General features: G+C 34.5%; 1 protein-coding gene and 1 long non-coding RNA gene across 2 annotated transcripts; one reads left to right on the top strand and one right to left on the bottom strand.

Annotated features, from left to right (window-relative positions):
- Nucleotides 1–25892: 25892 nt before the first annotated feature.
- On the bottom strand, nt 25893–29088 carry LOC141721314 (uncharacterized). Its single transcript, XR_012574687.1, has 3 exons — nt 28974–29088; nt 28777–28848; nt 25893–26022 (listed from the first exon to the last, which is right to left on the bottom strand). It is a non-coding gene; the product is annotated as an uncharacterized LOC141721314 (long non-coding RNA).
- Nucleotides 29089–34515: 5427 nt separating this feature from the next.
- LOC141719364 (uncharacterized) lies at nt 34516–37236 on the top strand. Its single transcript, XM_074521736.1, has 11 exons — nt 34516–34695; nt 34819–34944; nt 35209–35279; nt 35414–35535; nt 35659–35740; nt 35891–36020; nt 36148–36302; nt 36404–36524; nt 36624–36824; nt 36911–36979; nt 37177–37236. The coding sequence occupies exons 1-11, from the start codon at nt 34516–34518 to the stop codon at nt 37234–37236; spliced, it is 1317 nt and encodes a 438-aa protein (XP_074377837.1).
- The last annotated feature ends 34853 nt before the right edge of the window (nt 37237–72089 follow it).

The following is a 72089-nucleotide window of genomic DNA, read 5'->3' as shown; positions in this document are numbered from 1 at the left end:
ATAGCGTGTTAATCTCTATTGAAGCGACAGTGAATATAGGGGTTTAGAACTTGCCATGCTAGAATAGGTTCATGTATTTGTTATGCATGATTTATAGGTAATTTTAATGATCTTACTTGCCCTATGTAATCACGATAGATAACTTATGCATTAAACCTTTATGTTGTCAAATTCTATAGACAACATAAAATTGGTGTCTATTCAGCTTCTATCTCTTTTGTGGATATCTGGTAGTAGGGTACTCGTACAACGAAAGTTGGCGTTTACTAGTTTCGTGTTATCTGATTAGTTGTCATCACCATTGCATGCTAAGGTTAAGAACAATGACTTTGAATGAAGTAGTAATGAAGTTAGAATCCCATGTTTGTCTCATATAAGTAATTCAACCTCAATTCTCTTAGTTAATGTTATTTAGTATAATCTCTTACTTTAATCAAAACCCAATTTGTTATTTATCTTAGCATTGAACGATAGCCATACCATTGTTGCATAAGTGCATAAGTGCATAAATTGAACTTAACCTAAACCAGTCTCTGTGAGAATGAACTAGAAAATATTCTATATTATTTGCAAACGCGTATACTTGCATGTAATTTTATCGCGTGTTTTCGCCCTAACACTTGGTGTTGAGAACTCATGCATGATTTTATTTTTTTTCACAAAACAACCTCATTGTAGAATTTTTGAACTCAGTTCTATTGTCACTCATGATTTTTCTTACTTTGAGATCAGGATGATTGTTGACTTACCTGATGTGATTGATGATGATTTCACTTGCTTCATCCTTTGATCCAAGAAAATATGTCCATGAGAATTTAGAAAAATCATCTACAATCACTAGGCAATACCTCTTATTGGAAATTGATAATACATTGACTGGTCCAAATAAATCCTTGTGCGGTAGTTGTAATGGTTCATCAATTATTGTTTCAAGCTTCCTTTTGAATGATGCTTTCTTTTGCTTTCCTTTCTGAAAAGCATCACACAGTCCATCCTTTGAAAATTCAACTTGATGAATTCCTTTAACAAGGTCTTTCATGACCAATTCATTCATTATCTTGAAATTCAAATGAGATAGCTTCTTATGCCATAGCCAACTTTCATCTTAACTTGCTTTGCTGAAAAGACAGTAATTAAATCTGCATCTATAGAGTTAAAGTCAGCTAAGTACACCTTTCCTTTCCTTACTCCAGTAAGAACCACTTTGACAATACATTGACTGGTCCAAATAAATCCATGTGCGGTAGTTGTAATGGTTCATCAATTGTTGTTTCAAGCTTCCTTTTGAATGATGATTTTATTTGCTGTCCTTTCTGACAAGCACCACACAATCCATCCTTTGAGAATTCAACTTAAGAAATGACTCTAATAAGGTCTTGCCTGACCAATTCATTCATTTTCTTAAAATTCAAATGAGATAGTTTCTTATGCCATAGCCAACTTTCATCTTGACTTGTTTTGCTGAAAAGACAGGTAATTTAATCTACTTCTATAAAGTTAAAGTCAGCTAAGTACACATTTCCTCTTCTTACATTAGTAAGAACCATTTGCTGTCCTTTTTGCAAGTGATAACACAGGCTTTAGAATTAAAGGTAACTGAGTTGCCTTTATCACACAGTTGGCTGACACTCAAAATATTGTGTTTGATCCCATCAACTAGTGCAACCTCATCAATGATGACATTCCCTGTGGAAATCAAGCAATATCCTGTTACGTGCTGATTCTCAATGATCAGGAGGGGCTCATGATCTGACTATTTTGGATGTCATCAGGATTTGATGCATCATCAGTATCTACAGAATATCAGCATATGAAGACAGTCTGTTATGAAGATTAAGTCTGTTCCTTATTTTGAGGGATGGATATATGTTCGTTCTGAGTGATAGGACTTTGTATATTCAGTTAAAGATATGTCTCATTTTTTGTTAGTAATTGATCATGCATATCCTAGACTGATTTGTAGCAGCTGTGTATTATATAAACACAGTTTAGGTCATCACATAGTGATGAACTCGAGCATTGTACGACCTAGCAGCTCTCAAGAACATCAGTATTTCTTGAGAGAGTTTGTAACAGTTTTTATCAGAAATATGAAGAACCGTTATATTTTTATACTTGTTCGAAACGTTTATACAATTGTATTCAACCCCCCTTTAACAATTATATCATTACTGGGCAATAATTGGTGTCAGAGCAAACTGATAACTTTACAATCAGAAGCGATATAAACATGTCTCTAAACAAGTATGAAAGTATTAAAATTCCCATTCTGAAAAAGGATGAATATCCTACATGGAAGGTGAAGATGCTCATGCACCTGGAGGCTACAGATCCAGACTATCTCGACATAATCAATGATAAACCCTACATGCCAACAAAATTGGTGCCTGCAACTCCTACTGTTGTTGAACACTATCAGTTGAAGGAGAAGAATGAGTGGACACCAGAAGAGAAAGTTGTTGTGCTGAAAGATGTAAAGGTAAGAAACATTTTGCATAACAGTCTTGATTATGTGATGTCAAACAGGGTTATATCCTACAAGTCTACCAAGGAGATCTGAGATGCTCTTGAAACTCAATGTCAAGGAACCATGGCCATCAAGAAGAACAAAAGGGCTGTTCTAATTCAAGAATATGAACATTTTGAGGCCAAACCTGATGAAAGCCTCACCGACATCTATAACAGGTTTCTCACCCTTCTCAACAATTTATCCTTGGTGGGAAAAGTGTATGATCGATAGGATTCAAACACTAAGTTTCTGAGAGTTTTGAATGAGGAATGTAAGACTAAGACTTCAATCATATGACATCAGTATGATTTGGAAATAATCACCCTGGAAGAAGTCTATGGCATGCTGAGAACTCATGATCTGGAAGTTTAGCAAATGAAATAGAGGAAAAGCAACAAGGGAAAATCAGCTGCTTTGAAAGTGAATGCTAAAGCTTCAAAAGAAAGGTTAGTTGAAGCTGCAAGGAAAAAGAACAATCTGCCAGAATCAGATACTGATGATTCGTCATCAAATCCTGATGATGATTCTGATTCTGAAACTGATGAGAACATGATAAATTCTGATGTCATGCAAATGGCTGCATTGCTAGTTAAGGGCTTCAAGATGATGCAATTCAGGAAGTCTCATAAGAATAGAAGCTTCAGGAAAAAGCTCATTGGAGGGGAAAGGAAGTCATCTGGAAGAAGAGAATGGAAGGACTCTAAAGCTGGAAAAGTCGACAGGTCGAAAATCAAGTGCTACAACCATGGTGAACCTGGTCACTTTGCTACATAGTGCAAAAAGACAAAGCATGACAAAGGGAAGAACAAAGATTTGATTACATCAAGCAAGGATTGGATGGACTCCACTGATTCTAAAAAAGAAGAAACATACTATGCACTGATGGCTAGCTTTGATGCTCCTGCTTCCTCTAATTCTAAGATATCGACTTCTTTCTTCTCTTTTGATACTGAAGATATATCTGAACTGAAATCTATTCTTAAGTCTTTTCATGGAAATTTTAGAAATAAGACTTTGGAGAACAATAGGCTGTTAACTGAAAATCAAATCTTAAAGTCTAGGAATGACCAGTTGGAGTTTGACATAGTAAATCAGATTGAAGTTCAGAAAGAATGTGAGAAAGCTAAACATACAGTAAAGATACTAGAAGCTAAGTATAGTATGTTAGAAAATGAATTAGAGAATGAGAGGAAAACTCTTAAAGCCTGGACTAATTCAGGAAAAAAGGTTCATGAGATGATCTCTAAGAAAAACTGGAAAAAATGTCTTGGTTATGTAGATGGAATTAAGGACTGAAAATAAAACTTCCCTTAAGACTCCTGTAAAGTTTATCTCTTCAGAAGCTGATGAACCCAAATCTACCTTTGAAAAGGGTTCAATATCAGCATCCCAAGAAAAGTCAGTAAGTGATAAACCTCAAAAAAAGGAGAACAAGGAAATCATTAAGACTGTTAAGTAAGAAAAGAATATAGGACTTTTGTCTAAAAGACTATTGAAAAAGAAATTATCTGAGGTTACTCACAAACCTCAAGTTATAAGTCCTAAAAGGAACATAAATGGTAAGTAAGGTATTTCTAAGGATTCCAATTATAAGTTTGTTTCCAATGCTCCTAGAAAAACTTATTTTAACTATGGTAATACTAATCATCTTGCTATTGATTGCAGGAGGAGTAAGAAAATGAAAATTGCTATTCCTGAGTCTGATGTTAGGGGTAGATCAGTATTTTATAAACCATAAAATCCTTGTTTTCATTACGGTAGTAGTTGGCATTCAATTTACACCTGTAGTTCCTATCATAAGCTGTATCACAACTATTATGAACTTTTTCCTAAATTCAATAAAACTGCTGATGTACTCAATTCTTCCGGTTCTACTAAATCCACTTCTGACAAGACAAATCCTGATAAAGGAAAAACTGTCAGAAGTATTTCTGAATCACAAAGGCTTAAGTTGTCCAAAAAGAGGGCCCAACAAGTGTGGGTCCTTAAAAATCCTTATAATTAATTACTCTTCTGACTACAGGGTAATAGGAAAAACACTCTTGTCTTGGATAGTGGATGTTCAGGACATATGACTGGAAATAAATCCCTGTTGTCAGAGTTTGAGAAGAAGGCTGGCCCAGATGTATCTTATGGAGATGGAAATGTAGGACACACTCTGAGATATGGCAACTTGACAATTGGAAAGGTAGCAATAGAGAATGTAGCTCTGGTGGAAGGACTGAAGCATAATCTTCCAAGCATCAGTCAAATCAATGACAGAGGTTACCATGTGGTGTTCTATGACTCTCACTATAAAGCGGTTCACCACAAGTCAAAGAAGATTGTCTTGATGGAATATAGACATGGCAATATGTATGAAGTAAGGCTACATGAAAGTCTTGAGCAAGAAGCTACTTGCCTTATCTCAAAGGCATCAGTAGATGAGAGCTGGAATTGGCATAAGAAGCTCTCTCATCTCAACTTCAATTCAATCAATGAACTTTTCAAGAAGGATCTAGTAAGAGGATTACCAAATATGCTATACTCATCTGATGGTCTTTGTGATGCTTGTCAAAAGTCTATGCAAAGAAGAGTATCTTTCAAAAGTAAAACAAAATTCTCTATCACTGAACCATATCATATGTACACTTGGATCTCTTTGGGCCAGTGAACATAATCTCTATCAACAAGAAAAGGTACACACTTGTAATTGTTGATGATTTCACTAGATACACTTGGGTTTATTTTCTACACAAGAAGGATGAAACTCCAGAAATTCTTCTGGATCACATAAGGCAAATTGAGAATGAATCCACCCACAAAGTGAAAATTCTGAGAAGTGATAATGGCATTGAGTTCAAGAACTCATAAATGTAGGAAGTATGCAAGTACAAAGGCATACAACAAAATGGTGTTGTTGAGAGAAAGAACAGAACACTGATTGAAGCTGGCAGGACTTTGCTGGAAGAAGAAAAACTACCCAATTACGTCCGGGCTGAAGCAGTAAACACAACATGTTATACTCAGAATATCACACTGATAAACAGACATGGTGTTACTCCTTATTAGATGCTGAAAGAAAAGAAGACCAGTCTCAAACATCTTCATGTATTTGGATGTAAGTGCTTTATTTTGAGAACTCATACTGATCAGCTAGGGAAGTTTGAATCAAAAGCTGATGAAGGAATCTTTGTTGGTTATTCACCATCAAGAGCGTACAGGGTTTTTAATCTGAGAACAAATACTATAGTTATCTCCATAAATGTATCTTTTGATGATAAGAAGACTCCTGGTTTTGAAGAGGACTCTCATGAAAGTCTAATCTTTGCAAATGAAAATGCATTGTTGGAATGTGGATCAAACTATAATGAAATGTCAAATCCTGATGATCCAAATCCTGATACTCCTTCAGATTCTGAAGATGATCATTGTACTAATGAACCTGCACATGTTGAGGGGGAGCAACATCAAGGTTCGGCTGATGGTATTAACACTAAAGAATTAACTCAAGGTTCTTCTCAATCTAGTCATTCAGAATCCAATGCTGATTCAATATCATATGGACATGATTCAAGTCCCAATACTTCATCAGGAGATGGCATCACAGATTCAGGGGGAGCCTCAAATGTATTTGACGAGGAATACAATTGAGGGGGAGCATCTAGCTCCAGAAGGACACTTCCTAGTGCCAGAAAATGGACTAAAGATTATACTCCTGATCTAATCATTGGAAATCCTGATGAATATGTAAAGACAAGGAGTGCAACTCAAAATGAATGTTTGTATCACAATCTACTTTCAAAAGAAGAATCAAAGAGAGTAGAAGATTCACTCAAGGATACATATTGGGTCATAGCTATGTAAGAAGAGTTGAATGAGTTCGAAAGAAATGAAGTTTGGAAGCTGGTGCCTAGACGTAAGAACATGTCAATTGTGGGCACAAAGTGGATCTTCAGAAATAAGACTGATTCTGATGGAACAATTGTCAGAAACAAGGCAAGATTGGTGGCTAAAGGATATTCTCAACATGAAGGCATTGACTATGATGAAACATTTGCTCCTGTTGCTAGGTTGGAAGTAATCAGAATTTTCTTGGCATATGCTACACACAAGAAATTTAAAGTCTTTCAAATGGATGTCAAGAGTGCATTTATCAATGGAGAACTTGAAGAGGAAGTCTATGTTGAACAGCCACCAGGTTTTATGGATCCTAAACATCCTGATTATGTTTATAGACTTGACAAAGCACTCTACGGACTAAAGCAAGCACCTAGTCCATGGTATGAGACCATTGCTCAGTTTCTACTGGAAAGTGGATTCAAAAGAGGTACATTAGATAAAACTATATTTTATCTGAATCAAGGTAAAGATCTTCTTTTAGTTTAAATTTATGTGGATGATATCATTTTTGGATCAACTAATCAAAAACTGTGTGATAAATTCTCAAAGTTGATGCAATCAAGATATCAAATGAGCTTGATGGGAGAGATGAGTTACTTCTTAGGATTGCAAATTAAATAGACTGACAATGGTACCTACATTAATCTGTCAAAGTACACAAAGAATCTGTTGAAAAGGTTTAATATGCAAGAGAGTACAACTGCAACTACTCTTATGGCAACTGCTACAAAGCTTGATCCTCATGAAGGTACAGCAGTTAGTGTCACAAACTACAGAGGTATGATTGGTTCTCTTTTGTACCTAACGGCTAGTAGGCCAGATATTATGTTTGCCACCTGTATGTGTGCAAGATTTCAGTCAAATCCAAGGGAGCCGCATCTTATTACAGTAAAGAGAATCTTCAGATACCTCAAGGATACTGTATCACTTGGTCTTTGGTATGCAAGTGAAGCTGATTTTGAATTATGTGGATATTCAGACGTTGACTGTACTGGCTGCAAGATAGACATGAAGAGTATATATGGAAGCTGTCAGTTTCTGGGAGGCAAATTAGTCTCATGGTTCGGTAAGAAGCAGAAATCTATTTCTACTTCAACTATTGGGGCTGAATGTATTGTAGTTGGAAGCTGTTGTGCTCAGTTGTTATGGACGAGAAACCAACTCATGGACTATGGATTATCATTTTCTAAAATTCCTATTTATTTTGATAATCAAAGTGCTATTGCTATGACAGGAAACCCAGTGCAACACTCTCTTACCAAACATATCAGCATCTGTTATCACTTTATAAGAGAGCATGTCATGGAAGGAACGATTGAGCTTCATTTTTTTCCTACTGATCAGCAGTTGGCTGACATTTTCACGAAGCCACTACCTGAAGTAACATTTACAAAGATTGTCAATGAACGTGGTATGGTTAGTTGGGACAGATAAATTCTTTTAAATTTATAATTGATCAAATCCTGATGTATATTGATCAAATCCTATTATGTCCTAAATGTTGTTCAAGATATTAAGCTGGGAATTTTTGATGTATTTTATTATATGCATGATAAATTAAGTGAATTTATTTTCTAAATGTGCATGTATGAATATATATCATTGTCATCATTGCAAATCAGTCTAGGGAGACGCACTTTAATAAGACATCTTTTGGTTAAATCATTAAGTTAACTCTATACTTAATAATTGATCAGTCTCCTAGTCCTTTGATATTCCTTTCCTCTCTCGGTTATTTAAACCATCATTCTCATTCAGTCAAATCATCTCTTTCCAAACACAAAAAGCTTTCTTCACTTTTATATATCATATTTCTTCTTCTCCATCACAAAAATGGTTCTCTGCAATATGCTCATGAACTACGAAAACTTCAGTGTAGAGTTTAGCTGCGAAGACTGGCAGCAGGAATGGCACATCACTGCCATTCCCAATGAAGTATGGAACTGGGTTCCACAGGAGGTTTTGCAAGATCTCCTGTTCTTCGAGATGGATTATCGCCTCCATCTCGACCGTCTGGAGGAAGAAAGACGAGAAGTTCTTCATCAGCAAGAACATATCATCCGTCTTACTGTGCTTTTCGTGAAGAGTAGGAGGAAGTAATAAAAATCATCAGCCTCTTCTATTAGACTGGGATTTTCTTGTAATCATCTATGCATGTAATCGAAAATTTCATGAAATATACTCTCTTGAATTATTAATGAAATTTTGTTAATTTTATTTACAAGAACTAATCTATGTTCTTTAGTTGTATATGCATGTGCTTGTTCTTAGCTGTAGCCTATTAATCTTTACATCATCTACCTAACATGTATCCTTTGATGATTCTTGAGATTAAAATTGTGGTTTTCTGATAAGCTTGACTTATTTTGACAAACACTGATGAATTTGAATCGACAAATCCTGACGATGTCAAATCTTGACAGATAAGAAGTACCAAATACTGATGACAGGCCAGCATGTTTTAATTTGGAATATTACTGAAAAATGATTTATGAATTGTTTAATGCTGAAAAGTGATTGCCTTCTTAATTATTGTTTAAAAGTGGATAAATTATTGAACAAAGTCACACAACAAATTTACTAAAAGAGCAGTGCGTTCTTTGTTGCTGATTCCGCACATTACTCCACTTTCCACTCCAATTCCTCAGTAATTATCCTCTATCAGAAGTCTAATTCACTAAGCTTCCTTCTTCGAGTGTGTTACATACAACTAAGCTTTGCAAACTTATATTTGCACAAGAACCTCTGTGACACATATTATCATACACACAGCCTCACTATTCACATCTAACGAATATCTTTCCTCAACGCCTACAGTCATCATGTCATCTTTTGAGATTTCACCCTTCTTCAGTCAAACCACTATTATTCATGGCAACACTTTTGGAACCAATAACTACTTGGCTCCACTCTCACATCAGCAGTTTCCTCATTCTTTTCATGATATATAGGATTTCTTATTCCAATGTCCACTTGGATATGCTCTCACAAATCCTACTAAGGTATCATACAGGGCTATGATGCAGGTATGGGATACGACTCTAGTTAATGCAACAAATACTGCTTTCTCTTTTGAATATAAGGGACGCAGGTATGAGGTTGATGCTGATGTTCTGGTTCAAGCTTTGAGGTTGCTTGCCTGTGATGGTGCTCCTGACAATTATGCAACTGAGCAGCTGTTTGATATGCTCAGAACTCTGAACTACAAAGGTGACATTACAACAATTAGGAAATTGACAAGAACAAAATTAAAGAGAGAATGGAATTTCTTCTTTGATTGCATCAGCAGATGTTTCTTGAATAAGACAATAAATTTTGATGCACTTCCATCCACTTCTCTGAAAATTGGGTATTCTCTTCTCTATTCTTGTAATTTTGACTATGGTAACACCATTCTTCAATTCATAATTGCTAGAAGAACTGATGCATCAGGTGTAATAGGGTATACTAGATTTCTTCAACTGATTTTTAATTTTCTATGCCCTAATGTTGTATTTGATAATGATGAATTGCTGCCTGTAATTCAAATTTCTGAGAAGGCTATTACAGATCATATCAAACGAGATGAAAAGAATAAGTTTTCAGGACTTCCCTTCCTGCCTCAGGAGGTCAGGAAATTTATATTAAGAAATAGACCTACTCCTTCATAAGTGCCTGCAAATCCTGATGCTGGCACCTCTGTTAAATTTCATGATGTTGTGGAACAAGACACTACCCATCTTGTTTCTAACCCAAGCATTTCTTCTACTAAACAGAACTCCAATCCAACTCCTAAATTAGCCTCCTCTGATGTCTCCCAAAAGATATCAGTTGTACTAAAGAAAAGGCTGGTTAAGAAATCTGTTCAAACTAAACAGAGAGCTCAACAAGCCTCACTGAGTGAGAGTGAGAAGAAAGAAGAATGCTTTCCAGTTTGAAAAAGAAGGCTGATCATGCAAGATGATTCTAACTCAGATGATTAGATGCCCATTGGGCCAAGGATGAAGACAAACAAATCAACAGTTGTAGTTCCTGATGACTCTGTTGACACAACTGGAACAACTGCTGCAAGAAAAGAAGGCTCATCAGGATGTATTATCAAAGGTGGATGCAGTTATTAATGATATGATGTTTGAGGAGAGTACATAAGGTGATCTTTTTGCAGACTCTGAACAGCTGCTGTAAGAAAAGAAGGCTCATCAGGATGTATTGTCAAAGGTGGATGTAGTTATTAATGATCTGATATTTGAGGAGAGTACATAAGAACCTTCATCACTTCTTGATGAAGCAGCTCATATTCCTTAGGCCCCACAAGAACCATCAGTTCAAAGTTCTGATGCTGGCCTAGTTCATTCTCCTGATAAATCAAATCCTGATACTCTAATAAATCCTGATGTTGATCAACTATCCATTCAAGCGGCTTCTACTGATGATATTTGTTGCTCACTATCTTGTCAAAGCATCCTGATGCGTTGTTTGTTCCTCCACTGTCATCACTTCCATTTGAGGACTCACCTTCAGGTATTGCTTATTTTCCTCTGTTGTTCTTCATGTTTGTATGATTATAAATTTTCTCTTATTTGAGGTTACCTCTATTTATATAAGAAGCATACTACTCCTCTCAGCCATCTCTTATTTCTTTGCAAAATGTGTGATTGTGCTGTGAGACTATGTGAAAATACTATGTGAGAAAATTAAAATTTGAGTGGCAGTCTCCTGTACTGGAAAAATGAGAGGTAGTTTTAAGAAAATAATTTTATAAGTTTTTCTTTGCTTATAAACTTTCTTATGTGAGAAACATATTACTCTTCAAAGTAATATATTGTGTGAAAAGTGATGAGATCACTTGAAAAGAAAAGAAAGATTTAGGTGTTACATTGTTTTATATTTCAGGATCTCATTAGAACAGATAATTATTGCTAAGGATCCTCTTAAAGGCAAAGAAATTCTGCCTAGCTCTGCAAACTCTTCTGAGGGTCTGTCTAGCTCTAATTCTGATGAAGATAGTGATCATGATGATTCTGACACATCTCAGCTTAAGATTGCTATTGATGCATCTAAGAAGTCCAATGTTGGTTCTTCTTCACATTTCAATGATGATCCTTCTTATTACAATGCTGATGCTGAGCATTTTTGAAAGACTGAATGGGATTTTACATGGAGAGATGCACATACTTCTATCTCCTCAGCTGTTGGTATGCAACATGTTCATAGGGCATATGATGGACTTCAAAACCCTGACCTTAAATTGCATCTCAAGGCCTCTACCATCTCTGTGAAAGGAATTCTCTTTGAACTTGCTGATATGAAGACATCTCATGCTAATTTACAGAACAAGATTGATGCATTTATGATTAATCCACTTACTTCAGCTGAACTCATAAGTGTGAAAAAGGCTGTTAAAGCCATGATTCAGTCTCAACAAAGCATGGATACTCGGTTTTCCATCCTTGGAAGATAAAGTGTCTTCAATGGCTGATAAACTGGATACTATATTTTCTCTTCTTTCAAATACCGATGCCAAAAAGGGGGAGAAGATAGCTGTCACAAAATGTACACCTGACTCTATTCAGTTGAAAAATAAAGATACTGATGATGATGGTGATATGAATCCGGTTTCAAATGTTCAAATTGCTCTTATTGCTCAACAACCTCAACATTCTAAAAGATCTGGTCCTTCAGGACAAGGAAAGTCTACTGGTGCTCATGAGTTAAGCACAAGACTAATGCTGATGCTCCTGAAACTGGTGATGTTATAATCTCTAACATAGCAAATGCTAAAGGATTATTCTTTCTTTACAGATACAAGGAAATAGGTGAAGAGATTGTTCTGTACTACAAGGATAAGAGGTTTGAGCAAAAGAATGCAAGAAGTGCTCTTGGGTTGATAACTGAAGAATTTCCTGATCTAACAACTGAAGAAGTAGTTATGTAACAGAAGGAGCTAATGGCTCAAATGAAAGCTGAAGCAAACACCTCTAAAGGAAGAGGAAAAAGAGGTGGAAGAGCCACAAGAGCCAGAGGGAGAAGAGGAAGAGGAAGAAGTCAAGGTTTCTGCAATTGATTCCGCAATGTTCTATTCAGAGAGGGTTTTGTTCCTGTACAAGGAAATGATGTAAAAGAAGAAGCTGAGGATACTGAAGAAATGATTATCCAAAAAAAGAAGAAATCAATCGCTGACATTTCTCAAGTTGACATAAATAATGCAAATGTGTCTCTTGAAGCAGACATAAAACCCGAGGAATAAGCAAATCCTGATGTTGTGAATCTGATAGCTGATTTTGACACTGATAAAAAGGTGATCAAAGTATTGGATGAATCAATTCTTGATGAACATGAAAGAATTGATAGAAGGAAAGCTGATCAAGCATGCAGTGATTATGAGCAAAGAATTCTAAATTCAAGAAGAGAGTTGTGGCTGAAAACAAGAGGAAAGATTCATGATTTATCTACAGGGTATGCTCCTCTCATCAAGAAGGATAAAAGATGTAAAGATGTTTATACATTTAGTTATCCTAAAGGATTCAAGCATATTGAATTTGTGTCGACAGGACTTAGGGATTCTATTTCAGAACAGGAGAATATTGATAAGTCTATCAAGAAACCTTCTTGGGTGGAACATAGTGAAAAGATAAAGCTTATCAAAACTTTTACTAGAGGAGGTATTGGTCATTTTGGAATGGAGACTCTGAGATCTGATTTACTAGACACAGATATTCTGGCTGACAATCTTGGTGAGAGAATTACTCCTTCACATCTTGAGAAAGTTGAAGCTGTAAAGATTGTTTATAGGAAGATAAATCTTGGTGATGTCAGAGAAGAGATTCTGTACTTCTTGAGAGATGGTAAGTGAAAAGCTTTACATTGTAGCAACTCTTGATGAAGACTGTGAAAGAGTTGAAATATATTCACTATCTTCTTAGAGTTGAGGACAATGTCACCAGAAACTGGTCTTCTATGATACTTGAGAGTATCAGAAGAAGAGTCATGAACAAAGAAGACAAATACAATGATGATTATGTTCCTATGTACAGAAATTATACTGGTCAAGAAATGAAGATGGAAAAGGGAGCTGCTGTTCTGAAAGTTTTTCTCAACAATCCTTAGTTATCTTTCAATCCTGATCATGAAGATTTCAGCTTAAGCTTTATGTTGATTGGTGATCTTGAAATAACTAAGAGTTCGATCTCTAAAGTAAGATCAACCATTTATCAGCTTGGAGAAGATACTGAAGAGAAGAAAGAGTTGAAGAGAAAGCTTGTCAAAGTCCTTCGAGACAAGGAGGAAGAAAGGTTGAACAAATTTCTGGAAACAACTGTCAGTTATCTTAGGATACTGAAGTAAGCCTTATTCCTTGTACGTTTTGTAATTGGTTTTAGCATCATTCAGAATAGAATTTGTGCTTCATTATATTAAGCATAAATTGGGGGAGATTGTTATGTGATGATTCTCAATAATGAGGAGGGGCTCAGGATCTGACTGTTTTGGATATCATCAGGATTTGATGTGCCATCAGGATTTGATGCATCATCAGTATCTGCAGAATATCAGCATCTGAAGACAGTCTGCTGTGAAGATTAAGTCTGTTCCTTATTTTGAGGGATGGATATCTGTTCATTCAGAGTGATATGACTTTGTATATTCAGTTAAAGATATGTATCATTTTCCGTTAGTAATTGATAATGCATATCATAGACTGATTTGTAGCAGCTGTGTATTATATAAACACAGTTTAGGTCATTACATAGTGATAAACTCGAGCATTGTACGACCTAAAAGCTCTCAAGAACATCAGTATTTCTTGAGAGAGTTTGTAACAGTTTTTATCAGAAATATAAAGAACTGTTATATTTTTATACTTGTTCGAAATATTTATACAATTGTATCCAACCCCCTTAAACAATTGTATCATTATTGGGCAACATATCCCATAGTATATCCTTTGTTGTCATCTCCAAAGGTAATGCTAGGGCCAGCTCTTTCCCTAAACTCTGTGAGCAGGTTAGAATCTCCAGTCATGTACCTTGAGCATCCATTGTCCAAATACCATAAATTCTTTCTGTTTTCCTGCCCACATCAAAACCAAATCAAGTTGATTTTGATACCCAAGTTTCCTTGGGTCCTGTCTTGTTAGCTTTCTTCTTAAGTTTCTTAGACTTTCCACCATTAGACTTAGGTAATTCAAGATCAACCTTTAACTTTGGAGTAGGCTTTTGAAACCCATGATTAGTTTGAGATTCATTCAGCACATTATTATTAACATGATATGGCATAGGTTGTGCAAACATGTTATTCAAGAAAGGAATGTTATATGGAATTTGTGGCATATTAAATGCAGTATAGTGAGGATTTTGTGCAAATGACATATTAGCAAAATGTGCAGGTGAATAATGTGGGGGCATAACATGCATGAAATGCATAGGTGACATTGGCATGTTAGGAAAAGAAGAAGGTGCAGACATGGGTGCATTCATAACAGACTTGTAGTTAGTAGACAAATGATTAACACTACCACACTTCACACAAGTTTTTCTAGGTGCATACTTATCAAGTGTGTAGTTGTTGTGTTTGTTAATACCTACTTTCCCATTCCTATTTGTTTTCCTTTTAGATTTTATTTTGACCTCAATCTTTTCTAACCTGTCATTCAATTACTTCATTGACAGATGCCCTACATTCACTTTCCCTGTATCCTTAGTTTTGCTTGATTCTCCTAAGAAAAAATTCTTTGTAACTGAATCATATTTCCAACTAAGCTTTGCTAACTTTCCTTGGCTGATGGTTTGTATCTCCTTCAACGGATGAGTTTCATCCTTCAACGTATGAGCTTTATCATTCAATAAATAAACTTCATCATCCGTTAATTCAACATCTGTTGATTCAACATCCGTTGACAAACCATCAACTAACTCTTGGTTCAGTTTCCTCTTGTCCTTTTTCCAGGTTGCTTCACAGAATGATTCAATCCCTTGAACTTTGGCAATCTGTGCACTAATATCCCTAGAAGATTTCCAGGCCTTAATGACTTCTTGTTCTCGTTCAAGCTGCTTTCTCAGAATTTCCTCTTTCTTCAAAGACTCTGTTAACTCAACTTTAGCAATTTTACACTAAATTTTGAATTTCTCAAACTCAATGAATTGAGTTTCTAACGCAACATTTCTATCACTCAAAAATAGATTATTCTCTTTAATTCTAGTATTTTCTTTTGTGAGTAATTTTAGTGTGACACGTAAATGATACAATTTAGCAGACATATCATTAATAGCATCATTGCATTCATCTTTAGAAAGATGTGAAAGATTAGTAGTGATTACCTGATTGCTAGATGAGCTAACCTCTGTTTCATCTAACTTGGTTATGAGAGCAAGGTTGACATAGTTCATGCTTTAATCTGCATCATTTCCATCAGTTGCCCAACCATTTTTCTTGAGTTATGAAATCCTTTTCTTTCTGTTTGAGCTACTCAATATATATTTTTTTGTAGTCTACAAGCTCAAATATTTTCGTTTCAGAATTTGGCTTTATGTACTCATTTGTAAAATGACCACTTAGCCCACACTTGAAACACTTGAATTTAGTTTTGTCAACCATGAATCTGTTAGGCCTTGCAGCTCCAATTTTTTTTTTTGAATTTGAACTCTGAAAATCTTCTAGACAGAAAAGCTAGATTCTCATCAACTTCATCCATGTCATCTTGACTTGGATAGTCTTCATCTTCAGCCATCAACCCTTTTCCCTCTCTCATCTCAGACATGCCTTCACAAACATTCATATTTGGTGCAGTTTTAACAGCTTCAACCTTCATTTCCACCACTCTCTCTTGCTCACTACCAATGCCACAGACCAACCTTTCTTCCTTCTTTTCTCTATCAGCTCATCTTGTTCCATTTCAAGCTCAAAGGTCTTCAAAATACTATACAATCTCTCAAGACTAAAATCCTTGTACTCATGTGAATTTCTGGGAGAGAATATCATTGGCTTCCATTCATTTGGTAAAGACCTTAGGAATTTTAGATTGTAATCCTGGTTTAGTAGACCCTCCCATACAACTTTAGTCCAAACAATTTTTGAAATCTACTAAAAGTATCATTCAAGGACTCACCATCTTCAAAATGGAAGTGTTCATATTGTTGTATGAAAAGTTGCATCTTATTTACTCTGACTTGCTTAGTTCCCTCATATAGCACTTGAAATTGATCCCAAATTTCCTTAGCAGTTTTACAATTTATGATATTGTCAAACATGTCTTGGTCATGACCATTGAACAAAATGTTCATGGCCTTTTTGTCTTTATGAACTGCTTCAATTTCTTCATCAATCCATTCTGATTTAGGCTTTGGAACAGTTTGCTCATTTCCAGTAGCTACACCAGCTTCTGTTGCAACCCTGATAGTAACATGAGGTTTTTTTTCTATGCATTTGACATAGCTTTCATCTTGAGAGAGTAGATGAAGGTGCAACTTCACTTTCCAGTGATGATAGTTATCTTTGTCCAAAAGCAGGATCTTCACTCCAACATCCTTTCTGCTCATGTTGTTTGATTGGTTTGATCATTAAACTCTTTGTACGTTCAGAGCTTGCTCTGATACCAGATATTATTCCCTAACAATACAACAAAAAAATTACAGAAGGGGGATTGAATGAAATTCTGGTTACTTTTTACTTTTCTGAAAAATAATATACAACTGTATTTATGAATATGCAAGAATACAAATGAGACTTTGAAAGTATTCAACTAACACACAATAAATAAACACAAGTTTAAAAACTTTATGGTGGATTTTTCTTTCCACCAGGGATGTATATATTAAAGAAATATCTGTGATGCAAAATGCACACAGTTGCTTACAAGTGTTTCTCATAACTTAGAACTTGAGAGTACTAAAGATACAGCTTGATTGTTCTACTTGTTATTCTAGTTAAGTTCTAAGATACTTGTTATACTTGGTTTATATATTCACCAAGTTTACATGTGCAATAAGACAAGATTAATATTCCTATCATCTTGGTCCAAGCACATGCTTCTTCATTTTTCTGTCCAATGCAATCCAAGTTAGATATAACATCTTTGAATGAGCTTGTTTTGTATGGAAATGGAAATGCTTCATTTTCTTTTAGCAACTGCAATCAGACTCCCACTTTCCTTTTATGCACTATCAACTCATGTGACTCTTTCAGCTTCTGTCAAGTCACTATCAACTGCTATCTTGTTGATTATTCGTTGAAGCTTCTTAGATGTTATCAGTTGACACTATATTGGTGTCATCCGTTGAAACTTTCTTGATAGCATTCGTTGACAACTTTAACTGATATCCGTTGAAAGCTTGACTTATCCGTTGAAGGCATATTGAGTTATCCATTGAAGCTTGTAGAGTCATCCATTGAAGCTTGTAGATTAGAAGTTGAGGTTGTTTTCATAGCATTTTATACTCTTTCACTTATACAAAATTATAAGGCATTTTATATTTATACTTAACTCATCTATTTTGTATATCTTTCTAGTAGTCAACATGACTTAGAAAACACTAAAACTCCCACACCCCCTTAGCTATTATAGTGTACCGAATGTGCTACATACTTATTGATACAAGCAACTCCTACGGATAGACTAACTGAGGTTATCCGTTGAAGGCTACAAAAAAAAAAAAATCTACTTAAGGTGTTTTGGTGAATTATCATCAAGACTACAACATATTCCTTACAGTAATATTTATATTTTATTGTAGGGCTGTAAAAAAAAATTAAAAATTCGATATCCGTCCGAAAAATCCGCATTCATATTCGAGAAAAAACGGATATTATCTGTATCCGAAATAAAGCGGATACTATCCATATCCGAATACGGGATATTCGAATCCGAAACTATATATATATATTATTAAAATTATATAAATACATAATTATATATAATTTAAATTTATTTTTTTAGTTTATAGTATGTATCCATACACGTACTTTATACATATATAAATATATCATTCGAGTTTAATCATAAAAAATATTCTAAAATCATCATCAATACGGTAGGGCCATCAAAAAAATTCAAAAAATCTGATTTTTTTCCGAAATATGTATCCGAGAAAAAGCGGATATTATCTGTATCCAAAATAAAGCATATATTATTCATATTCTAATCCAACAATTGCAGATGCGGATACAGATGCAGATATAGGAAGATCCCACTACACCTATATGGCCTTTATCAACACTTTTTTTGGTGTTACAAGTAAAAATGTTGCCTTAAATCACTAAAATTTGATCTAAAGTAACAATTTATTTTTGTGTTACGGTAGAGGATAATCGATGTCACCATAAACATTATGAAATTGCTATTGTAACACAAAATATAGTGTTAGTATTTTTATTACAATTAATGTTGCAATAGAACTAAATATTTAGGCGGGATTGCAAAGCGGGCCAATGTTTGGCCAAAATTTCACCAATTTTTACGCCGCCCCAACCACAAAATTTGACCCGCTCATTTCATTTTGTAAAATAAAATACTATGACACTCACTTATACACTCTATACACTCACAAATATCAAAAACTCAAACGAAACACTCTTAATCGGGGTTAGAAAACACTCTTAGATGGGTTCAGCAATTGGAGATTAGGGTTCTAAATTAGGAAAATTAAGCTTTTTGGTCAGAGCTTGGATATTATACTTAGGTTTCTAGTAAATAGGGTTTGTATTGTATTTCGGGTTTTATTAATTACAGTTTGAATAAATTGGGCCTTTCTTCACAAATGGGTTTAGCAGTTGGAGCTTCTCAAACGGGTTCTAGCAGTCGCTTTCTTCTTATTCGATTCAAAAGTGTGCCGGGTATGCTCATATTCTCTGATTTGCGTGTGTATCTTCTTGTGTATATTTGTTATTTAATATCTTATTTGTGTTTGATTTAAAAGTGTGTCTGGTATTCAATTCACAAGCCTTTCTACTAGTTAGATTCTAAATTTTAATTCTTTCTTTCTTTCATTATTTTGGGTTTTATTTTTTAGTGTTAGTTTGATTTTATGTCTGTAAATCTAGCAAATTGAATTGGGTTTTAATTATGTAGTAGTTATTGAAAAAGTACATTTAAAGATGCAAGCTTTATGTATGTGTCTAATTGTTTACTTGCAAAGAATGTCGAGTTTACAATTCTTGAAAAGGATACGATCCCGTTAGAACTCTACTATTTAGCCTAAATTAACTCAGCAACCCCGGTCTGAAAAAACTCAGCAACTCCGGTTATTGCCTATTTTATCTATTCTTATGTAGTGAAGTTAGTGTCATGATTCTGTTTTAGCTATGGTCTATGAGAGACCACATTTTATCATAGTATAAAGGCTACTTATCGTTCTTTTATTTTCTTATAATTTGAATGCCAAAGTAAGTCCTTAGTATGTGCTGGACTAGATTTCCATTAAGTATTCAGTGCTGCGCAGGTTGTTATTTAATTTGTTTTTAAAATTCGAAGTACTTATAGTATTAGTATTCAAAAGAAATTCTGATCAAAGTTTCTTTTCCTTTTTGTATTAAATTATTCTAATATTAGTATTCTAATGTCCTTATAGTTTTAGCTAAAAGGTGTTTTTTGCCTTCCGTGACACCCTCAAACTCGGGGTTAGGAATGAGGACCCACAACACCAATATACCAATAACATAACAGCGGAAATATAATAAACCCCGAAAACTATTAGGATCTAAACATGATAAAGTATGAGACAAGATTACAACTACCAACCAGAATATTATTATTACAACCCATAATATAAATAAATCCAAATTATTCGATTCCGACTTGGAATCGACAGATAACCCAAAAGTATCTGATTCAGCTATTACAGACTCCACCATCTATCGCCGTTTTCTCACACAGCATCTACCTGTTATGGCATCTGAAAACCAACGGTATGATAAGGACCATCGAGAACGCTCTTATGAGCATTGGGCCTAAGTCTGGCCATCTTCTTACTTAACTGTCAAGGTTAGATCAACACAAATAAATGAGCTAAACGGCTCAGCAAGTAACTATTAAATAGTTCTAATATTAAAACAATAACGACATTTGCAATCTCAATAATCTAGGTGGCAAGTTTACAATATCTCTAGGAAAGAATTTCAGGATAAGGATTCAAGGGATTTGAGGTTCAAGTGATGATTATTCAGTTTTAGTTCAATCAATAGGGTTCTCAATAGACTTCAACAATTCCAAGATATTTTATTTTACTCAATAAACGACAGTTTCGAATCATTATAAATTAAATTCAAATCACAATTCAAGAGATAGTGCTTATCGCACGATAAAAAAAACCTTTTTCATCATTGTAAACAATTTAGAACCCTTTTTGGATTGGATTTATCCATCTTTTAAATATAATACGGGTGATCAGCCCATACTGACCTCCTTCCGGTCATTAAAGTACCTAAGGCAATTATTTTAGCCTTTATACTGGACTAGCCCCGCTAGCCTCCTATGTGACTGAACTAGTCGCACTAGCCTCTTACATCTCTATCCAATCTTTTGGAATTCATTTGAAAAACCTTTATATTGGAGAACATAAAAGTGTTAACTACATTCTTTTAAAAAGTACTAGCAATTGAAATCATTCGGACTCTTTCAAATCGAAAATCATTCTTAGGTTTAATTCAAGAATTCAAAGGAGAATAAGAAATTAAAGCGAAGGAAACATAAGTTGAGGAAATGATCAATCACTAAGCATATGTATTATTAAAGTCATCCACAAGATGGTTCTCAGAAAACAATACATTGTCAAATGTCAGGTTTACTGTTATAAAGATCATGATGAACAAGGTATTAAACAACAAGGGTTAAAAAAGTAATAATCAGTTAGGAATTTGGGTAAACAAGATATTAACAACAAGGATTTGGGTACACATGGTATTAACAATAAGGCTTAACAAAGTAAAGATCAACGGTCTTTGAGGAACTCAGGATATGATGAAAGTAAGGTAGGGTATTTGAAATGAAATAGGTCAACAATGAGGGTTATCAATTAAAGTTCAACAATTTTATCAATAAGATCATCTTATTCTATCAGTGCATCACATATTGATTCTCTCTGATCGATTCACTATTAAAGAGAAATCAGAGTTACTTGTTTCACAAGCTTTCCTATTTAACTGAAAGTCTGAAACTGAGCTACTGCCACCTAGAATCTCTTTGCCTTTCCTAGAACGAATGCCTCTGCTTTCCGAATTTACAATCACAAAATAATCCCTAATCAGAACCTCAACAAAACTGGACGTTTCTCATATAGTCTAACTTCTACCCCAATTGATATATATTATTCCCTATAACGACTTATATCATATTCAACACATAGCAAATAATCAACCTCATATCCTTTATACCCTTGTTCAATCATTTATTTACAAGTAACACGCAATCAAGTACTCACATAATTTGACACATTCATTTATATCTGAATTTCGTTATAGCTTTACGTCTATATTCCTTATACTTATATATATATATATATATATATATTCTTTTGGACAATCGGGCATGACGTATTCACAACTACGCTTACCCTTATCATAACAATCAGTCAAGTACACATAATCACATTTTAGCACTTATCTCTTAACACATATCGTGTACTAAACTTTATACAATTAACATCTAATAACTTAGCATTTCGAATCAAAACTCGAATGCAGGACTCGATTCTTAGTTCTTTTTAAAACCGAATACCAATTCCTTGTGATCAACTCAATCATTAAACACACATCACTTTGCATGTAAATAGAAATTACCATATCCATCTTAAATAACACAAAATCACTTAAAACACTTAATCATGCAATTCGACTTCTTAAAACTATACAAGCTATCATGCATGATCCAAAACATGTGTAATCCTAACCATCCTTAAAACCATTCTTTTTCACCATTTTTTATTAAAATTCGAACCATAAAGGTCCCTAATTCGACCAAACTCAAAATTTTATTATAAAAATAATATTCTTAGCTTCTATTAAATCCTTAATAATCAACACAAGACTCCTCAAGAACCAACCATCTTTAACAATCATTTCCTTACATTTAACATCAAAAATTCGAACCTGACATTCCAAAAACCAAATAAAACTCAAGAAAATCAACATGCATTCATAAATAACCTCATGCATCAAGTTTTAGTGACATGCATCATGTTTTAGTGACATGCATTATTACTTATTCAACTAATCAAGTAATCCAATTCATACTCAATCCAATTATCATTAAACTCAAGATTTTAAACATAAAACTTTGATTTGAAATCTAAAAATTTAAACAAACATCAAACACTCAACATGCACTTTACATTATACATCTACTAATACTAAATCAACTCAAAATCAAGCTTTAACAAATCCACCATCTCGTGTTTGGTCATGGCTGGTGGTGGTTGAACTCGAGAGTGACCATGCATGGGTCTCCCTTCGAGTTTTAGACCTCCGAACCTTATAATTTCATCACAACTTTCATATTATACCCCCTAGTGAACACATCTCAAGAAATTACATTCTTCTTGGATATATTCAAAAAGAGGGTTTTGTAAAAACTTAACCAACACTTACATGCAAGTAGTATAGAGATAGAGAATCGAAAAATTAACTTTGGTGTTGAAATCTTTGAAAATCGAATAGAATTTGTAGTTGTATGTAAGAGAGAAAGAGAGAGAGAACCAAAGAATGAGAGAGAGAGAGAGACGAGAGACGAGAGAGAGTGGGAGAGGAAGAAGAAAGGAATGGGAGGAAGAAGGAAAAGAAAGGGGGAGGGAGTATTTATAGATGAGCTAGGGGCAAAATGGTAAACTCCCCATTTTACTTTCTTTTTCTTTTATACAAAATTCTTGAATTATAAAGCAACAATATAAAAGCAGCTTTATAAATTATAAAAATGATACCAACTCTTATTTTTAAAATAAAGATCATGAAATTATCTCTCTTCTCATAATTTTAAAATAATTTTTGAGCAGACAGATTATTTTCTATGGATTTTATAAATAAATCTCAAATAATAAAAATGAACTTTGGAAAATCATTTTAAAATAACAAAATGTCAGAATAAATTCAACTATCATTTTAAAAAAGTCTCTAGGACTAATCCAGAGAGGATAAAACAAATTTCACACTTTGATCATACTTTAATGATTTTATAAAAATATACAAGGATCAAACAATCCTTATTTTTACCAAATAAATTCTTTTGAAAAATATTTAAAAACTCGTGAATCACAGATTCATACTCGTAACTTTAAAATTAACATGTATTCACACAATCACATCAACCACATTTCATATTTATACACCTTAACACATTATTTTCCTTTTAATAGCTAATTACACGTATAACAATTACCTGGTAATTCAGATAACAATATATCTTTCAAAATTATGAATCCATACGTAATCTCATTCTTAATCCTTTCATTAAATCCACCTTTGTATACGGCCCGACAACAACTCGATCAATTACGTTTTTCATAGCTTATGTCTTTTGCTGACTCATCAAATTGGAAAGAGTCATCTTACGTTCCCTTTTACTATTCCACAGAATTTATATAACTTTATATTTTATACTCATAAATCCATGTAATCTACAAATAGATCACAAAATTATATTTTATTCATATAAGTACATCGCGAAAATCCCAATCGTTACACCTTTTGTATTATAGTAAAATAATAAATGTGAATTACAGATTCTTGACAAGGAAGCAGTGGAGGTAGTTAAATCACAAAGAGAGATACCTGAAATAAAGCCTAGTTACATTATTCAGCTTAAAGTGGTAAAGAATGTACTTGGTAAAGGACATGTGCTGGTCATTTATATATGCATAAATACTAATAGATTACGTGATCCTTGACAGATTGAGGGTATTTACATATACATTTTGTTATGGTTCATATTGTCATAGGAAACAACCGAGAACAAGAGACATATTTCAACCTTAAAAGGCATTATTATCAATAGGCGCAATACGGGTCTCGGTACTACAATCAGTCTAAGAAGGCTGATAACAGGAATTGAAGTTGAATATTTCTTTTCATATTAGGGAGCTAACATTTGCGTAAGTACAATTTTATATTTTAAAAATATCATATGCAGCGGACATAAGCAGCAATTATTGAATGATAATTTTTACAGTTAGCTAGAGATATAATTAGCAAGATTCTACAAGTTGATTAAAATCTCGATACTCGAAATATCCTAGTTCTAGTAAAATCTCAGACGAGGTATGATTACTTGGATTATAAAGATTTCCTAAATCAAATTTCCATTTAACCCACTGATTTTCCTCAAAATAGTTACTCTGTTTTGAAAATTGAATTCCTTATATATTCGTTGATATTGTAAAGCTTGGTCATAAATTTATTTATAGTCTGTATAAGGTGCATATGGTGGATGTTTGGAAGATTTCTGGTAGTGCAAGAGTATTATTGGTACACAGAATGTTGGTTTAGAAGTACAATTCCATTTTATATTTAACGAGCAGGTTTTAGTCCACTTGTTTGGTGTAGACCACCTTAAGACTCGTATTAATCAAAGAATATGGATTCCAATTGCAGTTTTGGCTCGTGTATGTGTTTGTGTAATATTAGTTTATGTTCCCCTCTCCGCGGCTGCTATCTTCTCTTCTCTGAATTTATGTGCCTTTGCATATGAGATATAATTGTGGTTAATATATTTTTTAGCTGGCAAGGTTATGTTTCTAACTAATTGCTATATTTTAGTTTCTTGTATGAAATTTTCAATGTACATGTATGGCAATTTGATTGCAAGATTTCACTAATGTTTTCAGGAGTTATTTGCAAGAATCTTACTAAAAATGGTTTGTATATCTGCAATAGAAGAATTTCTAGACCCCGTAAGTTCCTTGCTTATAGTCAGGAGATTTCTACTCTTTTTTTTCTTAATAAATTTTAGTTTTCCATTGTAATTTTTGAGGTTATTTGAGGAGGTTTAGATATAGTCTTATTCACCTACATGAACACACATACACACACATTTATTTACCTACACACACATATATAGGCAGGTAAAGACATGTCACAGGCAACTTTGGTGCTGGTTGGGACTTGGAACTTCTGGTATTTACACCATTTGATGTATTTTTGGTTGATACTGCTCTGCAAAATCTAAAGCAATGGACAAATAGTGAAAGTTGCTAAAACAAATAACGGAAAATATTTAGTAAATTACTTTGCAGATTGCAAATACAAGTGGGGTATGTCTTTAGCTCTGTATTATAATGATAATATATATATATAGATAATGCAATGTCTTTGATGTGATGACACATGATGTAATGCCCCCAAATCCGGGGTCAGGAATCTGGGTCGTCACGCAATCCTTCAATCATGTGTAACCTGCATTAACTCAATAATCCAATAATTCCATATCACAGACCCCCAATCTCACACACTCACAAGTTATAGCCTTAGAAACGACGTACAACAAGTATCATCTGTTATTAAAACTCAAATGTACTTTACAGGATCTCAAACAATTATTCATAACCTCTACATGAAGTTACAATAATTACGACTGATATCTTATACCTATATGATACTCTGGCCCACCTGAGACAAAGCTGCCATGAATTCTCCCCATGACTGTAAGCGACTAAGTCTCACACCAGCATGCTGGTTATCTGTTGTGTTGTGTCATTTAAAAGAAAGCAAGAGTGAGCTATAATGCCCAATATAATAATGTAGCGTATGAAATGACTGTATGATAAACTCAAGTAAAACGTCATATATGATAAATACGTTTTCTTCAAAAATAGTTTTCCTTGGTGATACACACCTTCTTATGAAAACAATTCTTTAATGGATTATTATCTTGCAAATACCTTAATGATAAACCCAGCACCTAGGCTTAGGTTACGGTATTGCATCACAATTCCAATTGTAAGAATAAGACATTCGTTGGAGCCACCGCATACGATGACCAGTCATATTACGAAAATAGTAACCTTTTCTACTAGTAGAAGGACGACACCTTAGTATCCCGATTAACACCCTTGCCGCATTCGGGCTACGTGTCCCATTTTTGGGTATACACATACTTCACAAGTTCCTGAGTACACAGAGTACCTTCGCCTGCAGTACCTTTGGTAGTCCACCTAGCACACATAGTACTAGAGTCTACCCCTCATTTGTCCTTTAACAGAATTCTATCATATCTTGATAACTCGAACCACATCGAAGTTCCCCCAAGCGTTTTGCTTGTTGATAGAAACAACTTGTTTTATTAGCGTATATATGTATATGTATACGTACTTCCGAATTTTTGGGAGGAAGTACTAAGGATGTGAGTTGACCGTTGTCAACAAATAATTAAATAAGGGGGAGTTTCTTCTGAAACTATATTCAAAATATTTAAAATAATTCGAGATAATATTCTCCGACGATTTGAAATTATTCCAATGATTTTCCGAAAATCAGAAAGTATTTTAAATCAGGTTTTATGATTTTTAAATCATAAATAAATTATTAAATAAATAATTAATAATTAAACATTAATTGTTAAATAATTAAATCTTGAATAATTATGCTTTTAAAGGAATATTGAAATAATATTCCTCAACTAGTTTATGTTTAAGTAATTTAATAATCTTTAATATTTAATCGGGTTTGAAATAAATAATCGTTGGAGAATACTTCTCCCATAATAAATGAATATTTAATTAATATTTATTATTTGAATAATAAAATATAGTTGAGGGAATACGATCTTTGAAAATCGTTTTAATAAAAGTTTGAGGTATTTAATGTTTCGCAAGTGGACATCGAGTCCCTTGGAATAAAATAATTACTTTAATGATCCAAAATATCTCCGAGATGATTCTCGAGTTTATACTTTATAAAAACTGACCGACTCTCAGTCTTATAACTTATATATCATACTCTACTATAGCGTTTGTATTCTTAAATAAAACACCTCCGGAATACTTCCGGGTTTTCATAAAATTATACTGGCCGATCCTCGGTCTAAAATATACTCCTCATATATACAACGCTACTCTCTAGCGTTATGCATTGGAATTCGGTATTATTCATATACCAAAATCATTATCATATCGTATGATATTATATAACATAATTCGTAAAACATCGTAAATATAGCATCATGTATATATCGACATTATTTGAAAACAAACACAACACAACAGTTTCAAAAAGGTAGGGTTTGAAAACTTGTCTGGAGTCCAAGACACGTTTCCTGACTTCCTCTCGTTCCAGGTTTTCTAATCAAAAAACATCATAATCTTAATCAGTATTCCTACTCTCATCACCTACTTATATTTCTATTAAGTTCAATACTTCATAACTTTCATCATTCGACCGACTCGAAATAAGTATCACTCCTTGGTCGAAACGGACGGTCAAAGTGGTCTTCTAGATTTGACTTTACCGAATATTACTTTTACGCGACTCGCACTCTATTATTTTTAATAAATCGTAAAATTAATATTTTAATACGAAACCACCTCGATGAGCTTCTTGAGTGCTTGTAATATTAATCCTAAAAGTTTCATTTTGATAAAATGAATTTAATTAGGTGAAAAGCATTTCAAAATTCCGGTCAACTACGGAGTTTTACTATTCAAACCGCTTTCACTAAAACGTTGATATCTCTCAAACCGTTAACTCAATTGATACACCTTTTTTGCATGCACGATCTAGAAAAAATTTCAAACACATCATTTAAAATTGGTTTTTGGTAACATGGGTGAAAATCCCGAAGTGGCAGTTTGCTAACAGGGGGTTGTTTTTGACATTCGTACTCCGCGCGACCTCGGCTCCGACATTTTTATAAAATTGAAAAATAACATTTTTACTTGATATTTTTATGGAAGCTAATAAACTCTATTTATTACTCTCTGTAAAATTTTCATGATTTTTAAATATTTTTAAATCGATCATTTATATTTACAAAGTTCATAATTTGTATCAGTTTTGTCGCGTAAATCCCTTTTACTAAAACGGTCATAACTTTTGATCCGTAAATCAGAATCAAGCGATTCAAGTGCCTAAACGATACTCATAACATTGTATATCATAATCAAGTCTTATTTTTTAGGAAACTATATTTTATACATTCAGGAACTTGTGCAGAAAATTAAGTTGAGTTTTGTTCGTTTTAACGAGGTTATGATTACGATTCGAGTTTCGTTTACGTCTTAAATCATTATACCACCATCAACAATCATCAAATCATAATCTAAAAACTAACTCCTCTCAAGAATATCATGTTCTTGAGGAAACAATCATCAACCTTAAAACTAATTAACTAAACATCAAGATAATATCAAATCAATAATCAAAACCATAGTTATATCTAAGATCCTTACTTTTCTTGAAACTTAAAACTTAAACAAAGTTTGGATGAATTTTTATACCTTCCTTGAAGCTTGTTAATACTTAATAAAGTCCTAAGATCCTTGATGAATCCTTGGGCTAGCTTTAGGAGCCTTAAACGTTCATGAAAAATCAAGAAAACAAGTTAGTGATTTTTGAAGTTACTATTCACCACAAATTTTAAGCAAGGATTTGACTATGCTATACTAATTAAATGGCCATGAAATTTTGAACGTACCTTGTATATGGTATGAGGAAGCTTTGGTTAAAATTTGGTGATTTTTGAATGAATAGATCATGAGATATGAATTTTTTTTCCCATGGTTTTCTTGGAAATCAGCATTGGGTTTTTGGAGAGAGAGAGAGAATTGCCTTGCTTGCTTCTTGGAAATGTGGTGGAAATAGGACTTTGTGACTTTAGAAAGTGTGTAGGATAAGATGCATCTCATTTTCAAAGTCTAGGCTTAGCTAGGTATCTCATTTGTCAAAGCTTGCATGATAAGCTCCTTGAATTTATGTTTATCAAAATTTGTTATTTATTAATTTTTGTAACTAGCTTCCTAATTTATTACTTGTTAAATAAATTTATAAAATACTTAATTTCCTAGTTTATCACTTTATTCTGTCATCCTACATTATCTCGCTTTCGTTCACGTACGTTTAAATAAATTCCGTAAATGCTACGTCGAAGAATTCCGCTAATCGTAAATCATTACCATTTCTAGTGCTCGTACTTGGTTATCAGTTATGAAATTATAATTCTCAAAATTTTCTTGGTCGAAGTATAATTCTCTTATTCCTCGATGGCTCGTAAAATAATATCATTTGGACTATTGGTTTTCTTCGAAAACTCACGACTTTTGCATACACTCATTTAGTACGTATAACCACAATATGAACTCGGAAACTTAAATGAAACACTCGTATATGGTGTGGTCGCAAAAGTTTTTAATAAACCGCAAGATTACTATTCCTAAAGTTTTTTTTAATGACGTTAAAAATTTGGGTTCTTACAGTCTTCCCCCTTAAAAGGATTCCATCCCGGAATCAGTTCAGAAATAGGCGGGGACACGCTTCTCACAGGACCACCTCGAGTTCTCACGTTAACTTCACAGTATTGGATCTCTTCATAAAATTTCCACTCATCCGTCAAATATATTTCCGGGTACTCATTTTAAACTTGGTGACTGTTCGATGTTGGTGCTAATTTATACGCCAAATCTCTTATTCCTTTAAAGATTTCAACCAGTCCAATAATTCTTGGTTCAACATTCTTTCCCTTTCGAATCTCATCACTCTCTCCCCGGGAGGCACTTTCAATAATACTTGGTCTTTTACTTCATACTTTTCGTCTTTATAGATCTAGTTCGCATATCTCTGTTGTTCATCCTAGGCTGCCACTAGCCGGGTTCTGATAAGTTCTAGGAATTTCTTTGGTCTGTAGACTCAACTATGGTCCAGTATCCTCCGCTTACCAATTTCTTCCCAACCTAAGGGAGAATGATTCTTTCTTCCATACAAAGCTTTGTAGCCGTTCCAATGCCCGCACGATAACTCGTTATTATTGATAATTCAATTAACGTCAATTGGTCACTTCATTTTACTTAGATATCTATAATATGGACTATTAGCGCATCTTCTAGTGTTTGGAATGCTCCTTCGACTTATTCGTTTCCCCCTCCATCACTCTTACTAGTGCTAGAGTTTCGTTCCTTAACGTTTTCCCATTTTTGCGCATCATCTCTGTCGATTATTTTATGTAAAAAGTTCTCGTCGCATTTCTACACGCTCGTCTCATGTTACACGCTTAGCGTCAGATTTAACATTTCTTCCCGTAGTAACGTAAGGCACATCATCATCCTGTTTCCATCTTGAAGGAAATACCATTTCATACGCAATTGATTGACACGTTTTAGGATCGTGGAACGTTCAATTTCCGTCATCGGTCGGACTTCTTTAATCATTTCCCGTATAATATCTATAGTACTACGATACCTTCTGGGTCGTACTTGTTATTTTCGCTAGCTCCTTAGACGTATTCACGTTTATTGGTACCTGCTACCAGTGGCCTTTATAGGGTGTGTACGATCTTCTTTGCCTTCTATCAGCTCTGACAATGACATCCTTCATTCTTTCACGTTGTCCTTCGTAAGGGATATCGGTGACTATTTTTTGTATGCTAGCGTAGTAAGTACATCTACACGAATTATCTGTCAACAATAGGCGATTCCTCAAACCATTCCAAATAAAAGGTATGCCGCTAGACATATCTTCAATGGTCAGGATAGTCCTCTCATTCTACTTGTCGATTTGAGAACTCTAAGTCATTCCTCTATTTGTCCTTTTTCACAAAATATCTTGGGAAATAGTCCCGTTAATTGAATCTTGGGTCCTTGCGCGGCGCAGTCATCACAGGGTCTCTCTGTCCCAATTATCTCTTATGCGTTCATAACAATTTTGTAGAGTGGACATCTATCATTTGCATAATAAAATAAGCGGTCTTATTTAATCTATCACTCAAAATCCTTACATAGCACGATGGCTAACTTGGTTCTTGATAATCCTCCTTCAAAATTTATTATAATTAACTTTTACTCCTATTTGGGTCATTTACAAGTCGTAATCGCCAAAATTTTAATCCTCGCCTTTCCGTTTTCATTTTCAACCATGTCGAATACTTACTTACCTACTCAATGACATCCCTTTTCATATTCTGTCATGACTAATATCCGTTTACGTTTTTAGGCATCTTTAAGTCTTCCTGTTAAGTAATAAAGGGTTCTTTTTATACGATCCTTCTCATCAGTTATTCTGAGATTTGTCATCCTCAATATATCTTTTCCTACTTAAAGTGTCGGCCACCATATTGGCCTTTCCTTGATGATAATAGATTTTCAATCATAGCCTTTGATCAATTTGACTATAGCCTCTATCTCGTGTTCAGTGTAAGAAAAAATTTCCAAAATTTACTCATAAGTAAACTCCTTGTCCCTTTCAGTCCGAATCTTATCATAATTATTCTAGATCATTATTAGGACGCCTTATGTCACGGTCCTTAAGCTGCGTAGATTATCATTACATTTCATACAAAATCATGTTTTATCGCCGAGTATTTCTAACAAGAGGTTATTACTAATCTTATGTTCATTTTTTGAAAATTTTATTCCTCGAATTCATACATGATTGGTCTTTCCCGAATTCATTAGTTCTTATCCCAATAGTGTTTCACAGAAGCGTACCTCACTAATCACGTTATATCTCTATTATCGTTCTTTTATAACCATGTTAAAGATCCTTATGATAATAATTAAACATGGTATTCCCTTTTTAAAACAACTTACTCATCACGATGTTCCGATTGCACCATCATAGCACCAAGCTTTCAGTCTCGTATTACAACAATCGGTTCTCAACTATACCTCTCTTTGTTCGGAAGGCAATTAGCCTTGGAAAAATGATTTTCACGATATCGATGAAATTTAGACAATCTTAACAAGATTTCAAAATCTAACATCTGAACAAATAATGAGCTCTGAATAAAAGAGTCACAACACTCAGAAAATTTATAACTTGGAAGGAAGAATACAACAAGGATTATCCTTCCATGTCCTTAGAATTTTATATTGTGATATTATAGAGAATATCCATTGAAAGCAATGATTGCTGAATAATAACATCATATGAATGATACTTGTAAGATTTTCCCATTGAAAGAATACTTTTCTTCTTGAATAATGAAAGAAATTTGAAATAACATTCTCAATCAAAGGTTGACCATTGAGGTTTCAAAATGATGTTATTTTGAAGGAAGGAAATTTTATTCAATGATTAACAAATAAGGAAGTATATTGTTCCTCGATCACTTTATGATTATAATTGGATATTCTTTATATAAACAAAGGAATATAATGTTTCATGAACAAATATTTCATAAAACTGAATATAAATTCTCGTTTCAGTGGGCGACCTAGTTAGGTCTCAATTAAATCATTATTTGAAAATTTCATCAACAATTAAATCTGGCATATATAATGCACTATGGAATAATAAAAATTTGATTGGAAGTGGAACTAGCAAAATAATAACTAGTCCATATCAAGCAATATTATCAACCGGCTAAGAAAATGGCCAACACAATTGGTTTGGCCCATGGCAACTAGCTAGAACGATTAGCTAGACTTTCATCATATTAATTAAAATTTTGACTAGTTAGGACATTAATTAGTCATTCCTGAGAACATATACAACTAAGCATATTTCAGTTTGTTCGAAAAAGAAAATCTCAATATCATAACCACTAAAGAATTTGTTGCTACCTGGATGACGATTTCAAAATAAAGAGTTTTCCAATTTGTGCCGAGAAAGACAATTATAACTCTGAATCGAGTGGTCTTAGCATCGGAACAATCGATAACCTCTTATCAAATATTTCTTGCCAATAAAAGGGTACACTCAGAGGTATTTTTGTTCACATACTTTATTAGATTCTCAAATAGAATTGAATTCGGAATACCAATATCAAATTGATACCCTTACTATGATTTCAAAGTTCAATATACAATTTCATCCCGATTAGAAGAAAAGGATTCCCGAGGAATCTATGGGTATTAGATCATCCATGTCTTTAACAATTTGTTAAATATTTACAATCTCGACTGAGAAGAGTAAGTATGAAAGAAGAATCAAATGAAGATATTTATTATGAATATTCATCAATGAATTGAGGAAAAAGAAATTCCTTCGATAATTGAAATAAAGTATAAATAGCTCTGAGCCGAACAAGAAGATCATAATCTATGAATGAAAGTTCATTGATCAAGTAAAAGAATTGAACAAGTCCTGATGCGGAGAAAGACTATTCAAGATGGTCACATCAGAAGTTTAAAGTAGGGAACAAAAAGGATTGCCTGATTTGACTTATCAAGTACGAATGATCAACAGTTTGGAGGGAGTAACGCGACAGTGAGTAGGTGCCAAAATATTTCACTGATTATCCTAACTCTCGTCATTATCCATCTGAGGATGATATCACCTCTTCGTCTTTGTAATTCCATATTTCAGCTAGTGTCTCCTTCACATCATTTTAAAATCGCTTACTAATCTTGACTTTCGCACGTATATCTGTCATTCCGGTGTTTTACCTCGAAGACCTTACTCAGAAATATTCCAAAAGCATCTATTAAGCTGATAGGGGCCTGCTACACGCATCCGTTACTAACTACAAGTGGCCAGTTCCCCCTGGGAACAGATCAAAGAGATCTCATAGGGATCTCAATGCAGTCCATAAGTTCAGTGGCATGTGTGTGTAATTGAACATACATTACTGAATATATTAGAGGTCTACGAGTATATATACGTAGCCTCTAACATCATATCTACCGAAGAATTCCGCTCTAGACTCACTGGTCTATCCTTTTTAAAAGGTTCTAAGATCGAACTATCACTCATTGTAATCTTACGCCATTTATTTATAGACATGCCATCAATTCTTGACGCTCTTGATCTCTGAGCTAAATTATCATAACCCTTCATGTTAAGCGCACTAATAATATCATGTAGTGTACTTATTTTTTTTATGACATTCGTATATTATATTCAAATCTTCCTTAATGGAAATAAAAATCCTCAAGGGTATATCGGACACTATCTTTGCCGAATTCGTTATTAATACGGTATTCAAATCCTCATTGGTAACATGACACATTCAACTAGTTTGGGTCAATAAACTCAACTATATACTAATAATTAGACTTCATGGTTTTTACCTGTGATGCCCCCTAATGGGCAACTTATGGGGAACTACGAGTAACCAGGCTTGTGTTATCCAAGCATCATATGGTGTTGGTAATACCGTCTTTACCCTATTTCTCCTGAGAGTTAGAGTAACAAGGTTGTGGTCTACTATTTCTCCTGAGACTGTATCTATCAAAGGCTATAATCTCATTTTGCTTGATGATGATGTAAGTACACAGTTTTTTAATCACTTAGTACAAACTCATAAAATTTTAGTAAATAATTTTTAATAATTAATGTTTCACACATTACATTACACATTTTAACCTTTTCTTTAATAAACTATGTAGAACTCGCATGTCCATGCCTATGTCTATCTTGATACTTGGACAGTTATTGGAAACGGTGTGGTTGAAGGGAATTGTTATACTGTTGAAAACTTTCAAGTTAGAGACACAATTGGCAGGCTCAAACCGGTTTCTACAAATTAATGTATTCGTTTCTTTGGTTCTACCATTATAACTGCTGTTGAAAATGATGTAATGATTCCTTCTCATAAGTTCGAGTTCATGGATTTGGGAGACTTACTATCTGAGTGCAAAAAATATATGAATGATGAAAATCCTGAATTCGCTATAGGTATGTCCATAAAATACTTGATTAAGTCTATATTAAGTTGCCTCTCATAATATGGTGTTTGCAAAAAAGGTGTAAAATAAAATTTCTTATGAATATTGCAGATGTTATTGGTGTTGTTGAATCATTTGAGCAAGCAAAGCAAATATCTACACGATTTGGTCAAAGCGACATTGTGCGCTTTTAGCTAACTGATGAAACATAGGTTTTTACTGAATTTTTTAATTTGTTAAAGATTCTTAGCCATCCACTTATATTCTTCATGTATAGAATACTTTAACTGCATACCACATTTTTTTCCTTTATTAGGGAATCGCACAGAGTAAGTATTTGGGGAGAGTTAGCTAAAACGGTGAATGAGGATTTTCACAACATTATTGAGACACCTGTTATTGCTGTTGTGACCAGCACCAAGCTTACTTTGTTCAGAAGTATGTTAATTTAATATCCATATATGTTATATCACATACAATATTTATTATTTAACTTTTAACATCTCTTTATGTAACTTTGTTCTATATTTATTATTTATTATTTCTCAATATTTTACACAGATGAACTACAGAATGGGACTCTTCCTTCATCCAAGGTTTACCTAAATCTAGATTGGGAGGATGTTAATGAGTTACGTCAAAGGTATTATATTATAAAATAACCTTCAATATTAAGCAGTTATAGATAAGTTGATCATCGATGCATTTAACATTTTTATAAATCGATCAATCACCTTGACTTAAAAAATAGAGTGAATTACCTTTGTGGGTAGATGACTGCAAAATATAATAGGCTGGAGGAGGAAGGCTACAAACCAAATGAAGGTTCAAATATTATAGCTAATATGCAGCCTATAGAGGCTATATTGGAAAAAGTCTCCTTGAAGGATTTTTCCAACAACATTGCTGCATATTTTGCACAGGTATAAATATAAAATAAAATTACACAATACATGTAAAATTCTATTAAAAAAGCTGACTGTAAAAATGTAGTAGATTAAACATATATTTAGTTCATATTAATTACCTTACATTTAATTATATTTCCAGAAAGTTGCAATTGTTACCTTTACAGTAATCAAGATTGAGGATGAGGATAACTGGTGGTACAACAGCTGTAACAATTGTCATACTGAGGTTGAAAAAATTGAGAAAAAATATAGATGCATGCAGTGTAAGAGAAATTTCCCATATTCGGAGAAGAGGTAAATGACAACTTATCATTGAAACAGTAATAGATTATACCAGTATTATAATTAATTATAATTAACTTAATAAATTATATATATGTATGATATTGTGACAGGTTTAGGTTGTTTATTCTTGCCGATGACAACGCATTTGCGTGTAATATGATACTCATGGATCGTGTTGTTAAGAGGATTGTTGGAACTACTGTAACTAACCTCTTAAACGAATCTAAGAAGGTAGTCTGCAAAATTTGCCTTTACTAATTAATTTTTGTGAATGTTGTGGATATTGTGCATTTGGCTTATAATAATTATAATTACTATTTTGAAAAACAGGCTCCTTTAAACAACTTCATGCCTACTACTTTGATTGATATTGCTGGAAAAGAGATTACAGTTAAATTATCGCTAACTGAAGCAAATATTAATGGTGATAGTAATGTATTTAAAGCTGTTGACTTATATGACATGCCTGTTATGGAAAAGGTGATGAAATACTCACCCATTACCAAGTGCCCTTCTTTCAACCAATATGAGGTTTGTAAAACCGTAATTTAATTTTCAATAGCTTCAGATATATTGTACCTGATATAAATTTTTGTCTTTATCTGCAACTAAATCAGATCATGGATGGTATTGAGCTCTTTGATACTCCAGGTTCTAGCACCTCTGTTTCTAAGAAAATTAAAAAGGTGATTTATAGTTAATATGTCTTTATTTCATTTCTTATTTTCATAAAAATGTATTATTCCTCGGAATAACTCATTAGGTTAAATTGATATTGATACTTTTTAAACACTTACTATGTATGCTCAACTAATAAGCTTGCAATTAATTTTTTTAATATAAGTTGTCCCTTAATTTGTATTTTATTATATTTGGTTTACAGGATCCTTGGTATGATGTGTTGCTGCACCTGTGTACACTTCTTTCCAAAGCATTGAGATAATATTGAACTTCTTTCACTTTTTCGAACATTGAATAAAAATAGGGAATTAAGTTAAATAATTATGCAATTGCATTTTCCATAAACATTTTATCATTCCTTATTGGTTTAATTTTGTTTGGTTGTGAGTTGGTTTGGTTTTCAGAATAAAGCTCATTTTCAGTTCGATTGTACTCAATATTAATCCAAGAAATTTGATTTACCTCTCTTCATGTTAATTTTTGCCAATATTTTTTTCAAATATTATTATATTCATATATATATCTTCACTATTATCTGTGAAATTGTACATAGATAAATTTAGATCCATTCACGTTTTTCAGTTGAGTCAATTTTTTTTATTATCCCGATAAGTATTGGTGTGTAGCAATGCATCCGTCCAAACTTGGGCTGCTACTCAATGTACTTGATTAAATATAGAGAATCGTGTTGTAGAAAATCTATTATCAGAGAGTTTTATATTTAATATTTAAATTCTGACCATCAATTGTTCAGAGAAAAAATTTAGATTTGCTATAGCACTTGACATAAAATGAAAACCTATCCTGCATCTACTCAAATTTTATGGAGTTAACTCCCCAAACCCTCTAAAACCACTCATCTACTCGACCTTTCTCCACGTAATAATAACCTAAGTGGAGAAAATATGCTACCAGATACATTCATTCCAGGTCCATGGATTTGCATTTCGAGTGTTGTAAAATTAATATACCACCACTAATTGGTCCTATTACAGACATGGCACTTTGATAGTGTTACAAAGAATTGATTTATTTGGTTGTTACATTCTTTCACATCGCCTTTTTAATATTATCAACACCTCAGTGCGATGCAAATGGTATTTTCACTTCCTGTGCATCATATGATTCTGATTTGAAAACCAAATATTAAAAATTAAAAGTGTAGACGTAAGTTTGCATAAGTAGGGTACTTATATTCACTAATTATATTCGACAATATAGTAACCAGCAATAGTATTTTCAGATTTTATGGAAAATCCATGTAGCAATGTTCAACAATTTTTTTGTTTGACCTTTATGTATCTTTAAGCAGCATAGCAAGCAGTTGTTTTGATATTTTTTTTCCTGCGCAATCCAACAGATTATATGACCAAATTGCGCCATTAACATTTTTTTAGCTTGCAACAGAGTTTGCAGCTGAGGCAAATATGAGTCCAATTCGTATGTATAAACACATGTTTTCCTAATACACCTTATGTGCTAGTAAAGTTTCTAAACATTTGTAGCCAACACACAAATTCTCAGAAAACATGAAATTCTCTAAAACCATAAATTCTTAAATATATTATTAATAAATAAAAAATAAGGATCCAACTGTAAATTTTAAAAGTATTGTCCAAGTGCAAACCAAAGAAAATTCCTTGCAAACTATTATCTACTTTACCACTTAATGGAAAAACTTATGCCATCCTGATTCTCAAGCAAGGTGAATTCTAGAGTCTTATATTTCTGCAATTTGTTATCTATGATGAATTTATTCCATCCAGCTGAAAAACGTCCTTTTCCATCAGAAACAACTATACTAAGCTGCCAGGTACCATTATTTGTTATTATCTTGACCCTTTCACCAGCCTCCCAATCACGTCCTCTAGGTTTAATATCTTTTGGAATACGCTGCATTTAGCAAGTAAAATATATCAATAATAAAATGAATACAATCAAAATTACCATTTTAAAATACATACAACAAACAATACCACTCCATGTGTAGATTTATCCGTATTTGATGGTTTCAGTTTTGCAGAAAACTTTATCACATCCAATCCACAATCTTCAACTACATCATCCTCCATCAGGTCATGATTTCCATGCTCCATATGACCTTTGTTCTCTACCATTAAAAATAATAATCATAGTAAATGTAAATCAATAATTATATTATACTAATAAAAACTGATCAGTATAAGATTCCTAGATTTACAATTATGCTACCATCAAATTAAGAACCCATATCGATTATATCAGTATACTCAAGATCACGTACTAGCGTTGTCTGTTCTTCTTGAACTTAAAATGATCATGAAATCCAATTGATATATATCAGCTATTTGCCATTACTGAGTGTAGTCCAAATCAGTTTAACATTATAAGCCACTAAACAAAATCGGAATGAAATTTTATTAGATATTAAAACTTGATTTCACCACCACTTCTGCATCAGCCATTGGATTTGACACTTCAGTTTCAGGTCCGCCATCATGTTCTGACATTTAAACAAATATATAAATGTGTTAACACTAACATTATTTTACAAAATTTTTTATGGTAAATTAATAAAACGCGATCTTTTATTTACCTCCAGACTTAGTATCATCATCACTTATATCGATGATTTCCTTAGCAATTTCCTCATTTGTTTGTGTTCTTCCTGAGCTTCTTGATATTACTATTACATTGCTCACATGAGATTAAGTTCCAAGACTCAACTGAGAAATATAAATGAAAACTGTAATTATATACTTCATCTACCTGATGGTGCAGGCCATAAAGCCCAGATCCATTGTCCAGATTTCTTTCCTGCGTCGCCAGTAATCCGACTATCATAATCAATCTCCTTGCCATCATTTTGGTATATCCGACAGTGAAGCACACTTCCCTCATCAATTGTCAGAATTATTGTTTCGTCTTCAACTAATTTGAAGCACTGCAGCATTTCACTTAGATGGCTCATATAACCTTCCATGTAATTATAGTATATGCTCCACTGCTTCCCATACACTTCGATTTTGTTAACTAAAAGTAACTTTTCTCCATAACCATCTTTAATCATTTTCGGAACAACCTTAATGTAGGAGGAAATTATTTACTGCTTTTTTCAGATATGAAATTAATGAATTGCATTAAAATTCAATGTATTAACTGAAAGGAAGAGTTTATATCAGATGCCCTTTTTCAAGTAAGGTCGATGATACAATCTTAAAAAATGACCGCTTAAAAGCAGCTTTATTATATGCAAATATCATATCATAATCATAATTAAGAAAAAGTTATAGAACTCTAATTATTGAAATTACTCATAACCTTGGAAAATCAAAAGCTCTCCATATATACATAACAACAGAGCACAACCTTATTTTTGTCTAATATTGAACTAAAGTTACCATATCAATATATCAATATATTTATAAATTGATATTAGAATGTCATGTCCATATATGCTACTTTTACATTAATATAATTTATATGTAAGATAGATAAAAATACAGCAAGGCATTATGGTTCATATACTTATTGACATTGCAACCTTAACTTTACAACGATATCGTCACAATTTTATTAGTTAACTATTTTAAAGTACACGTAGAATTCTGAGTACTAACAAGTCCATAAAATAAATTTATTTAGTGTCAATTACCAGTTTGGTGCAAATCCAAGTCATCATGACCCTTGAAGATAACCGAACACACTATGCCTGCTTCCAGTGCATGACATCCATATAGTACCAATATATCTCCGCTCTCAATTTTTGTTGCTTTAACAAATTCTAACCACCCTTTACCAAAGAAACATTTATCTCCCTCCCATTTGAGATCTATTTCAAATTTTGTCCGCGCAAGCAGAAGCAAAATAGAGCTTAGATTCCTCCAGTTGCGGTAAATACCTTTCATGCCGGTTCGTAACCTCTGAAAATACATTATAAAAATTATATTTGTCAATAATAAGTAAGTGTACGATAAATTAATTTAACAATTCTCACAAAATTAGAACTATATACCAGATCAAATTTTGTTGAAATTATGTCAAATCCATAAAATTTCATTGCATAATAATCACTAAAATTCCTGTATGCGTTGAAGCCCCATAAACCCATACTCTTTTCAAATTCAATAGTCGAGGTATCCAAAACAAACTCAGCAGCATTCCATTTTTTTTCTTTTTCAATCTTCAAGTAATCAGTCATATTTTGTTTTGGTGGGTCACACTCCGTTGCTGTTGCTTTGAATATTGTGACATTGAACAGGCCGTCTCTACAATAATCGAATTGCACCAGTCCATATAAAGTAATTTCGTGGTACCTCATAAAACTGTCTAACCCATTTATTGTGTTATCAGTACTATTGTAAGTACATTGCCACATACTATCGCCACACCGAAGAGTTGTTGTCCGAGACAACTGCTGGCCAAACTCAGAAAAAACAGATTTTGGTATATCCTATGATGTACAAAAAAAAAGTCTTATTCACAAGTGTAATCCAACTATATTACAATTTAGCAATAATTTAAATTAAAATATTTTTTGGTCATACAAGGCTTCCGAATATTTTTGATCTGATATTCACTGTTATAAAACCTGAAAGTTTCTTCCTTCCACCGTTGTCAACATCCTCCCAATCATTTTTCAATATCTTGTCGACCTTAGATAAAATAGTCAAACATCATAAATACATTACACGATAGGACATAAATGTATGATATACAATCTTTACTTTTTATTCACGAAAAGATCAAATCAGAATATTTTACCAGAAGTTTTGCATCCAAATCACAAATTCATTAACAATAAATAAAATTGACTTTTAATCCTCTATTCCACATGCAGAGTATACAATACTAATACATATTTTAAACCGGTCGCTACGTACTATTGTAATTTTTATTACAAATTACAAATCAAAAATATAACATTATGATTAAATGTAAACAAAGTTATACTTTACTACATATCAAGAATAATAAGGCATTAGTATAAAGAATAAGCAGCCATAATTATTTCAAAATACAAGTGCAAGATTTTACTTCTACCATATGAATATTGTGAAAAAGTGTGAGTAGAAAACAAAATTGCAGTAATTGATAATTGTGTAATTGTAATAAGACCTACAGATTGCTAACCTCCATTACTTTAGGTATTACTGTCTCAATGTATATCTTCCAATGATCTGAAGGCCAAGTCCGTTATTTTACTAGCAGCCAAATTGATATAGGATCAACCGGAACTCTGTTTTTAGGGTTTAAACATGCCTAATCAACATAATCAATGTTGACCCACGCGAGGGGTAAAAAATATGTAATTTTGTTACCCAAAATATTTTTTTTTGTCAGGTTGCACAAAATCTTTATGCTAATCAAATTATTATATTATATTTTTTATACCCGAATTTTCAAATGTTTGATGTTTATGTTATTATAATATAGTAATGAATTTTTTAAATATATTTTAATATTGTTGTTAAGTATTCAGAGGTATTATATATAGTTGAATAATATTATTAAATCATAAAAAGGTTAAAAGTAGTTGAATAGAATATTAATTTGGATTATACTAATTGTGTAGGGTAATTAAGTAATTCAAAAAAAGAACCGCACCCAAAAGCAATTTTTTCATGATTCATATATATACAGTGTACATATATGTACCCCACGATCTAGCAATAATTTATTTTTTTACCTCAATAAAATTTGTTGTATATTTCAAATTTAGAGTAATATTTTTGTAACATCATTTTTTATTTTCCATTTGTGCTTTGACGCTACAAAATGGCTAACATTTTAATTTAATTTATATTATTTTTGTATAAACCAAGAAATCCCTGTGTCCATGAATCTTTTTAGGATTTCATTGTACAAAATCTTGATGTAGAAATTTTTTTAACAAGTCGATTGTGTATAAAACTTTTTTCCAGCAACATTGATCATGATAACAATCTTACCCTTTGCTCCCTGAGTTTTAAAAAGGGTGGAAAACAATTATAATGTAAGTAAAATAGTTGCATTTTCAATCATATTTGTGCTCCCGATTTTTTTAAATGAACGAAAGTAAGTGATTATAGATGTAAATTTTACATATTTTTACTTCAAAACTTTGATCCCATTTTTGGGATTTAATTACTTACATATTACTTACTTCCTTCCCTAATAAAAATTTCGGAAGCAAGGCCTTAGCATTAACAAAAAATATATCAAAAATTTGCGTTATTGATTCAAATATATTTGTTAATGTATACAAATATAATATATTTTTTGAAAATATATATTTATACATAATAATGAAAAATAAATCATTTAAGGATCGTATTAGCACGCGTAGCACGGGCATAGGTCCCCATAAGTATACTTTTCTTTTCGAATAACGAAGAAAGTTTGAAATAACATTCTAAACCAAAGGTTAATCATTGAGGTTTCAAAATGATGTTATTTTGAAGGAAGGAATTTTACTCAATGATTAACAAATAAGGAAGTATATTGTTCTTCAATCACTTTATGATTTTAATTGGTTATTCTTTATATAAATGAAAGAATAGAATATTTCATGAACAAAATATTTCATAAAACTGAATATGAATTCTCGTTTGAGTGGGCGACCTAGTTAGGTCTCAATTAAATCATTCTTAGAAAATTTCATTAATAATTAAATTTTGCATATGTAATGCACTATGGAATAATAAAAATTTGATTGGAAGTGGAACTAGCAAAATAATAGCTAGTCCATATCAAGCAATATTATCAACCGGCTAAGAAAATGACAAGCACAATTGGTTTGGCCCATCACAACTAGCTAGGACGATTAGCTAGGCTTTCATCGTATTAATAAAATTTTGACTAGTTAGGACAATTAACTAGTCATTCATGAGAACATATGCAACTAGGCATATTTCAGTTTGTTTGTAAAAAAATCTCAACATCGTAACCACTGAAGAAATTATGGCTACCTGGATGACGATTTTGAAATAAAGAGTTTTTAAATTTGGGTCGAGAAAGACAATTATAACTCTGAATCAAGTGGTCTTGGCATCGGAACAATCGATAGCCTCTTATCAAATATTTTTTTCCAAATAAAGGGTACACTCATAGGTGCCTATTAGGTCACACACACACACACTGTAGAAGGGGGTTGAATACAGTGTTTATCACAATCAAATCGAATTAAAAGAACACAAGTAACATAAAATAAACTTTATTAAACTTTGTTATAATATGGAACTGTCCTCTCTCAGTGATGAACAAATTATCACGAGAGCTGCTAGGGTTACAATGAATATTATTATCGATAATGATAACACAAATAGTGTAAACCCTGTGTCTGTGTTTATATACTACACAGTTACAAGATAATCGCTAATTGATATGGAATATAATTCTGCTTCCTAAAATATATCAACTAGTTATCTTTTCTTCCAAGTATTCTATTCTTCATAGAATTCCTTCTTCATGCATATCTTTTCTTGCGTTTGTCTTGATCTTCTTTCCTTTCAATCAGCCACCTTCCTTATCTGAAAGTCTCCTTAAGTCCTGATATTATCTCCTGATAAATATCTCCTGATAACTTAAGTTCTGACAACTTAAGTTATGACTTCAGTATAAGTGCTGATTTCCAGTTAAGTACTGATTTGTCCTGTTTAAGTAAGATCTGAAAACTAAACATAAATCATATTAGACATGACATTATCAAATATATCTAACAATCTCCCCCAACTTGTAAATTAGTATAATATACAAGTTTAACAGATATTTGATGATGTCAAAAACATTAAGTACAAATGTATGAGAATTTGACTAGATAACTACAACTTACAGTCCTTAAAGCTTTACCATCTTTAACTTTTGATAACAGTTTCAGTCTGTATACACGTCAGAATTTAAGCAGTTGTAGATCTTTGACTTGGCTTCAATTACTGATCTCTTTGATATTAGGAGTTGTTCTGAGATAGCTCTTTAACAAACATCTCTCAGCATATTTAATTTCATCAATCATCCTCCTTTTAGCATTCTTCAATTTAACTGTATCTTCACCAATTTGAAAGATAGCAGCCCTGAGATCATTTATTCTAGCTTTTCTTATGTCCTGATCTAGTCTGATCAAATATGCCTTGTCAGACTCAAGATTGAATTCCACAGCCTTATAACCCAGAAAAGTAGTTATAATCTTAGCAGAGTTAGGCTTCATCTCGACAATATCACCTTTGTGATCTCTGTACTTGGGACAGGTTGTGCTGTCAGACTTTACAGAATAAAGTTTTTTCTGTCTCTGAATTTGAGTCTTCAAATAATTTGCAGCACTATCTGTTAATCTGTTCTTCACTTGAAGTAGGAATAGAACATGTTCTAGTTCCTCATAATACTTCAGTGGTATAGCATTCTGCCTAATATGGTATACCCTTCCATCTGTCATGAAATATAACAAGATGTGTTCTTTCAAGAATGTATGGTAAACCATCTGTACAGATTCAAGCTGATTCAATCTTTTAGGAGTTGCTCCAACACCTGGTTCACTTAAGGAAGTTGGATCATTGGTTGTGTTCTGTACTCTTCTTTCATCATCACTACCCAATCCAGATTTATCTCTTGCTTCCTTTCCTGTAACAACTCTTGCTTCAAAACCACTTGCTGCAGTCTTCAAAGGTTGACTTTGTTTGGCTTTGGTGAATCCTGGTAGGAGTAACTTTGAAGGTTTAACATGAGCAATGTCAGAGGTTTCCTTTTCCTTATTTTCTGATATCAAGCCAACTTGAGCTATGTCAGAGGTGGCTTGCTTCAGTGTTATATCAGAACTTACTATATCTTGACTCTGAACAACTTGAGCCATGTCAGAGGTTGTTTGAGAAATATTCTTTGAAATCAGAGTAAGATTAGCATCTTCATCAGATATTTCTTCATCCATAGCAGGCACAAAAACCTTTACAGGTTCACCAACTTTTTCTTTGCCCTTGGACCTTGGATCTATCTCCATTTGTGATTTGGCCTTAGTTGCCTCAGGATTTGTCCTTTCTTTTATCACAATGCCTTTAGCCTTAGGAAGTTTCTTTTCAACAACAGAAGCTTCAGATTTGGAGTTGACTTTTTCTAACTTAAGTCTAGCTTCTTCTTCCTTTGGACTCTCAAAGTCCATTCCTGGATTTTCTTTCAGAAATAACTGTCTTGAAATCTCCTCATCAAGTTCCAGATGTTCATCAGAACTTATCCTTCTACCAGTATCAGAAGTTATTCTTCTCCCAGTATCAGAACTTGTTCTTTGACTTGTAGTTCCAGTTCTACTTGATGAAAGACCTTTACCTTGACCATGACCTCCACCCATTCCAGAGTTTCCCTGGTCATTTTTTTCATCATCCTTTCCCTTCAGTGTCTTGATAGGTTTGCATTTGGACTTAATTACTTTCTCCCCCTTTTTGGCATCAGCAGGTAAAAGAAGAGAGACACGCAATTCCACTGAGGATTGGATCTCATTGAGTTGATTTTGATGAGAAGCTTGATTCTTCAAAATTTCATCAATCTGAGACTGTTACTTCTCTTGGGTTTTCTCAATGTAGGCAATTCTGTCAAAGGTAGGCTTGAAAAATCTGTTCTTTTCAAGTTTCAGATTCATATCTTGTTGGATCATGTTTTCTTGAATTTTATTCACCTTGTCATGAGTTATTGAGTGTTGACCTTGTAGGTGTCTTGTACTCAATGCAGTAACTCTCAGTTGTGTCTTGAAATCATCATGTATCAGCGTTTCATCAGCTTTTGCAAGATGCTCAGCAAGAATCTTTTCAGAAGGAACAAAACTAACTGAGTTCCATTCTTTAGTCCACTCCTTTCCTCTAGGAGTTTCACTCCAAGGTACTGGTGCTTCCCCTGCAACAAACTTCTTGACTAAATCAGCTTTATGAACAGTTTGTTGAGGTGCATGTCCTGATGGACCAGCTGCATCAGCATCTAAATTGGCTGCAGCTTCACTAGTAACTTCATCATTAGCAGCATCATAACTTATAGAATCAGCATCATCACCTTCCTCTGATAAAAGAATAGTATGAGTGGCTATTGATGCTTCAACATCATCCTCTAAGTGCTGATCTCCAACTAAGTTCTGATCAACAGCCAAATCTTGATGCCCACCTAAAACCTGATTGTCATCATCCAGATTCAGAATAGGTGTAGTAGGAATATCTTCATTAAAATCAGCATCTAGAATTGGGGTTGTTGGTGGAGTGATTTGAGCTGGTGGAGCTTCCAAGTACAGAACCTCAGGCACAATCAGGTTGTGAATATCAATCTCAGCACTTGTGCCTAGGTCTTCAGTATGTACTGGTTCATTTACAGGAGACACGGGAGGAGTAGGCAGTCTGTCTTGAGTAGTTTCTGGTTGTGCTGAAGGAAGTAAATCAACCATTGGTTCTGTTGGGATCAGAGATTCCTGACCGCCTTCATTAGCTACTTCTTCCAGAGTTTCTTAAGAATGTGATGATACACTGACAGCCCTCCTGGCTCTTTGCTTTTTATGTCTCTTTGCAGATGGAGAGACTTTGGGAGCTTCATCAGAATTTAGCTTTCTAAGCCTTTTTAGGGGCCTAGAACTCCCAATTTCAACATCCTTCTGAGAAGAGACCTTCTCAGCTTCTACAATAACAGGTTCTGATACTGGAACCTGTGCCTCACTGTCTGACTCATCCCTCAGAATAATCCTCCTTCTCTTCTGTTGTGTCTGAGGTACAGTCTTTGTCCTCTTAGGTTTGGAAGATGAAGGCTTCACAGGATGTGCTGATGGTGAAGGTTGAGATGTCTGTGATGGTTTGAAATATGTCCTGATGGAGGGTTGAGTAGATTGAGGTTGAGAAGTTTAAGGTGTAGATGTGGTATGTTCTGATGGTTGTTGTGGTGGCTGGGATGTGCTGGTGGGTTGAACATCAGGGTAAACAGATGTGTAGGTTTGAGGATCAGCATTTATAAGAATCTGTTTTACAGACTGAGGTATCTGTAAGGGTCTAACCATTTTCTTTTTAATGTCAGCATTTAACAAATCATTAAAAGCCCTTTTTGCAAGCTTAAAGGGTGGAATTAAATCAGTGGAAGGTTGGGGTTCATCAGCACAACAAAAATTATATATAAGCTGACAGAATCTAGCAAAGTATATGACATTCCTATCCTCTGTCATCCTATCCCCTATGAATCCTAGCACAACACTTGCAAAATCAAAGTGTGTTTGATGAATAAGAGCATACCCGATTTGCTGACTCATGATTGGAATGGCATCAAAGTTGGAGCACTTATTGGCGAATGCCTTAGTGATACAATCGAAGAAAAAGCTCCATTCCTTCCTGATATTTTCCCTTTTCAACTGTCCAAGCTTTCCCAAACTCTTCTCATAACCCAAACTGGCCATGAGCTGCTGTAGAATAGGGTCCTCCACTATTGGAAAAGTACAGCCTTCTGGTAAGTGGAGAGCTTTACGAACTGCTCCAGGAGTAACCACATGCTCAACATTATTGACTTCAAATACGATGCTTGGAGTACCAGTAGCACCACCATCATCAAAAATCCCAGTTCGCCAAAACGTCAGAACTTGTTGGCTTGAGATAGTGTGAGGTTGGGTCAAAGCATACCCAATCTCACTATTTGCTAAAAAATCTTGCACATAGTGCAAATCAGATGGAGCTTCAGCCTTGTTCAAGATTGCAGCATAGTTGTTTGGTACGAACTTGGCTCCATTTATAATCAAATCCTTGGGTGCCATGAGAAATAAGTGAGAAATAAGGTTTCCTGTAAGGTGTTTGATAAAATGTCTGTGTCAGAAAATAGTGAGATTATAAGAGTAAAAAGAGAGAGATAAAGTATAAAAGTGAATAAAAGATTTTACAATCTTTTCTCTCTTTTTACTTATACATGGTAAAAAAATAGCCGTTGAGACTCCTGTCAGACATGTAGCAGTAAAAGATAATTAATGGGCACGGGTATTCAGTAATCATTACTTATCACATGCAGTTTTCAAGGAGAAAAACTGTTCCACTTACCTAGTAATCCCATTAATCAAGGACGTTCAGTTTTTGTTATTTTAAAAAAAAACTGTTCCCACTAAATAAATGATTATTACTGCTTTACCAATATTCTAAAAAAAAAATATGACCAGTGAGGTAATGACCAAAAATAAACCAAGTAAATAAATACTGACACGTCAGCATCAGAACTTGATTAATATTAGGATTTAAAAGGTCATTAGAATATGAAATGACTCAGAGATAAAATCTTGCAATAAAGTAAAATTTCATTAATATATCAAATAAATACATTCGATGAAATTTAGCAGTTACATGTAAAAGTTGCAAGACAGTCCTAATCTACGATTCCTAACATCAACAGCTTTAGTCCTAGTCTAAGAAGACTAATGAGTAACTCCGTCTGCTGCTGACGAAGAGCACTGCAAGACGGATGATCCGTTCTTGCTAACGGAGAGAACAGAGATGAAGATTTCGTTGGTCAGTCAACAAGTCATTTTTAATGATCTCTGGAAATTGAATCCAGAGATTAGACGGAATATTGTTGATAGGATATGCAGTCGGAATTCCATTTTGAAAAATATGCACAGTTTCGGTGCCATAGTTGTAAAACCAACCAAACTGAGTCATTGTTTGAGAGAAGAAAGAATTGATTTTTACTGAAGGATGTTTGGTCAGTTATATAGACAAGGGAAGACCAAGGGATGCATGGAATGTGAAACGAAAAAGAATTAAAGCCTCGTCTCCCTAGACCGATGAGCAATAATGACAGCCATTGGAAGCTTAAAACAGGAGTTAATGAGCACACGAACAAGTATAAAAAAATTAATGTGCATATACGAGTACCAATAACCCAAATTATGTTGACTGTTTATAACTCACCCAAACACATTCTGATTTTAAATATGACTGTTTCAGATTTAACCACAAATAAGTCAAGTAAAGAGTCAGGATTTAATATCAGAACTTACTTATATCAGAACTTAACAGTCATCAGAACATGGCTCCTTAACTTGAAAAGTGAATGTTTATTTCTGTAATTCTTCACACAAATACTGATTTCGTTTCTTCAGAACTTAATCATCAGAATTTCCATCATAACTTGTCCTCAGAATTTATACAACTGACACTTAACCTGTTCATCTAAAATAACATTTATCACCATAGTAATTTTCATTATTCATATGGAGTGTATGTGTGTGCAGTAAGCTAAATATCAGATAAAGATTAAAGTCTGATTCACTTCAGTACATCTTAGAAATAAGGCATAACTAAGAACTTTGCTCAAAATCTGTCATTATTCTGAAGTCTACTATAGAATGAGTTCATGCATGAGTCCACCTCAACTGTTTTGTGCTCATTTTATGCATCTTTTGAAATTCTATTTTATAGTGGCTTCTCAGTGTAAGTGAGTCACGACTGCTTATCAGAATTTATGCTGTTATCAGAGTATTTCTCCAGTAATCATAGAGTGTAAAAAGTCACCAAGAAAATTTTATTTTGCTTTTCTGATGCATATAACTTAATACCAGCAATGCACTTGGGTCTTCCCTTCCACATTTTTTTACTCTAGATCTCAAAGGAGTACCTGATTTTTATTTCTTTTTTTTTCTATTTCTTTTGATAAGTGAGGTTTATCAGCACTTAGTACATTCACCAGATTTACTAACATCAGAACTTAACAGATAAGAAGCACTATTCTAGTTTTTGACTTAGTAACAAGATACACAAAGTAAACTTTAACTAAGCTCAATATCAGAATTTGCTTGTGTTAAAAGATTTCCACACAGACAATTACTTCAAACATGGGATCTTTAGTATATTAAAGACTACTAGTTCAACATCTAGCACAATTATCCTTATTGGATTGAATAGTCACGAAAACATGCATATCACTATCAGAGTTTAGAAATTCACATCAGACAACAATCAACACTTAAGCAAATTTCAAATTAAGCACATAATACACAAAGATAGTAATATCTGTAAATACTGATCATAGAGTCTCATGTAACAGAATATAAACTAAGCAGATTTAGAGAAAGAACCTGAAACCATTCCAAGTTCATTTACCAATCTTGTAAAAGTAGCTTCACACAGTGGTTTTGTGAAGATATCTGCTAGTTGTTGATCTGTTGGAAAAAAATGCAATTCCACTGTACCTTCATCCACATGTTCCCTTATGAAGTGGTACCTAATGCTGATGTGCTTTGTCATTGAGTGTTGAACTAGGATTACCTGTCATAGCAATAGCACTTTGATTATCACAGTAAATAGGGATTTTAAAATATGTTAACCCATAATCCAGTAACTGATTCTTCATCCAAAGAATCTGTGCACAACATCTTCCTGCAACAATGTACTCTGCTTCTGCAGTTGATGTGGAAATTGAATTTTATTTCTTGCTAAACCAAGAAACTAATCTGCCTCCAAGAAATTGGCAGCTTCCATTTGTGCTTTTCCTGTCAATTTTGCATCCTGCAAAATCTGCATCTGAGTAACCTATAAGCTTAAAGTCTGATTCTCTGATACCACAATCCCAGATCAGCTGTACCCTTAAGTACTTGAAAATTCTTTTCACAGTTGTTAAGTGAGGTTCTCTTGGATCTGCTTGAAATCTTGCACAAAGACAGGTAGCATACATGATATCAGGTCTACTAGCAGTTAGATAGAGTAGTGAGCCAATCATACCTCTGTAATCAGTAATATCTACAGATGTACGAGTATCCTTATCCAATTTTGTTGTAGTGGCCATAAGAGTGGATGCACTTGAACAATCTTGCATTCTAAATTTCTTCAGCAAATTTCTGGTGTACTTGGATTGACAGATAAACGTGCCTTCCTCATTCTGCTTGACTTGAAGACCAAGAAAATAGCTAAGTTCTCCCATCATACTCATTTGATATCTTGACTGCATCAGTTTGGCAAACTTCTTGCAAAGTCTGTCATTTGTAGAACCAAAAATGATATCATCAACATATATTTGCACCAAAAGTAAGTCCTTTCCATGGTTGAGCTAGAACAATGTTTTATCAATAGTTCCTCCGTTAAATCCACTTTCCAGAAGAAACTGAGCTAAGGTCTGATACCATGCTCTTGGAGCTTGCTTAAGGCCATAAAGTGCCTTATCAAGCCTGTAGACATGATATGGAAGTTTGGAATCTACAAAGCCAGGAGGTTGTTCAACATATACTTCCTCTTTCAATTCTCCATTGAGAAAAGCACTTTTCACGTCCATTTGAAAGACTGTAAACGTTTTGTGAGCAGCATAAGCCAAAAATATCCTTATGGCTTCCAATCTAGCAACTGGTGCAAATGTTTCATCATAATCAATTCCCTCCTATTGAGAATATCCTTTTGCAACCAGCCATGCTTTATTCCTTGTAATTATGCCATCACTATCAGTTTTGTTTCTAAACACCCACTTTGTACCAACAACAGATCTGTTCTTTGGTCTTGGCACAAGGGTCCAGACTTTATTTCTTTCAAATTCATTTAACTCTTCCTGCATTGCTTGCACCCAATCAGCATCTTGAAGAGCTTCTTCCACTTTCTTTGGTTCAGTCTGAGAAAGAAAAGAATTATAGAGACATTCATTTGATGTAGCTGTTCTAGTTTTGACACCTGCATCAGGATTTCCAATAATTAAGTCAGGTATATGTGCTTTAGTCCACTTCCTTGCAAATGGAAGATTTTCTCTAGAACTGGATACTCCCACATGATCCATGCTATCTTCATTAACATTTTCTGATGCTCCCCCTGAAATTATGCTCTCTGAGTTGGATCCTTCAGAATTTGAGTTTCCAGAATTATCAGAACTTGGCTCATCAGAACTTGATGAATCAGAACTTGAAGAGCCAGTTGTAGGTTCTGATGCTTCTTGAGATATGGTTGTATCTTCAGTATGCTCCCCCTGCACAGGTGCATCTTCCTTTTCCGTAGTCATCACAGTTTCAATAATATCAGAGTTTAATCCATCAGAGTTTGCAGTATCAGGATTTAGACTGTCAGGATTTAGACTATCAGGATTTACAGTATCAGAATTTAAAACTTCATTTTGAAATCTCAGCTGATCATGATCATTGAAATCTTCAAGTCCAGTAATCTTCTTATCATCAAAAGAGACATTGATAGAATCCATGACTACCTTTGTTCTTAAATTGTAGACTCTGAAGGCTTTAGTGGAAAGTGGATATCCAACAAAAATTCCTTCATCAGCTTTTAGATCAAATTTGGATAGCTGTTCAGGATGAGTCTTAAGAACAAAACACTTGCATCCAAATACATGAAAATACTTCAGATTTGGCTTATTTTTCTTCACCATCTCATATGGTGTCTTTCCATGCTTGTTAATGAGTGTTGCATTCTGAGTAAAATAAGCAGTCTGCACAGCTTCAACCCAAAAATAGGTTGGTAGCTTTGCTTCATCAAGCATAGTTCGTGTAGCTTTAATAAGAGTTCTATTCTTTCTTTCAACAACTCCATTTTGTTGTGGAGTTCCAGGAGCAGAAAATTCCTGCTTTATTACGTGGTCTTTTCAGAACTCTTCCATGATCAAATTCTTGAACTCAGTGCCATTATCACTTCTTATGGTCTTCACAGAATCTTTGACCAATTTACCCAGTTGCTTGACATGATCAATCAAAATAGTTGCAGTTTCACTTTTTGTGTGCAAGAAATACACCCATGTGTATCTGGTGAACTCATCCACTATGACCATAACATATTTCTTCTTTACAATAGACATGACATTCACTGGACCAAATAGATCAACATGTAGTAGGTGATAAGGCTCAAGAATTGATGATTCAGTCTTGCTCTTGAATGAAGATTTCTTTGTTTTTCCTTCTGACTTGAATAACAAAGGCCATCAGGAGCAAATACTGATTTTGGCAATCCTCTCACAAGATCTTTCTTGACTAGTTCATTTATATTGTTATAATTTAAATGAGAGAGTTTCTTATGCCAATTCAGCTTTCTTCAATTGATGCTCTACTCAACAGACAGATTGCAGAACCATCAGTACTTGTTGAAAGCTTAGCTTCATAAATGTTACCATGCCTATATCCTTTCAGAACAACTTTGCTTGCAGATTTGCTTACAACTTCACAGTGTTCTTCAAAGAAATCCACATGATAACCTCTGTCACAGATTTGACTAACACTGAGCAGATTGTGTTTAAGTCCTGAGACCAGAGCTACTTTTTCAATGATGACATTCCCCTGATTGATATTTCCATATCCCAAAGTTTTTCCCATGTTGCCATCTCCATAAGAAACACTTGGGCCAGCTTTCTCCACAAAGTCTGATAGCAGGGCTTGATTTCCAGTCATATGTCTTGAACATCCACTGTCTAGAACTAGGATGTTTTTCCTGTTACCCTACAATCACAAAGACCACTAGTGATTAGTTTTAAGGACCCAGACTTGCTTGGATCCTTTGGCCTTATTAAGTTTGTTAACATTTGCAGCGGATTTAGCATCAGAGTTTATGTTAACATTTTTCTTATCAGTATTTACACTATCAGACTTTGTATCAGAACTTACACTAGAAGGAACAATGCTAACTTTCTTTAAAGAAGGTTTTATTTGATAATAATCATAGTATAAACTATGTTATTCCTTACAAGTATAAATGGAATGCCATAAACTACCACAATGAAAACAAGGATTTTGTGGCCTATATCTAACAGACTGACTCTTAACTCTTAACTTTGAAGGTAAGGAGTTTATGTTCTTATTCTTCCTGCAAAAAGAAGCCAGATGATTAGAATTTCCACAATTATGACATGTTTTTCTAAGAGCATTAGGAACAGGCTTATAATCATTGTTTTTATTCACACCTTCCTTTCCATTCCTATTTTTCCTAGGTGGCTTTACCCTGTTTACATTCTTAACATCTTTCAGCTTATGCTTAAGCTGCTTCTTAGTCATTAAGTGTAACACCCCCAAATCCGGGGTCGGGGATCCGGGTTGTCACGAGTTCCATTTCCCTTAATAACACCCAATCTTAATAAATAATCAACTACTCTGTACTGTGACCCCACAATAAATACACACACCACAAGTTATAATCTCAGAGATGAATATCCAAAAATAATCACAAGTCATTTTATTCCAAAATTATATGCCATTACACCTTAAAAGGGTTTCTGAATAAATTTACATTTCTTTTCCATTATTACAATTCATAAATATACATAATCTGGTACATCAAAAGTTGAAAGCCTAGCCTATTGGTAGCTCCTACCTCAGCTACGGCGGCATCAACGCTTCCAGAAAACTGCGGAACGTTTCCTAACCGCTTGCGAATTGGAAGCTTGGTCTTGTTCATCTCTTCTATCTGTTATTGTGTGATGAAAGAAGAAAGCAAGGGTGAGCAGCAAGCCCACCAAAATAATATGTATAATGATTTACAATATGCGAGCCTTCTCATAGTACTCATGAAAGTCTTGGTCAAAAGAAATGAACCAAGTTTGATATCTTAATGCGATGAAGTCGCAAAATATTCAGTATATATATATACATATATACTTTTCAAAATATTGGAAGTCCTCTTCCATGCATAATACACACAGAGTTCCGGTGTATAACTGTATAAAAATATCGTTGCAAGGTGATCTCATATATCTAACCTTGTCTCAACGTTTTTCTGAAATCTTTGTCATGCATAAAATAATCATTTACTAGATATAAGTTTAAAAGATGAAGTTACAAGATACTCCAATATACTTATATCTTTTCCAAATACTACTTGAACTACCACCGTTCAAGTTATAGTTAGTTTCAAAAGTTCATCACACTGATGAGACTACAAGATAAGACTTGTATAGATTCAATCTTTGAAATATTTTGAAGGAAATGAAGTTATGATATACCTCATTAAGTCCCGATATATATATACACCTATATATATACATACGTTTCCTGAAAACCTCTGTCATGTAAAGTATGAACAGAATTGCAATATCCAATAAATTTGGAAAGGAAAGAATTTTGGCATAAACCTGATATCTTGCTGATCAGGCAAAGATACCAATAAGTAACCTTTTCTACTAGTAGATGGACGAATTCCCCACTGGTCATCACCCTGGTCGCAATAGGACCTTATGCTGGACTGCCACTCAGCCACTTATGCATTTGATGGACTCCCACTGAGCTACTTACACTATCATGGACGCCCACTGAGCCCATGTTGCTTATGCCGACTCGATAGATGGACTTACTTCCCAGACGTTGGGTAAGTAATCAATTCATTTACCAAAACTGCAACCTTGTTGCGAATATAAAATACACCACAGAGCCGGATCCCTCTGGTTTTGAGCGAGTATTTAAATCCCCTTTAAAAAGGAAGATCATAAATATAAAAATGAGTTTTGGGATCCGCTCTAACTTTTAAAAATCATTTTGAAGACTCGAAAACACTTTAAAGAGTGTTTGGAGTAATGCTGATTTAATGAAGTAAATCAGTCCCAATATATTTAGAAAATGTCTGAATATTATTATTTAAATAATATTCCCATAAAGAATAATCTTTATACAAATAATTGAAGTAGAAGTTGTAAGACTTATACTTGAAATGAGTATTAAATAACCAAAGATATACTTATACGAAAGTACTATCTTTATTTGAATAATCGAAAATAAGTTTGATTATCGAAACATTATTCTTTAATAAAATAAAGAATATTATTAAATAACAAGCGGAGTCATAATATCTCGAATGAATATTATAAATAATATTCATTAAATAAATTAACGGAGTCATACATCCTCAAATGAATATTCAATTAATAATCATTAATAATATAACTGAGTCATAAGCCCTCGAATGAATATTCGAAATAATATTCAATAATAAAATAAAGGAGTCATAAGTCCTCGGATGAATATTCGAAATAATATTCAATAATAAAATAAAGTTAAAGTTATCGAATAAACCTTATTCGATTAATAGTTTTGAAAACTATAACCATATATATATAAAAATATATATATTATACTCGGGAACATCGACTCCCGGTTTAGAAATATGTTCACCTTTTGATCCCCTATACTAAGGGTAAACTCAATACCGCTTATCTCTAGCATAGGTATTATGCAACTGTAAGCATTTTAACCAACAGATATATAATCCAAGAATATGAAACAGGCATGCATTATACTATATCACATGCTACAATATATCGCAAGAACTTGCTAATAACAAATATGCATTTATCGCAAGATCATGCATATACACATATGCATCACAACAACAGTATAACGGGTAGAAATCTTGCCTGAGCGACTGGGGGTGATAAAAGGCTCGGGACGAGTCTGGTAACCTATAAACAACAAGTAAGTTGGAATTAAACCAAAGTCACTTGTAAATCTAGACTTTAACTAACTTAGACTCTAACGCTTGTTTTGCGCTTACTGATTCTCTTAAGTCACTCGAGTACCCTCGGCTCCACCATTTTTAATAATTTAACCATTACGAGTTTTAAGGCGATTCCTTCGCGGGTGTCTTACCAACTGCCTATTACACCTTACATAAATGTTTCATACTTCAATTAGTCCTTTAAGGTCTTTAACCTATGTTTCAAAGTAAGGCGAGGGGTAAGGGTTCGTTCGCGAAACGTCGTTACTTAAAATGGCCGTTTCTCCTAAACCGTTCATCGGAATCAAACGAACCACATATCAAAACGAAGCTCGTAACATGAACTATCTAAACATGGCAATGGTCAAAACCTAGCAGTGAGTTCAAGGGTTCTGGTGTTAAGAACAAAAACAGTCTACGGTAAATCGGGCATTACGACGGCTATGTTTACGCGATTTCCCAAATTTAAACCATTCCAAAACAACCCATAATCAAGCCACAATCACATCCCAATCCAAACTCCATCCATACCACATCCTAACATCCCCAATCAATTCAATATTAACATTTATACTTATGCTTAAGCTTGAATTTAACTATACTTAAGTTCTTTTAACCAAAACAACAAGATTCACCATCCATTTCACTACCACTCCAACCCAAATTCTAAACCACAAGCATTAAGCTACTATATCACCATAACAATCAAAATCATCTTATTATACAAAGGAATCTAGGGTTTGGAGATGATATACCTTCCTTGAAGTGGTGGGAGTAGCTAGGAAGCCTTAAGAAGTCTTGAGATGACTTAAGGATGCTTGGATCATAAAGGAAAACAAGAAAAAATCAAGTTAAAAACTTTGAAATCACTATTCATTGTCTTCTTCATTGATTTCTTGAAGAAGATTGAGAAAGAATTGAAGGCTTAAACTCATAAGATAGCCATAACTATGCATAAGGATGACTAGGGAATTATCTTACCAATTTAGGAAGCCTTGATCTTGAGTTTTGAAATTCCTTTCTCTTGAAAATGGCAAAAGCCGAGAGCAAGCCTTGGTGATGAAGAATAAAATTTTGTTTTGATGAGAAATGATTTGTTTGGCTTGGTGGATGAAATTAGATTTGTTTTATTTTAGGTCAATTACCCATTTACCCTTGATTTTGTGTGGTTAATATTCCACCACATTTCCTTCCTTCCCATGTCATGCTTATGTCATGCTATGATGTCATCTTTCCCTCCTTGTCCTCTTCTCATTGGTTGGGTGACATCATCCTCTCTAATCCCTTTGATTAACTTCCTAATTGTTTGCCTAATGACCGCTGATCTGTTATACGGTTCGCTTAACTTTCGTTTTCGTTTATCGTTTGAGGGATCATACCCGGGATCTTATTACTTAGGTTCCCTTAACCTTTCTCAATATATTATATTCCTTTTTTGATCCTCTCTTATAATCCTTTAATTTAAATCCTTTTTATCCTGTTACCTTTTACTCAATTCTTTCCGTATCTAGTGGATTTCCGGGAAAAGTCAAAGTGTTCGGAATTGGATTCTGACGATCTTTACATACACTTATATACCATATAGAGTACTAATAAAATCTCAGAATATCCATAACAGAACCCCTACATAGTGTGGCATGAAAAGTTTTCTCATTCAGCTAAAACACTATTCATAAGGGTTACAAAAATTTCAAAATTTTGGGGTTATTACAGTCTCCCCTCCTTAAAAGGATTCCGTCCCGGAATCAGATAGAAAATGAATAGGGATACTCTCTTAGCATTGCACTTTCTAACTCTCGAGTAAATTTTCCCACATTGTGGTCCTACCACCAAACTCTGCCTAGTTTAATAACCCTTCTCCTAAGCACTTGTTCCTTTTCACTCTATAACCCTTCCTGGTTGCTCCATATAGGTTACGTCGGGTTGCATGTCTATGCGCTCATATGCCCCTATTTATCTGGCATCCGATTTACACTTTCTTAACATTGATACGTGAAACACGTTATGAACTTGCTATAGGTTCGGGGGTAGGGCTAGCTCGTATGCTATCTTCCCAATATGTTTTAGTATATCCAAGGGTCCGACACATTGTGGACTTAGCTTTCCTTTCTTTCCGAATCTCATCAATCCTTTCCGAGGGAATACCTATAACCGCACTAGGTCCCCTACTTCCTATTCCTTGTCCTTTCGTGTCAAATCAACATATGTATCATGTCCATCTTGGGCTACTACCAGCCGTCCTCTGATTAGATCTATCATATCCTTGGTCCTTTGGACTACTGCGGGTCCGAGCATCTTGCGCTCTACAACTTCATCCTAACATAAGGGAGATCGACATTGTCTTCCCTCAAGGATCTCATAAGGCGATATCTCAATACTGACATATGATCTATTATCGTAAGAAAACTCAATCCGTGTTAAGTGATCATTCCAAATTCTTTCAAGTCTATTGCACAGACTCTCATTATAGCTTTTAGCATTAGAGCTTTTGCTTCTCAATACCCATTCTTTTCCAGTTCGTAATCGCTACTACCTTCTGTTCCTAATATTATACTGGTTATACTTTTGCTCGTTAGCGTTCTATAACCTTTTAATAACCTCGTCAACCTTAGTATCACGAATGTGTTTCCATTCCGCATACCACCACAACTTTACTACTCCTTTTTCAGCTGCTTCTATCTTTGAAAGCTTAGTCCTTCATATAGAAGTAAAAGAATTTATTGAGAGATCACTATGATCATGAACACTTGTTACATTGCATAGTTAGTACAGAAGGTGGCCAGCCTTTAGTACTTGACAAGCAATTAAACAATAGATGGTATCCTACTCGGCTTCTATCACACAGATAGATAGTCATTCGACAATACCTCCCCTTCTGGAAGGGTTGTTCTTCTCAGCTTATATGAAATGAAAAGAAGAGAAAAGAACGAATTGAAGAGAATTGTATATGTGAAAAAAAAATATACTGCCACCATATATCTGGCTTGGAACCTACCTCTGAACTATAGAGGTTTGATATAGGAGAACAAAACATATATATTTATATCAACATCAAGTGTTATAGCATTGTATTTCACATGCCTAAATATTTTCGCTGTTCCGTCCATTATTCTATGGACCCAGGCTCTTCCTCGAGCTTATACACAATCACCTTTGAAACTCCCTTGATATCGAAAATCGAATCTGGGATCTCATTCTAGACATCATCGTTACTAGAATTCTATGCTTGTACCGCAACCTTCCTCATATAGTAATACGACTCTCTTTCATAAGAGGGAATAAATATTCAATAGTTAGATACTCTACTTAATTAGTCTATCAATGATAACCTATACACTACCACGACCCGATTAGTGGTACCCAATCTCAACATCCATTCCAATACAACTCTCACGGTTGTAACCAGCTCATTACTCGCAGAATCATTGCTGCATTACTATGGTCCACTAATGACCTACTGTCGTCATTCATTTTCCATGAAATCTTAATATCTAACTATACGGAGTCCATATATGTCGTATCAAATCCTTCTAAGGAAGTAACATAATCACCATTCCTGATTCATGAAGAACACTCCTGATCCTGACATACATACATGACATGAAGCAGATAAAATTACAGAAGAGTTTCAATCAAAGCAATGATAGCAGGTTAATACCATTCTTAATCATATGCTTTAATTAGAAGACTTAACTCGAAGGTTCGTTTAGTCCTTTTTGAAACATGGTCCTGGATTATCCTCAGGATAGGAGCTTCTAAGATATATAGCCCGCTCATGGCGATTACACGAATTAAACCTTTACCAACTATTATTACGGTTGGGTATTGCACAGTCATCAGAAGGAATGTCAATCTTTCAAACCATATACAACCTTTACGGCTTCAACCATTATCACTGTATTCCTCTGGCATGAGCGCCTGTAATTGTCCTCTTATACTTAAAGTATCGGCCACCTCTTTGGCATTTCCTGATAGTAAAATTTCCTTACAGTCAATGTCATTTTAACCACCTCCAAATAAATTTTCTACCTCATTTCAATCACTGCTTATGTGAAAATGCTTTTCTTTAATATCTGATGAGTAAAAAAAAATATCACCATTTTTCTATAAGTTATTGCCTCAGTCTTTAGAGGTTAATCACTGTCACGACTGACTCTCAATCATACTTAGAACATCTTTTATCTTAGGTCCTAATTGCCCTGAACAATTTCGACCTTTACTGGTTCGATCCCTACTTTCTCGTGGTTTAACACGTGCCCCACTTGGCATCATTATAATTATGTCATATTTCCTTTATCAACATTTTTATTCTTGAGAATTTTGAATATTACCTTTCTCCTTGTAAAACCTCTAGGGTTATCCTTGAATCGTTCCTCCTGTATTCCTTAGATACAGGGCATATCAAAATACCGTTTACTAATACCAGAATCATTGTCTATATACTTCTGAAAAATTTCTCCACTGATCCTTAAAGGTTATTATTACCTTAATCCTTTCCAATTCATACTGTCAAAACTCATACTATCCCTATTAAGGGTGAAATGCCAACCTTTATGCATTCCCCTAGGATTCATTTTAAGTTACCGATGTTTTATCCTTAATTCCACCTTTAAAAGGTACCTGCATCCTTCCATGGATAAATCAAGTCATATAACCCTGATAAGGGTGTCTTATTCAATCATTTCCACCTCGATAGTATATGCCTAATTTCACAATAACATTTGTATTCAAAATGAGGTCAATCAATATGGCCTCCAAAAGATAACAACGGTTATCCGCTTTTCTTGCCTAATTTGGTAATGATAACAAGGATGTTCTGGAAGATATTGGTCGTGTTCAACGTGAACCTCTTCTTAATAATTCCTTATTTACTTTTGTTGTTTATCTCAATAGTCACCTCAATGTTGGGATATCTTTCATATCGGACGTCTCCCTTTCTGGGTATCATGCCACCGGTCTTACACTTCACCTTCTTGAAGGTCACTTCCTTCATCCAATTTTCTTAATTTCTTACTTTCTTGTCTCCTCAGTCTATTCGCGTCTCATTATTTATCCTTAGAATTATCTCAAGGTTTCCTCGAATCTTCCCAACTTACAGGGGATAAAATATATGTATCTCTTATGCCCTCAACCATCAATTTTAACTCATGGTGAATCACCCTCATCCTGACGATTACATACTCTTCTATTTCTATTGCTACGAGTCTTTAGGGTTTCCTCATACCCAACTCCCTTATCATTCCTCAAACTCTATTGCCGTTATATTCCTTTCCACTTCAATTTCTTTTTATTTTCGTTTCTCTTATCATTATTTCATGAACCAACACAACATAAATATTGATTTCAAACATCCCGTCATTCTGGATTCGTGTCCTCAGAACGAATCTTGACAACTTTTACAACTTAGATTCATAATTCATCATACTCGTCTGCCTTTGTTCTGGCTCTAAAGCTTTTACACTATCTCCATAACCTTGGGAAGTACTTTCCTGAAAACAATTGACTGAACTTTAATCAGTTTATTATAACCTCTGGCTTCGTGCCTTCCTTGGCCTTTCACCAACGGGTGGCCTCTCTCTTAGGAGGGTAAGTGACAAAAACAGTCTTTTGTGATTCGTCATTCATTCAGAATCTCAAATGATTCCTCTATTTCCTTTATCCAGGCTCTTGCCTCGGCTGGGTCAGCTCGTCCCTTGGAACTCTGAGAGCTTAGCGACTTAAAGGTCCTGAAAGAATTTCCCACTATATTGTTTCCCTCAAGGTGGTGGTTGGGAATAAAGTATAAGTTCTGTTTTGACAGGTCCATGAATTTCCGTATAGGAGTACCGTCGCGGGTCTCCCTATCTCGCTCGACTTCTGTTTTCTCAGTCTAAATATTTCTTCCTACTCCCCATAATTGGGGTCATCTTACATAATTTAAATCCTCATTTTCCACTTCATCATGTTATGGGTTCATTCGATCTTGATGGCGACCTCCCTGACTATCACGTTCAGGGTTTGCTCTAAATCTTATTCCTTAAACTAGCTTTCATCTAAGATCTTATCTTTAAGCTCTTGAACATTTGGAACCCAAATTCTGTAGGAATACCTCATTATTCCCTTATCATCTTTCTCGGTATTAATCTCTTATCTATTTGTTGGCTCTCTGCCTTCATTCATCACTTTTTCTAGCATAATCTGTTCTTTTCCAATAATTCGGGTTGTATCGCAATCTCAAACAGCTTTTCGGTACCGGCTCCGGTTACCTTCACTTCTATTTCCATTTCTCAAAATCTCTTATAAACTCTCCCAAAGACATTATTATCTTGAGTCTCTCCTTTTTACTAAGGGCATCAGCCACCACATTGGCTTTCCCCGAATGATAAAGAATCTCCCACTCATAATTCTTGATTAGCTCTAACCGCCTCCTCTGGCGTATGTTGAGCTCTTTCTACGGGAAAATGTACTAGAGTACTTATGGCTTAGGTAAATCTGGCACTTCTCTCCATACAAGTAGTGCCTCTAATATTTAAGGCAAAACTATTACCACGAGCCCAAGCTCATGGGTGGGGATATCGAATTTTATATTCCCTTAATTGTCTTGACGCGTACGCGATTACCTTGTTGTGCTGTATAAGAAGCACCCTAATTCCTTATGCGAAGCGTCACAACAAATCAAAAAATCTCCTTTTTTCATTTGGCAATGCCAACATAGGGCCATCACCAATCTTTGCTTCAGTTCTTGAAAGCTATTCTCGCGTTTTTCTGTCCATTCAAACTTCTCAGCCTTATGAGTAAGCCGCGTTAAAGGGGTTACTATCTTTACAAACTTGAACGAACCTCCGGTAGTGACCGGCCAATCCTACCTCTGGTAGTCGACCTAACCATGGTCATCAATTCCTCAATGGTCCTTTATTCATTCTTGTTAGGATCCTCCAAGAGATCCTCCTCAGCAACAATCCCATCTAGGACAACATCCTCAACCACTACATCCTCAATATCAATATCATCCCGTCCTGCGTTAAGACGCTCTATCGGATCCACAATCCGATCTCCAATTAGTAATAAAACATCATCGCGCTGTTACTCCTCAACCTCAGGGTTCAGAGTTCCGCTACCATATACGATAACGAACTACGCTTCTATCACGATATTTATAAGGGTTCCCATAAGGGTTTTAATTGTCAGTACTACGTTAGGTAGCCCGACTATGAACTTGGCAAGAGTTCTTATTATCTTAGTTATTATCTTAACGTCACATCATCTCTAAGGTTTATAACGATTAGCTCTGATACCACTTCTGTAACACCCCCAAATCCGGGGTCGGGGATCCGGGTTGTCACGAGTTCCATTTCCCTTAATAACACCCAATCTTAATAAATAATCAACTACTCTGTACTGTGACCCCACAATAAATACACACACCACAAGTTATAGTCTCAGAGATGAATATCCAAAAATAATCACAAGTCATTTTATTCCAAAATTATATGCCATTACTGTTAGTGTAGGTGCCCTAGAGGCAATACATTATTCTTTTATCTTTATGTCAGTTGATCATTCAATAAATGTATTTATTATGACCTTAATTACTGCGATATTTTGTTAGCATAATAAATGTCCTTAGAATCATGATACAAATTGTATAGTTTAAGTACATGACTTGAACTTGAGATTATATAATATATCATATTCTTAAAGGTCCCTAGTCGAGTATTATTATATAGGACAATAATAATACATAGATAGACTAGTATGTTGTTTGACAAGATAACCACATCTCATTGGTTATAAGTATGGGGATACTGAAGTCAATACATAGGTACATGTGAGAGTACATGGTACTGGACAGACCCACAGTGAGATTCTTCATGTTTAATAAAGTCATAAGAAAGACTCACAGTGATAATGGTGTAACGATCCTTTGACTTGAAATCATTATATTTCTATACGAGGATTAATATACTTTGACTACATTAAAAGTTACTTTTGATCGGGTGATGATAAAAGTGGACATCGGGTATATCATGAGTCGTATGAGAAATATGAATGATAGATAAAGGATTTAACCCTCCTATAATTAGGAGAGATATTATTGGCCTCTTGATTGAGTGAGATTATAAAAGCATGGCCATGCTCAAATAATGATTTGTTTCAATAATCTACTCATGCATCAAGTAAACCCAGATTAAATGTTGAAGAGGATGACTAAATACATGCCTCGAGTTTAATCTATAATATGTATGGTTAAAGGGATTATATTACACGGAAAAACATTAATCACGAAAGGTTTTATCTGATCACGATTTAATTATTGTTTAATTGGGTAACAATGATGTATTACTAGATACCGCTCATTGTTTATAATTTTATTAGAGAATAAAATTATTGCCAATTAAATAATAGCCTATAGGGTCGCACAAATAGAGCACTTAATGGAATAGTTAATTTAAATTATGGATTTAAATTAATTGATGATTATTTGAATTTTATTATAATTAAGTAAGACTTAATTGAGATAATATAAATTCGAATTAAAAGGAATGTTTTTGCCCATAATAATTAAGTATGACTTAGTTATTAATTAAATAATAGAAATTCGTTTTTATTATTTAATCCAATACCTACTAGGGTTGGGCTTTGCTATTATGGGCCTTTTTAATCAGTCATTATAAATAGATAATGAGAGGTTAAAGAGGCTTAAACGTTTTTTAAGAAAACCCTAGCAGCAAAGAGAGGCAGAGGCAATTCAGATCGTCAAGAAGGAGGCTAGTACATCCATTCCGTAGTCAAGTTCGTGAGACGTTCTTGAAGGTGCTCGTGTGGATACCATAGAGGTGTTTCTCCGAGAGGTAGACACAAAGCGTGATAGCTAGGATCTCCGTTGAGTTCGTAAAAGTTAATCTCTTGAAAGGTATGATTCGTTATCTCCATAATCTGCCCATAATTATACATGGATCCTGTTTTTGGGTTTCGAATTTTGTTTTATTTACGTTTATCCGCTGCGTTTTATGCCTTCGGAACCCAACAATGGCATCAGAGCTACGTGTATAAGGGGCTGATTTGGTTACGTGTTTACTGTATTTTTACAAGTATGCATGTGTGATGAGTCTGCCATGATAACAGTTATGTTATATGAGTCTGCCATGATAACAGTTATGTTATATGAATGATATGATGAATCTGTTAATGATCTATATGATGATACTAGTATGTTTAAGATCTGCCATAACTCATATGTATGCGATCTCTTAAAATATGTATACTGATACACGTTTTTGGTAACTGGGATATGGATCGTGTGTATACTGATACATGCTTCTGGAATAGTATTCTGATACATGTTTTTCTAGTATTCTGATACTTGATTTTGCAAAAATTTCCGCCATCGGGGGGCTCGCTGCCCCCCCGAACCCCCCCAGCGACCTCACCGCGGAGGTCGAACCGCGTGGTTAGGGTTTCGTTTTTAATTTGTGCTTATGACATATGCTTTACTTATTTATTATTCTTGATTGGATCATGATAAGTGATAAATAGTATGTCATCTTTATATGATCTATCATGTTCTTTAATGGTTACTGAGCATGGTGCATAGTTATGGCCTTAAGACCTTAGTTGTAATGGTTTATTCTTTTGGTTTGTAATAAATACGACTTGCATGTCGTTTTCTATTTGTAGTTGTTTTATCTCGAATGTAACTCGAGTTCTTTTGTAAGTTCATTAGTATAATTCTTAATGTAACATCCTAGAAGGACAAGGGAAAGAGGAGGCATCCTATGGAGGCCAAGGAGACAATGGAAGCAATAGAGAAGACATATGTAATAGTTATTTTTACACCATAGATTGACCTTGATCTTTTCATTAGCCTGAAAAGATCACATAGGATTGGGCCATAACTATTGCACGTTTACTTTACGTACTTTTCATATGATGTATAAATAGTATGTGTAGAGTAGAAAAATGCATGTTTTAATTAGATTAATGATGTATGTATGTATTAGATACATCACCCATGCCATGCCTTTAAACAAGATAAAATCTGTAACGACTCAAGATTTAAAATTAACAAACGATCATGAGATTCTCGTGTTTATGAAACACGGAATAAAATACGAATTTTCTTTATTTCTGACATGGGGCGATTTTGTCAACAACGGGTTCATAGAACTTGTAAGGCTGTGGGTTTTAAGCGAGACCGATGTGACTCCTCCACTACCTGGAAATCAAACCATTGACGAGTATTGATTTGAAGTATTTTATTCAAGGAAAAATTGGGAATCTCTTTATGATGGGATCATGATCGTTCTAAATTAAAATCCCTAAGTAAAAATATTAAGTTTTAATCAGATGCTTTCCAATGAATGAACACTCATTAAATCCTAGATCGATAAGGGGAAGGGCTGTCAGTGGCAGGGGACTCCTATCTATCATGGTGAAATGCGACGAATATAAACGGTTATATTCGGACGTTGTATCATTGGGTCTAACTTAACTGAGTCATCATAATAAGGTGAATATAAACGGTTATATTCAACTATTATGAACTTAGAAGCATAGAGTTTGGTTAAAAATCTATTAGATAGATAAGATCAATTGTTGTTCACCAAATTATCCAAGAATTATATATGATATAATTGACAACTGTTGTCTACCTAAATAATCATGTTTTAAGGATACCAGTGGTTGACTTAGAACATGACGAAATATGGATCTTGGCTCACTAGAAAGATTTATGGGATATACTTTCCGAATTAATAGTTAGGGCTATTAATTTGATAAAAAAAAATAGTGGGAGATATATTACGAATATATCATAATCATATGAACATAAAATTTTAACTCAGACAATCTAATGTTTATTTTGCGCTTTTATTATTGTAGATACTGAGTAATGGCAAACAACACAAACACAATATCCGTACGTTCAGTCCTTGAGAAGGACAAGCTGACAGGAGGAAACAACTTCCTAGACTGGCAGAGGAATTTGAGGATTGTCCTCAGGCAGGAGCGCAAGCTTCATGTCATTGATATTCCTCCTCCAGGCCCCCTTCCTGAGGGTGCTACTGCTGATGAACGAGCAGCACGCACAAAGGATGAGAATGATGCAAATGATGTTGCATGTCTTATGTTGGCAACTATGAGTGCTGAGCTTCAAAGACAACATGTGCATATGGATGCATATACTATCAATGAGCACTTGCAAAGCATGTTTGCAAGCCAAACTCGTCAAGAAAGGTTCAACACGAGTAAGTCACTTTTTAATTGCAAACAAGGGGCGAGTGAACCAGTTGGCCCACATGTTCTGAAGATGATTGGTTACATTGAGTACCTTGAAACTTTGGGTTTCCCGATTGGTCCGGAAACTGGTATTGACCTAATCATGAATTCTTTGAACAACAAATTCACTCAGTTTGTTGTGAACTACAATATGAATGAATTTGACAAAACACCTACTGAATTGTTGCATATGTTGAGAACATATGAGACCAACATGAAGACAGCTGAACCTGCTCCCATACTGATGGTGGGAAATAAAGGTAAGGCCAAAGGGAAGGGAAAATGGAAGGGTAAGAAGAAGATTGGATCTGATTCTACAACCAAGCCAAAGTCAGGTCCCAAACAGGCTTTAAAGCCTAAAGGTGGTGTGGCCAAGGGTGAATGTCACTACTGTAAGAAAGATGGTCACTGGAAGAGAAACTGTCCAATTTACTTGGAGGATCTGAAGAAAAAGAAAGCAGTTCAGATTTCTGGATCAGGTATTTATGTTATAGAAGTCAATTTGTCTATTTCTACATCCTGGGTATTTGATACTGGATGTGCTTCTCACATTTGTATAAATGTGCAGGGCCTGCAGAGAAGTAGAACTCTGGCTAAGGGAGAAGTGGACCTAAGAGTAGGCAATGGAGCAAAAGTTGCTGCTTTAGCTGTAGGGACTTATTATTTATCTATGCCCTCTGGGCTTGTTTTAGAACTAGAAGACTGTTTTTACGTGCCTGCGATTCGCAGAAACATTATTTCTGTTTCTTGTTTGGACAAGAAAGGTTTTTCGTTTACAATAAAGAACAACAGTTGCTCTTTTGCTTTGAATGATTTAACCTATGGTGTTGCGCGTTTATTTAATGGTTTATATGTTCTTGATTTAGATAACCCTGTCTGTAATATAGAAAACAAACGACTTAAAATAAATGACTCAAATCAAACATACCTCTGGCATTGTCGTCTAGGCCACATAAATGAGAAACGCATATCGAAATTACATAAGGATGGATACTTGGATAAGTTTGATTTTGAATCATACCAAGAATGCGAATCTTGTTTGCTTGGTAAGATGACTAAAGCCCCTTTCACTGGTAAGGGTCAAAGGGCCACTAAACGTCTGGAGCTAATACATAGTGATGTATGTGGCCCAATGCGTGTAATGGCTAGAGGAGGCTACTACTACTTCATAACATTTACTGATGATTTCAGTAGATATGGATATGTATATCTTATGAAGAACAAATCCGATTCTTTTGAAAAATTTAAAGAATACAAGGTTGAAGTAGAGAAGCAAATTGGCGGAGATGCAAGTATTAAGATCTTACGATCCGATCGTGGGGGTGAATACTTAAGCACCGAATTTAGAGAGTATTTGAAAGAGTGTGGTATTGTATCGCAACTCACTCCGCCAGGAACACCTCAATGGAATGGAGTTTCAGAGAGGAGAAATCGCACCTTGTTGGACATGGTGCGATCGATGATGAGTCATGCAGATCTTCCAATTAGTTTCTGGGGTTACGCTCTAGAAACAGCGGCTTTCACACTTAACCGTGTTCCTACTAAGAAGGTTCAAAAGACTCCATATGAGATATGGAAAGAGAAACGGTCAGGCATGAACTTTATGAAAGTTTGGGGATGTAAGGCATTTGTGAAACGTCAAGAATCTGACAAGCTTGGACCTAAATCCGAAGAGTGCATTTTTGTAGGATACCCTAATGAAACAAAGGCGTATTATTTTTATAGTCCTTCTGAGCAGAAAGTGTTTATTGCTCGAGATGCTGTCTTCATGGAAAGAGATTTTGTTTCCAAAAGAAACAGTGGGAGAACTATAGATCTCGATGAAGATCGAGAACCGCAAAATAGCATTGAACCTGAAGTGGAACAAGAGCAGAATAATGATAATGCTCAACAAACACAGGTTGTTCGTAGATCTGGTAGATTTCGCCATGAGCCAGAGAGATATGGATTTCTCATGACTCAGTGTGGTGATTTGATGCTCATAGATGAAGATGAGCCTCTCACATACCAAGATGCTATGAACAGTCCAGACTCTAAGAGATGGCTTGAAGCCATGAAATCCGAGATAGATTCCATGTACGAAAACCAAGTATGGACTTTGGTTGATCCACCTGAAGGGGTAAAACCCATAGGGTGCAAATGGGTTTTTAAAAAGAAAAAGGGCATGGATGGAAATGTTCAGACCTATAAAGCTAGGCTGGTTGCAAAAGGTTTCAAACAAATTCATGGTATTGACTATGATGAAACTTTCTCACCAGTGGCTATGGTCAAGTCTATAAGGATTTTACTTGCCATTGCAGCATTCCATGATTATGAAATCTGGCAAATGGATGTCAAAACAGCCTTCCTTAATGGAAGCCTTGAAGAGGATGTGTACATGACACAACCTGAGGGTTTTGTCGATCCAAGGAATGCTGGCAAGGTATGTAAATTGCGTCGATCCATTTATGGATTGAAGCAATCCTCTAGGAGATGGAATATCCGTTTTGATGAAATAGTCATAGAGTATGGCTTTGTTCAAAACGAAGATGAACCGTGTGTTTACAAGAAGGTTAATGGGAGCTATGTGGCATTCATAGTACTATATGTTGATGATATACTACTAATGGGGAATGACATACCTTCTCTAAAGGCTGTTAAGACGTGGTTAGGGAGCAATTTCTCCATTAAAGACTTAGGAGAGGCATCCTACATTCTAGGAATGAGGATCTATAGAGAAAGATCTAGAAGGATGATCGGTCTAAGTCAGAGCACATACATTGATAAGGTTTTGCATCGTTTTGGAATGCAAAATGCAAAAAGGGGATATGTCCCTGTGTCTCAAGGGATAACGATCTCTAAGGACCAATGTCCGAAATCATTGGATGAGAAGGACCACATGAATAAAGTTCCATATGCTTCAGCAATTGGATCTATCATGTATGCAATGGTATGTACTCGCCCAGATGTCTCGTATGCTTTGAGCATGACGAGCAGATACCAGTCTAATCCGGGTGAAGGTCACTGGACGGCAGTTAAGAATATTCTTAAGTACCTGAAAAGAACTAAAGATTCATTCTTGGTGTATGGAGGAGAAGAGAAACTCGTTGTAAAAGGTTACACCGATGCAAGTTTCCAAACAGACAGAGATGATACTGTATCACAGTCTGGTTTTGTGTTTTGTCTAAACGGAGGTGCTGTAAGCTGGAAGAGTTCAAAGCAAGAAACAGTAGCTGATTCTACAATGGAGGCTGAGTACATTGCAGCTTGTGAAGCAGCTAAGGAGGCCGTTTGGATTCGAAAGTTCATTTCTGTTTTGGGAGTGGTTCCATCGATCGCAGATCCCATTGATCTATACTGCGATAATAATGGAGCCATTGCACAGGCTAAAGAACCTAGATCACACTCCCGGGCTAAACATATACTCAGGAGATTTCACCTTATTCGAGAGATTAATGAAAGGGGTGATATACACATATGTAAAGTGCACACAAATGATAACATTGCAGACCCACTGACCAAAGGCTTGTCGCAGCAGAAGCACGATGGTCAC

Source organism: Apium graveolens, chromosome 4 (genome assembly GCF_009905375.1).
Source record: "Apium graveolens cultivar Ventura chromosome 4, ASM990537v1, whole genome shotgun sequence".
Taxonomy (NCBI): domain Eukaryota; kingdom Viridiplantae; phylum Streptophyta; class Magnoliopsida; order Apiales; family Apiaceae; genus Apium; species Apium graveolens.
This window is presented reverse-complemented; position numbering and strand designations above follow the sequence as displayed.

What these genes read in the sequence shown, in the direction of transcription:
- LOC141719364 (XM_074521736.1), top strand. Translation starts at nt 34,516, where the DNA reads ATGGGCAACTTATGGGGAACTACGAGTAACCAGGCTTGTGTTATCCAA. An exon ending in CAAGCTTACTTTGTTCAGAA is followed by an intron (nt 35,536 to 35,658) that starts GTATGTTAATTT and finishes TATTTTACACAG; the next exon opens with ATGAACTACAGAATGGGACT. An exon ending in CTTCTTTCAACCAATATGAG is followed by an intron (nt 36,825 to 36,910) that starts GTTTGTAAAACC and finishes CAACTAAATCAG; the next exon opens with ATCATGGATGGTATTGAGCT.